Source organism: Mustelus asterias, unplaced genomic scaffold, assembly GCF_964213995.1.
Source record: "Mustelus asterias unplaced genomic scaffold, sMusAst1.hap1.1 HAP1_SCAFFOLD_1726, whole genome shotgun sequence".
Taxonomy (NCBI): domain Eukaryota; kingdom Metazoa; phylum Chordata; class Chondrichthyes; order Carcharhiniformes; family Triakidae; genus Mustelus; species Mustelus asterias.
In genome coordinates, this window is record NW_027591671.1 from 1 (window position 1) to 72089 (window position 72089).

General features: G+C 47.7%; 2 protein-coding genes across 2 annotated transcripts; both read right to left on the minus strand.

Annotated features, from left to right (window-relative positions):
• Positions 1–275: 275 nt before the first annotated feature.
• LOC144488627 (NF-kappa-B inhibitor beta-like) lies at positions 276–33314 on the minus strand. The gene is made up of 6 exons (XM_078206693.1): positions 32647–33314; positions 13936–14041; positions 13493–13733; positions 11420–11508; positions 9553–9798; positions 276–1452 (listed from the first exon to the last, which is right to left on the minus strand). The coding sequence occupies exons 1-6, from the start codon at positions 33099–33101 to the stop codon at positions 1414–1416; spliced, it is 1176 nt and encodes a 391-aa protein (XP_078062819.1). The 5' UTR covers positions 33102–33314; the 3' UTR covers positions 276–1413.
• Positions 33315–49919: 16605 nt separating this feature from the next.
• LOC144488628 (NF-kappa-B inhibitor alpha-like) lies at positions 49920–66713 on the minus strand. The gene is made up of 6 exons (XM_078206694.1): positions 66406–66713; positions 59908–60007; positions 58678–58903; positions 55952–56040; positions 53571–53831; positions 49920–52620 (listed from the first exon to the last, which is right to left on the minus strand). Exons 1-6 carry the CDS (start codon positions 66621–66623, stop codon positions 52570–52572), a joined length of 945 nt encoding a protein of 314 aa, XP_078062820.1. The 5' UTR covers positions 66624–66713; the 3' UTR covers positions 49920–52569.
• Between the last annotated feature and the right edge of the window lie 5376 nt (positions 66714–72089).

Sequence of the window (72089 nt, forward strand, 5' to 3'; positions counted from 1 at the left end):
GAGAAAAAAGAGAGAGAGAGAAAAAGAGAGAGTGAGAGTAGGGAGGAGAGGGAGAGAATGACTGGGGAGATGGAGTGAGAGGTGGGATGGAAAGTGAGTGAGGGGACTGGGTGTGTGCGGGGACAGAGTGTGTGTCAAGTCTGGCTCATTCCCAGTATCAAAGTTCTCATTCACGCTCACCCACACTCATCATAGAGTGAGACTGGGAATGAACTGATCAGACACATTCTCACCCTCTTACACTCAAGTTGTTTCTTTCCGTACCTCGGTATTTTGAAAATCATGTTTAATGTTGTTCCAAACTTCCATCTTTCCAAAATTTGCTCACGGTCCCTCGAGTGAAAAATGAAACAGAAAAGCGGCGCCTACGTGAAAGGGTCGGACAAGCCTGATTTAACATTTGATTTATATGCTCCTCCTCCTCACCATAAACTAGTCAACTTACGGTATTTATCCTTGCGCATCATAGGCCTTTGTGAACAATGGGAAAATCAAAATTAATTCAAATGTTGACTCACAAAACTTCCCCAGAGTGTGAATGATGTGATCTGAATGAGCCCCAAATGTAGGATGATCAACTGGATATAAGCCAGGCTTCACTTATATATCAGTCCAAATGCCACAAGCCAGTTAGCCTGCTTGCGTGCAATCCATCAAGTTGCAACCTAACCCTGACAATTGTGACTCTATTTCCTTTCCTATTATGTTTCTGCCAATTGGGCTAACATGACTAGGAAGTTCATTCGGAAAAAGAAATCCATCTAGCAGTCGTGCTGTACAGAGTTCAAAAGTTTGCTTGTGAGTCAACTTTGGAAATTCTCCAAGCGCAAGCCACGCAAAAGCTTCTACTCCTCAGTGCCGAGAAGGCTGCTACAGTAAAAGCTCACGTCAAGAAGTTCTCACTCTCTCATATACCTCTGGTTAAGAATGTCACTATGGAGGGTCGACCGTGAGAACAACTATCGTCCCCGGCAGACAATTGCTGCAGGGCGGAGGTACCAGTGTAGAGCAACATCCATAGTCCCCTCTCTTTCCCCACCTCCCCGACCCCAATCATTATTCATGTTCAACAGTCCACACCAATGCATTCTCCCAGATTGGCTTGGTGCATCCCAGATTACACTGAGCCCACCCCTCGTGCTTCCCAACTCCACTCCGCCCGTCTCACCCGAATAGCATCCTTACACTGGGTTTCCCTTTGACATACACCCGATTGGCAACCGGTCTCATCCAAACCAAAAATCTGTACTTGCGGACACTAGTTTATGAAGACTACTCCTAGATATTGGTTCAATACGAGGATACAAGACAGTTAAAAATGACTATGTGACTGCACTCCTTTTACAGTGTAGAGCTCAGCCACTTTAATGCTTAAATACACCATACAGCAGGACGTCAGAACTTTCTGATCTTCTACATGCGTCCACGGAGCACCAAGTCATCATACCTATCCTACAAAACAGAGAGGGGGGGGCGGAAAAAGAGTTATTAAAATCAGAACATATATACAAAGCTCTTTCATAGAATCACAGCTACGGCTGCAGGGAACAGGCCGCCTGGCTCATTAACTGGTGTTTTCCCACATTTGCACCATTTGATCTAATGTCACTCTCCTTCGATATCCCTCGTTTACTGCCAACATTTTTAATTCCGTTTGAAAATAATGAATGGAAACTCCGCACACAGCAACACACGGGAGGGAATTCCACATCCTATTTTATTTATTAGTGTCACAAGTAAGGCTTACATTAACACTGCAATGAAGTGACTGTGAAAATCCCCTAGTCGCCACATTCCTGTTCGGGTAACACCGAGGGAGAATTTAGCACGGCCAATGCACCCTAACCAGCACGTTTTTCGGACTGTGGGAGGAAACCGGAGCACCTGGAGGAAACCCACGGGGCAGACACGGGGAGAACGTGCAAACTTCACACAGGAGTTTGCACGTTCCCCTCACACACTTTCCATCCCACCCCCTCACTCCGTTCCCCCCAGTCACTCTCTCCCTCCCTCTCTTCCCCTCACACAACTTCCCAAGGCTGAAATTGAACCTGGCGCTGAGGGGCAGCGGTGCTAACCACTGTGCCACCATGGCGTCCTAAGCACCCTCGGTGGGAGATAAATGTTTTCCAATGTTCTGACTGATTTACGACTACTTTCCATCTATCATTTCACCAAACTACAGTAAACGGCCACATCACGTATAATCCATCCCAATCTCAGAATACAACGCCAAGAAGCTGTGGATTTTCAGAAACATGAATAAGAGGGAACTTGTGTTCCTTCTTGGGATGACTGATTCATTTCAGCGCTCTGTCTGTGGCCAGATCAGAAAGGGGAACTGAAATGTCTGATGGAAGATGAGTGGCCAACTGCAGTGTGAAATCCACAAAACAATTGAGGTGGGTTCTTTGGTTTGTGCGTATTGAATGTGAAAGTTACACTACTCCAGAGGACTTTTTAAAACATTTTTAATTCTCATGTTCCCTCTCGTCAAAGTTGCTCACTCACCAGGCACGACAGCCAGGCAGTACCTCGGCCGTAGGGATATTATCCAAGAGTGAAACTTAGCAGAGAAACTTGACAGGCTACTGCACCTCGAGTGGCATCATAGCCAAACCAAAGCCCATCATTCTCAGGAGTCCTCACATGCTACTATCCCCAAAATCGATGACGGAGCAGCAATTCTGGCAGAAAGCAGCGCTGATTTTAACTTATTTCAGCCCCCCCCCCACCAACCATCTCATACCCTGACCCCCCCCCACCACAACCCCCACCCGAATCAAACAGGTCAAGAACGCCTGCAGCTCAATCCCAGTTGAGTGAGATCAACTAGGCTGATCTCACTCATCTGACGAAGGAGCAGTGCTCCGAAAGCTTGTGATTCCAAATAAACCTGTTGGACTTTAACCTGGTGTTGTGAGACTTCTTACTGTGCTCACGCAGAGTGACCATGTACAAAGTGCACTGCAGCAGGTTACCAAGGCTCCTGCGACAGCGCCTTCCTCGCCTGCGACCTCCGCCACCAATACAAAGGCAGTGGAGGCATTGCAGCGCCACCCACCTGCGAGCTCACCTCCAGTGACACAAATCCTTTTGCCGCCATTCTTTCTTTCACTGTCACTGGGTCAAAACCCACAGCACCAGACGGACTGCAGTAGATCAGGTGTGCTCACCACCACCTCTCAATCACTCTCAAGAGCAATTAGGGATAGACATCAAATGCTGGCCTAGCCAGCGACGACACATTCTCATTAAAGAATTTTTTTTTAAAGCAGGGGCACAAATTGACCTTCAACTGGGAGAGCGGGGAAGGGGAGAAACACTGGCCAGGTTCCCATTTCTGATCACACCCCAGCAAACTCTGCTGTAAAGTGCAAGCGTAAAACACATATTCCGGTTGACATGGTTGGGGGTGGGGAGGAGGAGAGAGGAAAAAAAAGTATACCTGGGGCTAAATTAGAGTCATAGAGGTTTACAGCATGGAAACAGGCCCTTCGGCCCAACTTGTCCATACTGCCCTTTTTCTTTTTAAAACCCCTAAGCTAATCCCAATTGGCCACATTTGGCCCATATCCCTCTATACCCATCTTACCCATGTAACTATCTAAATGCTTCTTAAAAGATAAAATTGTACCCGCCTCTACTACTACCTCTGGCAGCTTGTTCCAGACACCCACCACCCTCTGTGATGTTGTATCTCTCCCCTCTCACCTTAAACCTATGCCCTCTAGTTTTAGACTCCCCTACCTTTGGGGAAAGATATTGACTATCTAACTTGTCTATGCCCCTCATTATTTTATAGACCTCTATAAGGTCACCCCCTCAGCCTCCTATGCGCCAGAGGAAAAAGTCCCAGTCTATTCAGCCTCTCCTTATAACTCAATCCATCAAGTCCCGGTAGCATCCTAGTAAATCCTTTCTGCACTCTTTCTAGTTTAATAATATCCTTTCTATAATAGGGTGAACAGAATTGCACACAGTATTCCAAGTGTGGCCTTACCAATGTCTTGTACAACTTCAACAAGACATCCCAACTCCTGTATTCAATGTTCTGACGGATGAAACCAAGCATGCCGAATGCCTTCTTCACCACTCTGTCCACCTGTGACTCCACTTTCAAGGAGCTATGAACATGTACCCCTAGATCTCTTTGTTCTGTAACTCTCCCCAATGCCCTACCATTAACTGAGTAAGTCCTGCCCTGGTTCAATCTACCAAAATGCATCACCTCGCATTTATCTAAATTAAACTCCATCTGCCATTTGTCAGCCAAGTGGCCCAATTGATCAAGATCCCGTTGCAATTGGAGATAACTTCCTTCACTGTCCACTATGTCACCAATCTTGGTGTCATCTGCAAACTTACTAACCATGCCCCCATAGTCCATAAAGCATTGATATCAAATCCGGCATAGGTCACTGTCTGTGTGGAGTTTGCACATTCTCCCCGTGTCTGCGTGGGTTTCCTCCGGGTGCTCCGGTTTCCTCCCACAGTCTGGAAGACGTGCTGGTTAGGGTGCATTGGCCATGCTAAATTCTCCCTCAGTGTACCCGAACAGGCGCCGGAGTGTGGCGACTCGGGGATTTTCACAGTAACTTCATTGCAGTGTTAATTAGTTAAGTTGTGACTAATAAACTTTTAATTTCCTTTACACTAACTACCTACCTACCAAGTATGGGGAGTTTTTTGTTCCGCAGCCTCCAAGTTGCTCTCTCTCCCTAACCAGTTCATTCTATGTTTTGGCACTGCGCAAAATGGTCAACACTCACTTCGGAGTTTGAACAGCAAATGCTGTTTGTCTATTCGGCTGTGTAAGGGATCACACAGATAGCCACAGTCCCATCCTCACTCGCCGTATGCCCAGGCTTTCCAACAGGGGTTGCTGGATAGCAACCTTTTCTCCACTCATCCTTGGAGAGTTACAATGCTCAGAGTGGACTGGGCGGACCGGAATCCATTCCTTTGCTTGCTCCAAAAACCAAATTCAAAATCCAATTGAATTCAATTCACGGTCCCACAGGGGAGACAAACAAGATCCAAGCCGACAAGATAAGGGATTGCACCCCACTTTGGGCTCAGATAGCATATCTAGAGTTGAATGTTGAACCAGGAAGGAGGTGGGGGAGGGGAATGCTCTCTACCTTCCTAGCATAGGGGCACGGAGGACAATCATGATGCCTTTATTGGCACCCTAGCTGCGGTGAGTTGACTCAGCGCATACTGGCAATGGAATCTAGCCGGCTCTGTATGACACAGCGATGTACCGAGCAGTAAATTGATGGCCAAAATGACTAAGGCAGCAGTTGCCGGGATCCTCAGATCAGACAGTTTCTGCTTTCGCTTCCTGAGACTGGGCTTTGTGCAACAGCTAGGGCACAATTTCCTCCATTGCTTATTCTTCCAATATCAGAGAACAACACAATACCATCAGGAAACGTACCAATAATTTTAAACATAATAACAATCCAATTTGCCAAGAATAAACAGCAGTAAAGTTAACACATGCACACCACCCCCTCCCCTCAAGATGTTTGGGAAAATCTCTCTTGTGCACTGTTGTCCCCCCAGGCACAAATTAAGATGCTCTTTTAAGCAGCAGGTGCTGAACTGAGGCTGTTGAATGCAATAAATCTCAGTCTATAGCAACTCACAATGCCCCCACCTTACTCTGAATTGATCTAAAGCTCCAGAACTGATTCCAAAGATGTGCGGGTTAGGTGGATTGGCCATGCTAAATTGCCCCTTAGTGTCCAAAGATGTGTGGGTTAGGTGGGTTGGCCATGCTAAATTGCGCCTTAGTGTTAGGCAGATTAGCAAGGTAAATACATGGGGTTACAGGGATAGGCTGGGATTGTTGTCAGTGCAGGCTCAATGGGCTGAATGGCCTCCTTCTGCACTGTAGGGATTCTGTGAATCAGCCTCTACTTTATGTCTTTTGGATGCCTCTGACAGGGAGGAGCCTTTTTGCCTCATTCAGGATCTTTTCGCACCAACTGAAAACGATCGGAATGTCCAATTCTCAGTTTCTCGTGACGCCATTCCCTTTCCTGCCTCTCCTTGGGGTTTTGATTGGCCCTATAGAGGGGTTTGCTCCTCTCCCGGGTTTAAAACATTAGCCTGTTTCTTTTCCCTTTTAACAGATCCGATTTATTTTTACTCTTTATTTCATGTGGGGAACTTGGTGACTGCCAGAACCCACATTAATTACTTCTTTGTGGTCTCACCAACCGCCAGGGTTAAATTTGACAGTGAGTCTTTACTCATTACCAATTGGCTGTGCTGCGCTGCATCACCTATCAGAGAACACTACTAAGGCATTGTGCAAAACGACTCAGTAATTACTTTGCATCACTTCAATTTGGTCAACACTTTTCTCCTTTCGTCCACCTAACGCAATCACTGATAAAAAGGCAGCACGGTGGCACAGTGGTTAGCACTGCTGCCTCACAGCGCCAGGGACCCGGCTTCGATTCCAACCTCAGGTCACCACCTCTGTGGAGTCTGCAGGTTCTCCCCGTGTCTGCGTGGGTTTCCTCTGGATTCCTCCCACACTCCAAAGACGTGTGGGTTAGGTTGATTGGCCATGATAAATTGACCCTAGTGTCAGGGGATTAGCAAGGTAAATATATGTGGGGTTACGGGAATAGGGCCTGGGTGGGATCACGGGAATAGGGCCTGGGTGGGATCGTGGTCAGTGCAGACTCAATGGGCCAAATGGCCTCCTTCTGCACTGTAGGGATTCTATATCTCTGGAAAAAGCTAGATCATCTAGACTCAAAACATTAGATTCACGGTTTGGTAACCCTGATGATCAAGTGGGGAAAGGCATCATCCTGTGTAGTTCTAAGATGTCACCATTCTTGGTGTGGGCAGCATTAAGGACAAGTTTAAACAGGCGTTCAAAATTATGGAGGGGTGTTATGATAAAGTGAATAACAACATGCACTTGTACAGCACCTTTTTAAAAAAATCTGAGACTGACTCACGCAAAGAAAAATTGGAACGGGTGACAAAGATTGCTCAAAGAGATCGGTTTTAAGGAGCATCGCAGAGAGAAGCAGAAAGAGGTTGAGAGACAGAATTCCAGGGCTTGAGGACAAGGCAGCTGAAGGTGCAGAGCCAATGGTGGAGCGATCAAAACCTAGTTTGTGCAAGAGGTCAGATTTGGCGGAGCGGAGAGATCTCCATGGGTTGTGGGACTGCAAAGGGAGGGAGGAATTTGATTTTCTTTTTACAAATGCGAGTCATTCCTGGGCCAGGAGCCAAGTGTGAGCAAGTTTTCGGAGCGATGGGCAAACAGGACTTGCTGTGGGTTGAGTTACAGGGAGCAGTTTGCACTGAGCTTGAGGCTACGGGCAAACTTTTTCCCCCACTGGCACAGATTTAATAATAACCTGCGAAAGAATTAAGAAGGTAGAGGAGGACGAAACAAAAGGGATTATAGTGATTTAGAAGACGCAGCCTAAAAGTTGATGAAAACAGATGACAACTTTTAAAAGACAATGCGGTGCATAGTATTAAAGGGGGGAACATCGCAGGGTAATGGGGTAAGAATAGGAGGGGTGGAAGCAGCCCCGCTTGATTGGCACCCCATCCACAAACACCCACTCCCTCCACCACCGACGCTCAGTAGCAGCAGTGTGTACCATCGACAAGATGCACTGCAGCAACTCACCAAAGATCCTTAGACAGCACCTTCCAAACCCACGCCCACTTCCATCTAGAAGGACAAGGGCAGCAGATACATGGGAACACCACCACCTGCAAGTTCCCCTCCGAGCCACTCACCATCCTGACTTGGGAATGTATCGGCCGTTCCTTTGCAGTCGCTGGGTTCAAAATCCTGGAATTCCCTCCCTAACGGCATTGTGGGTCAACCCCACAGCACGGGGACTGCAGCGATTCAAGGCAGCAGCTCACCACCACCTTCTCAAGGGGCAACTAGGGATGGGCAATAAATGCTGGGCCCAGCCAGCGACGCCCTTGTCCCACGAATGAATGAAAAAAACTAACTGGGCAGCTCATGCGAAGAGCAAGCACAGGAGTGAGGGGCAAAATCAAATCCTTCAGCAATGTATTACTCTATGATTGCAGTCAGGCACAGAGGCCAGAGGATCTGGTCTGTGGTGTTAGCTGAAGACAAAGTGAAACTTTACACTCAATGTGGTGAGAAGAATAAGCTAGGATTACCATCTCTTGGTCATTGCCTGGTAAGGCCTGTGGGAAACTGCCTTTGTGGATGATGCACACACTCATGCAAGGAGAATGGGCACTCGAGACATGGGGACTGCAGAACCTTGGCCATGAGTCAACAGAACTTTGGCTGCTCTGTCAAGTTTTCCATCCCGCCCTCAATGATTCCAGCTGTGGGTGGGACTGGAAAATCCCAGTCCTTATGTCAATTTGAGGTTTAAGGGAAAAATAAATATTCAAAGTTAAGGTTTATTCGTTAGTGTCACGAGTAAGGCTTACATTAACACCGCAATGAAGTTACTGTGAAAATCCCCTAGTCGCCACACTCCTGTTCGGGTGCACTGAGGGAGAATTTAGCACGGCCAATGCACCCTAACCAGCACGTCTTTCGGACTGTGGGAGGAAACCGGAGCACCCAGAGGAAACCCATGCAGACATGTGGAGAACGTGCAGATTCCGCACTGACATTGAGCTGGGAATCAAACCAGGGTTCCTGGCGCTGTGAGGCAGCAGTGCTACTGGGCCGCCTTTAATTCCTGGTGTGCTCAATTCTACCCCGATAAATCTATCAATATTCATAGAATCCTTACAGTGCAGAAGGAGGCCATACGGCCCATCGAGTCTGCACCTACTCTCCGACAGAGCATCTTACCCCTCGTAGCCCCACCTATTTACATGGCAAGCCCCCCTAACCACACATCTTGGGACACTAAGGAGCAATGGCCAATCCACCTAACCTACACATCTTGGGACACCAAATGGCAATTTAGCATGGCCAATCCACCTAACCTGCACATCTTTGGACTGTGGGAGGAAACCGGAGGAAATCCTTGGAGACATGAATAACAAACAAAGAGACAACTGATAAGGTAAATGCATTCAAGATGTGGACATCTAGGCTGTTCCACATATCCTACACAGAGAGAAAGATTGCTGAGGAAGTGATGGAAATGGCTGCAGAAGAGAGAAGTTAGGACCTAAGATTGAAGACAGAGAGATGCAACATTTCAGTCACATCATTAGAGGAGGTGGTCGATCCAGAGACAATTATTGGAAGGAAAGATCAACAAAACACATTGGAGGGAGAAACGGAGGAGGAAGTAGATGACAGATGTGATACAGCTGATGCAGTTGACCCATGAAGAATGTGTAAGGGCACCGCACCAAAAGAGGTGGGGATCCGAGGAAGCCAAACTTCTGGGAAGATGACACGAACAAACAAAATTCTACATTTGGAAAATTCCTGACTGGCCGAAATTGCGCACATGCAGAAATTCCCCCCCATTTCACCGCTGCCAAGCTCACTCCCGTACCCACCCACACCAGGCAAGGTTTCCTTTCACCAGCTTTACATACCATGCCATCTTCATCAGTGCCTTCATCCTCATCCAACTCCTCGTCTGTGAATGGCTCCGAAGAGCCAGAGTCTCTGAGCATCTGGTTTATACGAGAATCAGGCTGGTAAACAGCCAGACAAATTGGCGTGAAGCCATTGTACATCTGAGCGTGGACATCTGCCTGTTTGTCCAGCAAGAGTTTGACGATCTGTTGATTCTGCTTCTCCACTGCCAGATGTAAAGCGGTTCGACCTGCGTGCATCTCCTAAAGGAGAGAGACATAGGGCTTTAGAGACCCATCACAAACTCAGGCAACCCATTCCTAGTTCAAATAATTCCAAGGTTTCAAAACACCTTCGCATTAATTCCCACTAGCTCCACATGTTTGAAAATTTAGGAATGTCATTCACGCTTCATTCCTCGGAAACATTCCAAAGTTCTTCGCGACGACGGAAAAGGAAGTGATGGGAAGTCATTCTGAACGTTGCCACAGATGCAAGATTGCCTGCCATTTTGTGCACAAATACTGCTACAGATAATGATATAATTAATGGACTTGGGTCTCCAGAAGGAGGCCTTTCGACCCATCGAGTCTGCACCGACAATATAATCCCGCCCAGGCCCTATCCCTATAACCTCACACATCTACCCTGCTAATCTCCCTGACAACAAAGTGCAATTTAGCACGGCCAATCCACCTAACCTGTACATCTTTGGAGTGTGGGAGGAAACCGGAGAACCCGGAGGAAAACCCACGCAGTCACTGGGGAGAACGTGCAAACTCCACACAGACAGTCGCCCGAGGCCGGAATTGAACCCGTGTCCCTGGCGCTGTGAGGCAGCAGTGCTAATCACTGTGTAGCCCCATACTGTGCCACCGTGCTGCAAGGTTGGAGAATAAGTTTTGATGAGGGCCTCTGAGCTATTTTGCTTTTATTGGCATTCCTGCAGGGGGGGGTGGGATGGTTGGTGTACAAGGACAAAATCTACCACGGATAGGGACACGAGGATGTAGGGGCCTGGAAGCCACTCCAAAAAAAATCAATAAATTAATAACTTGAAAATGCAACAATTGTTATTAAGTAGACAAACACGGCAATTATTTTGTAGATCGTACTAACAAGAACATGATTGCCTGGTTAATCCATTTCTTGGATGGGTGCTGGCTGAAGGAGGAACGTTGGCTGGACACGAGGAGAACTTGGCCTCCTTGATCTTTACCAGGTAGATTCGTGAGATCTTCAGCATCCAGGTGAAGCACTGGAGCAGACAGGTGGGGCCTTAGTTTACCTTCTCACCAAAACACGACTAATAGACTAAGGTGACAAGTCTGCTCCCCACACACTCGCATTGCAACAGCAGTTTACAGGGCAGCACAGTGTGAAGCCATCGTGTAGACTGCCCACTCACCCTCCTGACTGAGGAACCCGGTTTGTGCCAGGGGAGAACTTCATGCAGGAGGGGTAAGAAAAAAAATAATAGTTTTGAAAATGGGACCAGCCCCCTCCCGCTCAAGAAAAGCAAAAGAAAAATCCGATCTTTTGCACCACTATATTTTAAAGTTTATTTATTAGTGTCACATTAACACTGCAATGAAGTTACTGTGAAAATCCCCTAGTCGCCACACTCCTGTTCAGGTACACCGAGGAAGAATTTAGCATGGCCAATACACCTAACCAGCACGTCTTTTGGACTGTGGGAGGAAACTGGAGCACCCAGAGGAAACCCACGCAGACACGGGGAGAACGTGCAGACTCCGCACAGACAGTGACCCAAGCCGGGAATCGAACCCGGGTCCATGGTACTGAGAGGCAGCAGTGCTAACCACTGTGCCACCGCATTTGGGCTCAGCATTCTGATATCTCAAACAAATTAAAACTACTTGCCTTTGCGTTTATATCAAATTCACACGACAGAAGGTATGCAACGATTTGTAAGTCACTGAGCAATACTGCCTCGTGGAGAGGTGTGAGCCCTGTGAAAGGAGGCAAAACATTAGGAAAAGATTAAAGGCTTGTCTAACTCTCGTCCCTTTTTGAACGCAACGTGCATTTTTTATTCTGTCATGGGACGTGGACATTGCTGTTGGTCCACTGGTTATTACCCCTCCCTGGATGCCCTTGAGGGGGTATTTAAGAGCTGTGGCTCTGGAGTCACATGTAGGCCAGATCGGGTAAGGACGGCAGATTTCCTTCCCTAAAGGACATTAGTCAACCAGATGGGTCTTTCCGACAATGGTTTCATGGTCATCAGTAGACTTTCAACTCCAGATTTTTAATGAATTCGAATTTCACCATCTGCCGTGGTGGGATTTGAACCCTGGGTCTCTGGGATTATTAGTGGGATCGGCACTACTTCATCCCTAGGCCATACTTGAATCCACACCAGCTGATAGGTTTGCACTGATTGAGCCATGTTCCTACCAGGATGTAACTCTAGTACATAAAACTACCCTAAATTTGCAACAGTTAATAAATTGACAATACCACCAACCCCCCCCAACCAACCACTTTTTAACTGAAAGTGTCTTACTCTTTAAGGGGACAAAAGGAAAGTCTCCACAGGTACTGGGAAAGGTGGTGGGGGGAGGGGGGTCATTCTTGACGAGTACCCGAAGAAGGGGCAGAGGCAGGGCACCGGCTCCTGGTGTACTGGGGGCTGACAGTGCCACAACAGCCTTTGGAGCAGCAGACCTGATGGGTACAGGGGGGTGAGGAGAGAGATAGAGGCTCCATGGATACCAGTAAGTGGCACAGGCTCAATGGATCTCCCACAAATGAACATCACAGCCTGCAAACCCAGTAAGTAGTCTCACAACAGCAGGTTAAAGTCCAACAGGTTTTTTTGGTAGCACGAGCTTTCGGAGTGTTGTCCCTTCATCAGGTGATGAAGGGGCAACATCACTCACCTGATGAAGGGGCAACTCTCCGAAAGCTCGTGCTACCAAATAAACCTGTTGGATTTTAACCTGGAGTTGTGAGACTACTTACTGTGCCCACCCCAGTCCAACGCCGGCAACTCCATATCATGCCTGCAAACCTAGGCAGAAAGATAGTCTAACAGAAGGTTTAACCGAGTTGTTGTAAATGATATAAGCTTTACATTCAGAGTCACTGGACAGTAGGAACCCTGAACACTATACCCTCCTGTAATTTGGAGCTACTGAAGCCAATATCAATGCTTCCACTGAGAGTCAACTCAGCACAGAATCTCACCTTCGGGTCTATCTGATTTAGTTACACATGTTCTTTCCCAATAAGAGCCGTGGGGTTATGCTGCAACTGTACAGGACCTTGGTGAGACCACATTTGGAATATTGTGTGCAGTTCTGGTCACCTCACTATAAGAAGGATGTGGAAGCGCTGGAAAGAGTGCAGAGGAGATTTACCAGGATACTGCCTGGTTTGGAGGGTAGGTCTTATGAGGAAAGGTTGAGGGAGCTAGGGCTGTTCTCTCTGGAGCGGAGGAGGCTGAGGGGAGACTTAATAGAGGTTTATAAAATGATGAAGGGGATAGATAGAGTGAACGTTCAAAGACTATTTCCTCGGGTGGATGGAGCTATTATAAGGGGGCATAACTATAGGGTTCATGGTGGGAGATATAGGAAGGATATCAGAGGTAGGTTCTTTACGCAGAGAGTGGTTGGGGTGTGGAATGGACTGCCTGCAGTGATAGTGGAGTCAGACACTTTAGGAACATTTAAGCGGTTATTGGATAGGCACATGGAGCACACCAGGATGATAGGGAGTGGGATAGCTTGATCTTGGTTTCAGATAAAGCTCGGCACAACATCGTGGGCCGAAGGGCCTGTTCTGTGCTGGACTGTTCTACGTTCTAAGCTATCATGGAGCCTGTTTGTCATTCGTCTTATTAATTCCCAACCGCATTTCTAATCAGACTAACACATTCCAATCAATGTAATTGATCAAAAATGAATATTAACTTTTTACAGACTTTACCTTCGTAGTTGTAGCAATCCAGCTGCTGTCTGACCTGTGACGGGTCAATGAAAAGGGGGCCTCTTGGATCACAAGAAGAGGGGAACAGGAGAGCCTGAACACAGCCGCTTAGCCTCTTCTTGCACGCCAGGTGTAAGGCAGTGTCCCCGTTCTTCTCCTGCAGCAAGAGGTCTGCTCCAGCAGCCACCAACTTCTGCACTAAATCCACACGCTCAATAATCACGGCCAAATGCAGCGCGGTCTGTCGGAGATTGAGAGTGGGGAGAAATAAATCAGGTTGTTTCTGGAGACTGGAGTGCGGTGGGGCAAGTGTAATGTCACAGGGAAATGATAAGGAAGGTACGAGGGTAAGTTTCAAGGAAATAATCTAGCAAAGTGTTTGAGTGACAGTGAATAACAAAAGCGATCAATGTTTTTTAAATCTTTGTCCCCGCTCTAATCACCTGGTAGAGGTTGTTCTGCAGGTTCAGGTATTCGGTGCCCTTTGTACAGTGGAGAAGCTTGTTGAAAAAGTCTTCTTCCTCATGGATGACGGAAAGATGCAGCATCCTTTCAAGAAAAATAAATTGCACGTTAGTCAACAGCGCACGGTGTTGCCCAGAGTTGCTTTTCGGAAACTCAAATACAGTACAGCTCATTGAGGTCACGACACAGAAAGCAGCTTCTATTCCTCAGGCTCGGCACAATGCCGAGTTCATCTTCTCTCGCCTTCGTTTCCGTACTCACTTCTCTCGGCAGGAGCCCTTCCCCCATTCAATGGATCCTTTCACTCTCCTCCAGTATTCTCCCTCTACCTGGTCCCCTCCCTCAAACTGTTGGTGCAACATCGGCCATCTCAATTTCGCTACCCCCCCACCCCCTCCCTCACCCACTCTAACCTGTCTCCCTTTGGTCGCCATGATGTGGAGATGCCGGCGTTGGACTGGGATGGGCACAGTAAGAAGTCTCACAACACCAGGTTTATTTGGAATCATGAGCTTTCAGAGCGCTGCTCCTTCATCACCTGATGAAGGAGTAGCGCTCCGAAAGCTCGTGATACCAAATAAACCTGTTGGATTTTAACCTGGTGTTGTGAGACTTCTTGCTGCCTCCCTTTGAACTTGCTGCACTCGGTTTTCTTCGGTCCAATCCTGACTTTGTGATCAAACCTGCTGATAAGGGTGATGCTGTTATCATCTGGCATTCTGACCTCTATCTCGCAGAGGCTGACACTTCCTCCTACCTTCCCCTGGATCATGGCCTCACCACTGAGCATCAGCCATTGTTCTCAGGACTGTCAGTGACCTCATCGCCTCTGGAGATCTTCCCTCTGTAGCTTCAAACCTCAGTTTCCAACTCTGCACAGCCACTTCTACCTCCTTCTCTGGTAGACCCATCGCTTCAGCCTGTTCTTGCCCCACAAAACTCATTTCTTCCTATCGCGATTCCATCCTCGCTCCTTGCCCAGTCTCTTCCCACATATGTTCTTTATCTGAGGAATCACAAATGTAAGAACTAGGAGCAGGAGTAGGCCATCTGGCCCCTCGAGCCTGCTCTGCCATTCAGTAAGATCATGGCTGATCTTTATGTGAACTCAGCTCCACTTACCCGCCCACTCATCATAACCCTTAATTCCTTTACTGTTCAAAAAATTATCTATCCTTGCCTTAAAAACATTCAATGAGGTAGCCTCAACTGCTTCACTGGGCAGGGAATTCCACAGATTCACAACTGTGTGTGATGAATGTCCTCCTCAACTCAGTCCTAAATCTGCTCCCTCTTATTTTGAGACCATGCCCCCTAGTTCTAGTTTCACCTGCCAGTGGAAACAACTTCCCCGCTTCTATCATATCTATTCCCTTCATAATCTTATACATTTCTATAAGATCTCCCCTCATTCTTCTGAATTCCAATAGGTATAGCCCCAGTCTACTCAGTCTCTCCTCATAAGCCAACCCTCTCAACTCCGGAATCAACCTAGTGAATCTCCTCTGCACCCCCTTCCAGTGCCAGTATATCTTTTCTCAAGTAAGGAGACCAAAACTGTACACAGTACCCCAGGTGTGGCCTCACCAGCACCTTATACAGCTGCAACATAACCTCGCTGTTTTTAAACTCGAGGCCTCCCTCAAGTTGGTGTTCCTCAGTTGTGCTGTGGTTTGGCTGGGATCTTGTACACCTTTTCTTTTGTGTGTTCAGATGTACATCAAAAGTATGGAACATTTGTGTAAGGGGCCAGTCGGCTTGTTGTGGCTGACGGGTTTCACACTCATGTCTTTTGGTTTTAAAGATTTGATTCCTTTCTGCTTCTTGCTGCTGAATTTTCTCCTTCCATCCACAGGGATCAGTGCTTGGTCCTCTGCTCTTTGTGATTTTTATTAATGACTTAGAGGAGGGGGCTGAAGGGTGGATCAGTAAATTTGCTGATGACACCAAGATTGGTGGAGTAGTGGATGAGGTGGAGGGCTGTTGTAGGCTGCAAAGAGACATAGATAGGATGCAAAGCTGGGCTGAAAAATGGCAGATGGAGTTTAAGCCTGATAAATGTGAGGTGATTCATTTTGGTAGGACTAATTTAAATGTGGATTACAGGATCAAAGGTAGGGTTCTGAAGACTGTGGAGGAACAGAGAGACCTTGGGGTCCATATCCACAGATCTCTAAAGGTTGCCACTCAAGTGGATAAGAGCTGTGAAGAAGGCCTATAGTGTGTTAGCTTTTATTAACAAGGGGTTGGAGTTTAAGAGCCGTGGGGTTATGCTGCAACTGTACAGGACCTTGGTGAGACCACATTTGGAATATTGTGTGCAGTTCTGGTCACCTCACTATAAGAAGGATGTGGAAGCGCTGGAAAGAGTGCAGAGGAGATTTACCAGGATGCTGCCTGATTTGGAGGGTAGGTCTTATGAGGAAAGGTTGAGGGAGCTAGGGCTGTTCTCTCTGGAGCGGAGGAGGCTGAGGGGAGACTTAATAGAGGTTTATAAAATGATGAAGGGGATAGATAGAGTGAACGTTCAAAGACTATTTCCTCGGGTGGATGGAGCTATTACAAGGGGGCATAACTATAGGGTTCGTGGTGGGAGATATAGGAAGGATATCAGAGGTAGGTTCTTTACGCAGAGAGTGGTTGGGGTGTGGAATGGACTGCCTGCAGTGATAGTGGAGTCAGACACTTTAGGAACATTTAAGCAGTTATTGGACAGGCACATGGAGCACACCAGGATGATAGGGAGTGGGATAGCTTGATCTTGGTTTCAGATAAAGCTCAGCACAACATCGTGGGCCCAAGGGCCTGTTCTGTGCTGTACTGTTCTATGTTTCTATCCCTCTAGCAATGAAGGACAAAATTCCATTTGCCTTAATTACCTGCTGCACCTGCAAACCAACTCCTCGTGATTCTTGCACAAGGTGTCCTACATCATATCATCAATTTCTAGTTCCCCGGCCCTAACATCACTATGGATGTCCAATCTATACCGCCATTTGCCACCAGAATCTCGGGACTCTCCGCTTCTTCCTTGAGCAAAGGCCCGAACAATTCCCATGCACCACCACCCCTCCACCTGGCTGAACGTGTTCTGTCACTCAATAATTTCTCTATCCTGCAAAGAGGAGGTGTGGCTATGGGTACCCGCGTTGGCCGCAGTTGCGTCTGCCTTTTTGTGGGGTGTGTGGAGCATTCCTTGTTCCAGTCCTCCTCAGTCCCAAGACGCTCAACCACCACCCCTCCACCCCCACCATTTTCAGTTGCTGTTTCTAACTTCTATTTACATTCCGCCTTTAACTTATACTTTATTCGTTCATGGGGTGACAGCGTCATTGGCAAGACGACCATCTGTCACCTATCCCTAAAAAGGTGGTGAGCCACAAATGGATGTGAACAGAAAGGTAAAGGGCTCTTGGTTCAAATATGCAGGGCCCTGGTGAGACCCAGAGCTAGAGAGGAATGTGTACAGTTGTACATTCAAGACAGAGGGTGATAGATTTTTGGGTACCAAGGAGATTATGGGGATAATGCAGGAAGATGGAATTGAGGTGGAATATCAGCTATGGCCGTACTGAATAACGGAGATGATTCAAAGTGCCAAATGGTCCATTCCAGCCCCTATGTCTTAGGTTATGTTCTTAATAGACTTAATTCTAACTAGAAAACAATAAAAAGTGTCCAAAATGCTAACTGAAGTATTACAAAACTTCCACCCACCATGGAAACAGTCAGACCTTGGTATCTCCCACCAGAAACTTCAGAAAAATTCTCCACTTTGAACAGAAGTAGAGAAATACCGCGACCACATCAATTTAAAATGTCTGCTAAACGTCAAGGCACTAACTAATCGGCAAACCTTCATTCATATAGCGTTATCGATATAGAAAAACGTCCAAGGCGCAAATGTATATTCAAATAAATCCCATCATATGTTTGAATTCAGTTTCTTTACCCCCCCCCACCTCAGATATCTGGTGGGTAAAATGACTAATCGGGAAACCACTGTGCAGCATCGAAGCAGGTTAGCTCTGTTCTGAGAATGAGGTTGGTAATTAATCACACTCCACGCACAGACTGACTTGGCCAATCAACATCTTCTGTCTTAAGACAAAAACGCTGTCACAGAAACTGGCTGGACGAGCTTCAGTTCAACATATCATCTCAAGGAGAGTTAGTGACACTGCAACACTCCTTCAGGGCCGCACAGAAGTGTCAGCTTTGCTCACACGCTGAAAATCGTCGGGAGTCCAAAGCCTTCAGGCTCGGGAGTTAAGAGCGCCACCAAGGGAGGCCATCAGACATGCTCGACCTCGCTGGGAGCAACTCACTTCGCCAGAGAGAGAGTTGCGTTGCTTCACGGATTGCGACACAACACAAATAATCTTGTACTAAATCCAGCACCTGATCATCTTCCTGATCATTGTGTTCCATATGTGTTGACTCCTGTAATGCTTCACTTAACTCCTCACCCTCATTCTACACGTCCAAAACACCACTGTCCCATATCGGCTTACTCATTACTGATAGGACACTGATCAACATTCCAATGGTGAGATCAGCATTTTCAAAAAAGGAAGCATCAAAGAAAAGCCAGAGCTTCCCCTCCCCACTATAATCAATTGCACTGCACCTTCTGATGTGGAAAATATTCCAATGCATCACTCAGGGAGACAAACACAGCAGCAGTGGAGATGACTAAAGCAGGGAAGTCACAGAGATTAAATTTGAGCAGGGTTTTTAAAAGGAGGGAAAATTTACAAGATTAGGTATGCGGGGATGTTTAGGGATTCTAGATATTAGAGTCACAGTAGCTTGCCGTACATTGGAAAGATGACAATGCCCAGAAGGCACAAGATAGAAGGTTACCTTGAGGCGGGGCTGGAGAAGGCTGTTGAGATAAGGGGAATGATGTGGAGATGCCGGCGTTGGACTGGGGTAAGCACAGTAAGAAGTCTCTAAACCTGTTGGACTTTAACCTGGTGTTGTGAGACTTCTTACTGAGATATGGGGAAGCCAAGTCATGGAGACTTGCAAATGATGCCAAGGATAGTGAATTCAATGTACTGCGGCACACTGAAATACACGGAAGGTCAGCACAAGGGTGATGAGTAAGTTGATATGGGACAGTGGTGTTTTGGACGTGTAGAATGAGGGTGAGGAGTTAAGTGAAGCATTACAGGAGTCAACACATATGGAACACAATGATCTGCCAGTTACCTACAAGCCACAACCACCCTGACTCTGAACCTCCAGTATCATAGAAATCATAGAAACCCTTCAGTACAGAAAGAGGCCATTCGGCCCATCGAGTCTGCACCGACCACAATCCCACCCAGGCCCTACCCCCATATCCCTACATATTTATCCACTTATCCCTCTAACCTACACATCTCAGGACACCAAGGGCAATTTTTAGCATGGCCAATCAATCTAACCCGCACATCTTTGGACTGTGGGAGGAAACCGGAGCACCCGCTCTGGTCTAAAATCTGGAACTCCCTAACAGCACTGTCGGTGTACCTACACCAGATGGCCTGCAACAGTTCCAGAAGACATGGGAAGACCACCAGCTTTTCAGGAGCAATTAGAAATTGACACTAACTGCTGGCCTTGTTGATATTCCAAAAATTAATTTGAAAAATAGTCTGGAGATTAGCAATAGGTATTAGACTGCGGCCAATTAAGTGTCTTAATTAATTAAGTGTCTGCCTTTAACCCCATCGCGGGAATTCTTCCCAGTCTTACCACAAAGCTCCAATCAATGACTTATCATTCAGCATGAGGTACACTGATTAGCTTAACACATCGTTGTGCTCGAGAGACAAAGAACAAAGAACAATACAGCACAGGAACAGCCCTTCGGCCCTCCAAGCCCGCGCCGCTCCCCGGTCCAGGATTGAATCCTGAATCCAGGATCCCCGCCCAATTTTCCAGCCTATCTACATACCAATATCCTATCCACCGAGCTGTCCCTCACAGCTACGATGCTTTGTTCATTACAACCTATTAACTCACCCCCACCCCCCTATTCCAGACCATGTGATCCCCAGGGAGAGGCGAAAACCCAGAGTGAAAAACCCCAGGGCCAATATGGGGAAAAAAAAAAATCTGGGAAATTCCTCTCCGACCCCCTGAGGCGATCGAAACGAGTCCAGGAGATCACAATGGCCCTGATCGGAAAATGCTTCCCAACCCTAGTCATTTCCACTTCCATGAACACCATATGAATTCCCTGCCCCCGAGACAGGTTCCCAAGAATAAACATTGCAGCCATACTCTGCAGTAATCATTTAAAGCATATAGCAGTTGGTGCTAAATATAAGCACTGGGACTATCCACAAAACCAAAGTCGCAATTCAGATTTGTCTGACATGTCAGGGCGAAGGCAGTTCACAGAGCAGGAGTCAGAAACATGCACTTATAAATACTTCGGGTGTGTCCAGTCCCTGGGTTATATCAAATTACCTCTTAACAAAAGCATTAGAATTCAGTGCCACTGTAAGCTTGGAAATAAGGTACTTCTGCTAGCCTACACATGCGTATCCCTCAGTGGAAAACAATAAAGAGAGAAGGATCACAAGGTTGGAGCATCTAGCCGCTGCTTGCCGTTTAAGCTGACAAATGAGGAATCAATATCTGAGTGAGTAGGAAAAGTACCTCGGCCGCAGCAGATTTCTTCAGGAAAGGAGAAGAGAAAATTGGAGAGGGGAAGGTGGGGAATTCCTTGGGTGGACTGTGATATTAGCAGTAGATAAGATGGCTGGCTGCAGTTAAGCACATCCATAAAGAAGTTATAAACCAGCAGCTCACTGAGAATTTGTTTATCTATCAAGTGCAGGGAAATTCCAGGACTATTGCTGCATTCTGGAGTTACTGCAACTGACACATCGTGTCAAGACAAACATTCTCATCTATCTCAAGAACAATGCTGACGTTGTTTGCCTACTTATTCCTTTTTTGAGCGCTGATCACGAGCTACAAGCAAACTGCCTCAATGATTAAATTCAGCTGCTTGACTAATCTGTATGTTGCACTGGTGGCAATGGGTTAGTGCGCATGGGAGAGAAATATTAAAGTTGGCGGGTGGGGTGGGGGGGTGGGGGAGAGGAGAGAATTCCTTGAGGCAAATACATGACTTGACAACACTCAAGACCATGCGAAATTCTACATCTATGCCGTTTGGCATAATTTATCACACACAATTCACAATTTAGTGTCAAATGTGCCAAAGGCAGTAGATGTGCCAGTTTGAGTGCTAACTAATGATCTGCTCTCACCACATAGCGTGGGATTGGAAAGAAGAAATCTTACGCTCAGATACAGTATTCTGACTGCGGGATTCAAACATAGCTTTGGAACTGAAAATTCCAACCTTTATCCGAGGACAAACGAGCAGGAACTGAAAATAATGGTGGAAGTGGAGGGAGCAGGGGAATATCCACCTTCCCATTAAAACTTAGTTGCACACGGCCTTTTAAAGTATTTTTCCACATTATTAATCACAGAGTGAGGACTGTGGGCTACCTCTCTGGCTGCTCTCAGTCCACTCACCCGCACAGGGTAGTGGGAACATTGGGGCCGGGTGGAGGTGGGAGAAGATACAGAACACGACACAGAGAAGTTGACTTTAGCTCCAGTGCAGAAGGCAGGTTCAGTTAAAATGGGAGTGAATGGTTATCACTCTCTTCACATCTGCAACTTTTCTATTTTTGCCAAATTTCCAAGCTGGGACAACCCCAACATCGGGGGGCAACAGCATGGTTCAGATCCTGACCTAAAGCTAAACTTGATTTGATTTATTACTGCCACATCTATTAGTATACAGTGAAAAGTATTGTTTTTTTTTACACACACACAAATGCACACATCGTTGCCTGCGTAAATCAGGATGGGGGCAGAATTTCTAATTTTTTTCTTCATGTTTTGACTTTGGGATTAAAGTTAAAGTTTATTTATTAGTGTTACAAGTAGGCTTACATTAACACTGCAATGAAGTTACTGCGAAAATCCCCTAGTCGCCCACACTCCGGCGCTTGTTCAGGTACACGGAGAGAGAATTTAGCACGGCCAATGCACCTAACCAGCACGTCTTTCGGACTGTGGGAGGAAACCGGAGCACCCGGAGGAAACCCACGCAGACACGGGGAGAACGGTAGCACTGCTGCTTCACAGCTCCAAGGATCTGGGTTCGAATCCCGGCTCGGGTCTGTGTGGAGTTTGCACATTCTCCCTGTGTCTGCGTGGGTTTCCTCCAGGTGCTCCGGTTTCCTCCCACAGTCCAAAGATGTGCGGGCTAGGTTGATTGGCCATGCTAAAATTGCCCCTTAGTGTCCCGGGATGCATAGGTTAGAGGGGTTAGTGGGTAAATATGTAGGGATATGTGGATAGGGCCTGGGTGGGATTGTGACTGGTGCAGACTCGATGGGCCGAATGGCCTCTTTCTGCACTGTAGGATTCTACATTAAAAAAACGTGCAAACCCCACACAGGCAGTGACCCAAAGCTGGGGATTGAACCCGGGTCCCTGGCATTGAGAGGCAGCAGTGCTAACCACTGTGCCCCAAAATTATACCCCAAGTGAGGGAACAGCATTGACGATAGCCTTTTCCCAAACTTTTGGGGTTACTGAATCAAATGAGAGCAAAGCTCAGCTGCTGCTATTTGGACAACCGTGCACTTAATAGTCACTGTGCTTACCATGACAAACTGATGCAATAATGCAATCGCGTGCGCCACAGGTAATTATAACAAGGGAATTTTTGCCCTTCTATAAATAGGGGAAGCTCAATAAACATAATAACCTATTTCCTCATTAGCTGCAGCTGGAAGCAAACACGTTAAGTACCCGACATGTGACAACGGCTATTATTAAGACAGACGTTCCTGCCATCTTCTTTTTACTTTCACCTGCGATTTGTCCACACATAGTAACAGGAGCAGAGATCCGTTTTAAAATGCATACAAGCCAGCAATGAGACACCAACACATGGATTCAGGTGGCAAAATGCTCCCTCCCTCACGTCTGCTCTGGATTTTGTCCTCATGGACTTGAAGCCTCATTGGCCACACGTTTCGCTTTGTTATTGGCACCCCACACAAAACTTTATTCAGCACCGGTTGGGAGTCAGATGGAGATGGTATCCAATTCTCAGCACCACCCTTTAGGTAGAATGTACAAAGCCCTGGAGAGGGTATAAAGGAGGCTTACCAGTGTGGGAGCAGGAATGAGGAACTTCACTTAACGCTGGAGAGACGGAGAAGCTGGGAATGCTCTCCTTAAAGCAGAGAAGGTTAAGAGGAGGTTTCATAGAGGTGTTCAAAATTATGTGGGGTTTTGATTGAGCAAGTTGGGAGAAACATAGAATCCTACAGTGCAGGAGGCGGCCATTTGGCCAATTGAGTCTGCACCGACCACAATCCCACCCAGGCCCTATCCCCATAATCCCATGCATTTACCCTAGCTAGTCCCCCTGACACTAAGGGGCAATTTAGCATGGCCAATCCACCTAACCCGCAAATCTTTGGAGTGTGGGAGGAAACCGGAGCACCCGGAGGAAACCCACGCAGACACAGGGGAGAACGCGCAGACTCCACACAGACAGTGACCCATACACATCATGTACAAAACATTAAATAAATTGTCATAGTCATAATATTGTTCCTGTTGGTTTAATTACTCCGATCAAATCCAGGTTGGGTGTATTCACTGGATCTTAGTATCAGAAGTGATCTTATTGACAAGCAGGACACGGAGGGGCTTGGCAGAGTGGATGCTGGCATGATGTTTCCCCTCGTGGGAGGGACCAGAACGAGGGGACACAGATTAAAAATAAGAGGCCCCCCCCCCATTTAAGACAGAGATTAAGTATTTTTCTCTTTGAGGGTTGAGAGTCTGCGGAACACTCTTCCATTGAGAGTGGTTGAGGCAGGGACATTGAATATATTTAAGGCCAGGGCAGATAAAGATTCTTAACTAAGGAAGGAATCGAAGAGTATTGGGGAGATAGGCATGGTGGTTAGCACTGCTGCCTCACAGAGCCAGGGTCCCAGGTTCAATTCCGGCCTTGGGTCACAGTCTGTGTGAAGTTAGCACACTCTCCCCGTGTCTGCGTGGGTTTCCTTCGGATGCTAAATTGACCCTAGTATCAGGGTGATTAGCAGGGTAAATGCTTGGGGTTGCGGGAATAGAGGTGGGATTGTGGTCGGTAGACTCGATGGGCCGAATGGCATCCTTCTGTACTGTAGGGATTCTACGATAGTGGTTTTGAGGCCACAACCATATCAGTCATGATCTTACTGAATGGTGGAGCAGGCTTGAGAGGCCGAATAGCCACGTCCTGCTCCTAGTTTGGATGTTCAATTATTTCCATTATGAAATAGTCGGTCTTTCTTGGCAATGACTACAGAAAAGCCAACGTCAGGTTGAGTTCCCATGTTACTCCAGATTATCAGTCCAAAGATGTGCAGGTTAGGTGGATTGACCATGCTAAATTGCCCCTTAGTGTCAGGGGGATTAGCAGGGTAAATACATGAGGTCGTGTGGATAGGGTCTGGGTGGAATTGCGGTCGGTGCAGACTCGATGGGCCGGGTGGCCTCCTTTTGCACTGTAGGATTCTATGATCAGCTACTGAGATTTGTAGATTCTAGGGAATAGGAAGCCCTGCTGAATGGTAGAACTGGAAGATGATGGGTCATTTTAAAACAGGAAAATGTTATCATAGAATCCCTACAGTGCAGGAGGCCATTTTGCCCATCATGTCTGCACGGACTCTGACAGAGTATCATACCCAGGACCTCTCCACTGCCTTAACCTCGTAACCCTGCGCATTTACCATGGCTAATCCATCTAAGTTACACATCTTTGGACACTAATTGAGCATCGTCAATCCACCTAACCTGCATATCTTTGGAGTGTGGGAGGAAACCGGAGCACCCGGAGGAAACCTATGTAGACACGGGGAGAAAGTGCAAACTCCACACAGTAACCTGAGGCCGGAATCGAACCCGGGTCTCTTGCGCTGTGAAGCAGCTGTGCTAACCACCGTGCAGTCAGGAGATATTGTAAGAAGTCTCACAAACCAGGTTAAAGTCCAAAAGGTTTATCTGAAATCACGAGCTTTCAGGTGTCCGCTCACCTGATGAAGGAGTGACACTCCGAAAGCTCGTGATTCCAAATAAACCTGTTGGACTTTAACCTGGTGTTGTGAGACTTCTGACTGTGCTTACCCCAGTCCAACACCTGCGTCTCCACATCAGGAGATATGACAGAGAGCTGGTGACAAAGGAGGTGTGTGCGCCAAACAGAAGCAAAGTTCAGATGTCGATTGCTATCAATATTCCTTTGAACATCGCAAAATCCTTCACGTCCTCCCATCCATTGACTCTGTCTACACTTCCTGCTGCCTCGGCAAAGCAGCCAGCATAATTAAGTACCCCATTAACCCTGGACATTCTCTCTCTTCCACCTTCTTCCTTCGGGAAAAAGATACAAAAGTCTGAGGTCGCGTACCAACCGACTCAAGAACAGCTTCTTCCCTGCTGCTGTCAGACTTTTGAATGGACCTACCTTGCATTAAGTTGATCTTTCTCTACACCCGAGCTATGACTGTAACACTACATTCTGCACCCTCTCCTTTCCTTCTCTATGAAAGGTATGCTTTGTCTGTATAATGCGCAAGAAACAATACTTTTCACCGTATGTTAATACATGTGACAATAATAAATCAAATCAAAAACATCCCAACCAGAGAGATTAAGTACAAGTATCTAGGCTGACACTCCAGTACAGTACCAAGAGAGTGCTACACCATCAGAGAGATAATGGCGGGACTTTACAGCCTCTTCAGGCAAGACTGGAAATTCCCACCCGAGGTCAACGGAGATTTCCGTTGTCGGACGCTCGGCCGCGCCAATTTTGTGGCGGGTGAGGTGATAAGAGTTACGGCGACTGTGTTTCAGATGGGACATTAAACGCAGGTCCCTGACTGCCTCCCCAACAATCAACATGTACAAGATCCCGGGGCACTCTTTTGAAGAGCAGGGGAGTTCTTCCCACTGTCCGACAAATACTAACCCTTCAAACAACATCACTGAAGTAGATTATCTGGTCATCATCACATTGCTGATTGTAGAAATTGGCTACTAGATTTCTTACATTGCTACAGGTATTAAGCATTACAAACCACTAACGGACTGATTGAGGTGTTCAAGATTATGAGGGGCATGGACAGGGTGGATAGGGAGCAGCTGTCCCCCTCAGTTGAAGGGTCAGTTACGAGGGGACACAAGTTAAAAGTGAGGGGTGGGAGGTTTAGCGGGGGAATATGAGGAAAATTTTTATTTTTACTCAGAGGGTGATGACAGTCTGGAATGTGCTGCCTGGGAGGGTGGTGGAGGGGGGATGCCTCACATCCTTTAAAAAGTACCTGGATGAGTACTTGGCACGCCATAACATTCAAGGCTATGGGCCAAGTGCTGGTAAGTGGGATTAGGTGAGCAGGTCAGGGCCTTTCATGCGTCGGTGCAGACTCGATGGGCCGAAGGGCCTCTTCTGCACTGTAGGGTTCTGTGATTCTGTGACTGTAAAACACCGAGGTCATAAAAGGTGCTATATAAATGCAAGGTTTTCGTGCTTTCATATACAATGATAGAATTCAGAGAGCATGTGGAAGCCCCTTGGACCATCATGGGAGCCGGTGCTCACTCATCAATTGGAATAGGGGTCATAGTTTGAGGATCAGGGGTAAACCTTTTAGGAGTGAGGTGAGCAGAAATTTCTTCACTCAGAGAGTGATGAATCTGTGGAATTCACTCCCATAGAAAGTAGGTGAGGTCAAAACATTGTGTGATTTCAGAAAGAAATTAGATATAGCTCATAGTATCATAGAAACCCTACAGTGCAGAAAGAGGCCATTTGGCCCATCAGGTCTGCACCGACCACAATCCCACCCAGGCCCTACCCCCACATATTTACCCACTAATCCCTCTAACCTACGCATCGCAGGACTCTAAGGGGCAATTTTTAGCATGGCCAATCAAACTAACTCGCACATCTTTGGACTGTGGGAGGAAACCGGAGCACCCGGAGGAAACCCACGCAGACACGAGGAGAATGTGCAAACTCCACACAGACAGTGACCCAAGCCGGGAATCGAAGCCAGGTCCCTGGAGCTGTGAAGCAGCAGTGCTAACTACTGTGCTATAAATAAAGCTCTTGGGGCTAAAGGGATCTAGAGCAATGGGAAGGAAGGTGGGATCAGGATACTGAATTTGATGATCAGCCATGATTATGATGAATGGCAGAGCAGGCTTGAAGGGCCGAATGGCCTAACCCTGCTTCTATTTTCTATGTTTCTGTCTATCCAATCACCGCTCTTTCAAGGACCTTCCTGCCATTTTTCCTACATAGCAACCCTCTAAATCTTATTAATCTGTGAATTGCACAGGGATGCAGTGAGGATGTGAAAGTTGCTATGGAAATATAAGATTATTCCTTCTTCTGTGAGGACAGTACTAAATGAACTGTAAAGTCTCCATCCAACAGGACTGAGAGACAAATGGGTTATTAGGACCTGGGATATCTTATCACCTGTACAGCCTGTTCAGCAATAGCCACTTTAATACCTACAATGGATATTGGTGTCATGGACTGCAGACCCTTGGCTCGCATGCAGCATTCGTAGCCTAGAAGATGTTTAACAGTCTATGAGAAAGAGCCTCTCCAAATAGCTGGATGCATTTATATAACACCTTTAGTGTAGTGAGCCATCCCAAGGTGCTTCAAAGGGCCAGAATCAGGCACAATCTGACATGCACACAAGGAGATAATAGGGCAAGAGGTCCTCGAATGAGCAATGATTGGATAGATAGAAACACAGGAATTAGCAGAGATAGGCCATTTGGCCCTTCGAACCTGCTCCACCATTCATTATCATGGTTGATCATCAAATTCAATATCCTGATCCCACCTTCCTCCCATATTCCTTTGGACCCAAGAGTTCTACCTAATTTCTTCCCGGAATCATACAACTTTTTGGCATCAACTGCTTTCTGGTAGTAAATTCCACAGATTTATTACTCACTGGGTGAAGAAATTTCTCCTCGCCTCAGTCCTAAAAGGTTTACCCCTTATCCTCAAACTATGACCCCTAACCTGATGGATGAGCTTTAGGGGACAAATTCAAGGAGGGAAGCCAGTTGAAGGGGCAGGGAAGTTTAGGGAGGGAATTCCAGAGCTGAGGGCCACAGCCGCTAATGGCGGGGCAATTCAAAATCAGGGTCACCACATAAGATTATTGCAAATATACGACCTCGGACCTATAGCATCTGCATTAACTTTCATGTCAATTCGGAATTCCTCAAGACAAGCGATATTGATGTCTAGTGATTTCAGGCATCCATGTCAGTACGCAGGGTAAAGCTCCCTCTGAGCAGCCTAATAAAGCACCTCAGCTCCACTTTCAATTGCACTGGTGTGACAGTTCTTAGAGCTACTCTTAAGATTGCCAGCGAACGCGAGCTTTGTGCTGTGGACCCAGTGGGGAGTTAGTCTGGGACGGACCACGGTCATTTCACAAGGGGTCATAGAAATCATAGAAACCCTACAGTGCAGAAGGAGGCCATTCGGCCCATCGAGTCTGCACCGACCACAATCCCACCCCATATATTTACCCGCTAATCCCTCTAACCTACGCATCCCAGGACTCTAAGGGGCAATTTTTAACCTGGCCAATCAACCTAACCCGCACATCTTTGGACTGTGGGAGGAAACCGGAGCACCCGGAGGAAACCCACGCAGACACGAGGAGAATGTGCAAACTCCACACAGACAGTGACCCGAGCCGGGAATCGAACCCGGGACCCTGGAGCTGTGAAGCAGCAGTGCTAACCACTATGCTACCGTGCCGCCCCGGGTCATTTCAGCCACTGGGCTGGATTCGCACCCAGGTTGCAGGGGTGAAAGGAAAGCCCATGTTAACTTCACTAGGTCAGGTAATTTTTTTTAAAAAACAATTATTTTCCCTATTCCTTTTGCACGCTAGTTCTAAAAATGTTGTCGATCGGAGTTAAGAGGTCTGAAAGACCAGGTGGGGTGTGGAGATAAGGGAGAGCCTCCGGGAATACATCTAACCAGAGGGGAACAGAACAATTTGGGATTTTTATAGAACGCTTTTCATCACCTCAAAACACTCCAACGGACATCAGAGCCACTTTTAAAGTTCAGGCACGGTGGCACAGTGGGTTAGCACTGCTGCCTCACAGCGCCAGGGACCCGGGTTCGATTCCCGGCTTGGGTCACTGTCTGCACGTTCTCCCTGTGTCTGCGTGGGCTTCCTCCGGTTTCCTCCCACAGTCCAAAAGACGTATGTTAGGTGAATCGGCCATGCTAAATTCTCCCTCGGTGTACACGAACAGGTGCTGGAGAGTGGCAACTCGGGGATTTTCACAGTAGCTTCATTGCGGTGTTAATGTAAGCCTACTTCATAGAAATCATAGAAACACTTGAGTGCTGAAGGAGGCCATTCTGCCCATCGAGTCTGCACCGACAACAATCCCACCCAGGCCCTATCCCCAGCAACCCACTCCGTTAATCCCTCTAACCTACGCATCCCAGGACACTAAGGGGCAATTTAGCATGGCCAAAGAGGCACATGACATGCATAGGCAGCTGGGATCAAGTGAATCTCTTGAAGAGTAGAGGGGGCGTAGGAGTAGAGTTAAGAGAGAAATCAGGAGGGCAAAAAGGGGACACGAGATTGTTTTGGCAGATAAGGCAAAGGAGAATCCAAAGAGCTTCTACAAATACATAAAGGGCAAAAGAGTAACAAGGGAGAGATAAGGATCAACAAGGTCATCTATGTGCAGATCCACAAGAGATGGGCGAGATCCAAAATGAATATTTCTCATCAGTATTTACTGTTGAGAAAAGCATGGATGTTAGGGAACTTGGGGAAATAAATAGTGATGTCTTGAGCAGTGTACATATTACAGAGAAGGAGGTGCTGGAAGTCTTAAAGCGCATCAAGATAGATAAATCCCCGGGACCTGATGAAGTGTATCCCAGGACGTTGTGGGAGGCTAGGGAGGAAATTGCGGGTCCCCTAGCCGAGATATTTGAATCATCGATAGTCACGGGTGAGGTGCCTGAAGATTGGAGAGTGGCAAATGTTGTGCCTTTGTTTAAAAAGGGCTGCAGGGAAAAACCTGGAACTACAGGCCAGTGAGCCTCACGTCTGTGGTGGGTAAATTATTGGAAGGCATCTTGAGAGACAGGATCTACAGGCATTTAGAGATGCAAGGACTGATTAGGGACAGTCAGCATGGCTTTGTGAGTGGAAAATCATGTCTCTCAAATTTAATTGAGTTTTTTGAAGGGGTAACCAAGAAGGTAGATGAGGGCAGTGCAGTTGATGTTATCTACATGGACTTTAGCAAGGCCTTTGACAAGGTACCGCATGGTAGGTTGTTGCATAAGATTAAATCTCACGGGATCCAGGGTGAGGTATCTAAATGGATGCAAAATTGGCTTCTGGGAGGTTGTAGAGAGTTGTTTTTCAAACTGGAGGCCTGTGACCAGCGGTGTGCCTCAGGGATTAGTGCTGGGTCCACTGTTATTTGTCATTTATATTAATGATTTGGATGAGAATATAGGGGGCATGGTGAGTAAGTCTGCAGATAACACCAAGATTGGTGATATAGTGGACAGTGAAGAAAGTTATCTCCAATTGCAACGGGATCTTGATCAATTGGGCCAGTGGACTAACGAATGGCAGATGGAGTTTAATTTAGACAAATGCGAGGTGATGCATTTTGGTAGATTGAACCAGGGCAGGACTTACTCAGTTAATGGTCGGGCGCTGGGGACAGTTACAGAACAAAGCGATCTAGGGGTACATGTTCATAGCTCCTTGAAAGTGGAGTCACAGGTGGACAGAGTGGTGAAGGCGGCATTTGGCATGCTTGGTTTCATCAGTCAGAACATTGAATACAGGAGTTGGGACGTCTTGTTGAAGTTGTACAAGACATTGGTACGGCCACACTTGGAATACTGTGTGCAATTCTGGTCACCCTATTATAGAAAGGATATTAAACTAGAAAGAGTGCAGAAAAGATTTACTAGGATGCTACCAGGACTTGATGGATTGAGTTATAAGGAGAGGCTGAATAGACTGGGACTTTTTTCTCTGGAGCGTAGGAGGCTGAGGGGTGACCTTATAGAGGTCTATAAAATAATGAGGGGCATAGACAAGGTAGATAGTCAATATCTTTTCCCAAAGGTAGGGGAGTCTAAAACTAGAGGGCATAGGTTTAAGGTGAGAGGGGAGAGATACAAAAGTGTCCAGAGGGGCAATTCTTTCACACAGAGGGTGGTGAGTGTCTGGAACAAGCTGCCAGAGGTAGTAGTAGAGACGGGTACAATTTTATCTTTTAAAAAGCATTTAGATAGTTACATGGGTACGATGGGTATAGAGGGATATGGGCCAAATGTGGGCAATTGGGATTAGTTTAGGGGTTTTAAAAAAAAAGAGCGGCATGGACAAGTTGGGCCAAAGGGCCTGTTTCCATGCTGTAAACCTCTATGACTCTATCAACCTAACCCGCACATCTTTGGGAGGAAACCAGAACACCTGGAGGAAACCCACGCAAACACGGGGAGAATGTGCAAACTCCGCACAGACAGTGACCCAAGCCAGGAATCAAACCCAGGTCCCTGGAGCTGAGAGACAGCAGTGCCAACCACTGTGCCACCATGCCGCTTGTGACACTAATAAATAAACTTTAAACTGTTATAAAATCATAGAATCCCTGCAGTGCAGAAGGCGGCCATTCAGCCTGCACCGACAATAATCCCACACAGGCCCTATCCCCGTAACCCCATGTATTTACCCTGTTAGTCCACCTGACACTAAGGGGCAATTTTAGCATGGTTAATCCATCTAACCTGCACATCATTGAACACTAAGGGGCAATTTAGCATGGCCAGTACACCAAACCTATACATCTTTGGACACGAAGGGGCAATTTAGCATAGCCAATCAACCTAACCCATTCATCTTTGGACTGCGGGAGGAAACCCACACAGACATGGGGATAGCGTGCAGACTCTCCACAGATAGTGACCCGTGGCTGCAACTGAACCCGGGTCCCTGGCACTGTGCCGCAAGAAGTTTGTGCACGCAAACAATAATGGTCGTATGATCTTTTTCTTAGTGACGTTGACAGAGGAAGAAAATTTTGAGGAGGATGCCACCATTGAGGGGGAGGAGGGGGATTCCCTGTCCCTTCTCAAAATAGTGCCAAGGAATCAGAGGGCACACGGGAGCTTGGTTTAAAATCTCATTTGATAGATGGACCCCTTCCCTCTGCACTGGGGACCGTTAGCCTCAAATTTTGTGCTCAGGTTGTTGAAGTTGGACCTGAACATGTAGGCGACCTTCTGCTCGAGAGACACCCTTACTTCTCCTTTCAAAAAGCGCGATGATTTTTTTTTAAACGTTAACCCGAGAGGTCCAATGCCTCATTCGAAAGTTGGCATGGTTTGTTGTTGGCATTGGGAGGTGCAGCATGTGCATTCCCAGGCGTGTTTCTGCATCCTTATTCGGGGAGGGCGGTGCAGTTAGGTCAATGGCTGTGCCCACCCGCTGGTGGCATTTCTTCCTTTGCCCCCTCTTCCGAGGAGAGATACTCACGAGTCAAAGTCTTCGGTGCAGTAGCTGAGCAGGTCTTCCAAGGTGACCGCCCTCTCGGGGGCATTGCCGAGCTCCACCTTCTCGATGCCCCGGGTGATCTGGCCGATGCCGCTCTCCACCCGCTGTTGGGTGGACGGGCAGATGTCAGGCTCGGTGCCCACAGGCATGCGCCCGCCACCATCCTGGCTCTCTTCTAACTCAACGGCGCCCTGGTCAACGCCACCCCACTCATCGAACTCCCTGACCTGCAGCTCGCTGAGGGAGCCAATGCCACTGTCGTAGAAGTCATCGCCCTCCACCCCAATGGGCTCTCCATGGTTCTCCAAGTTTGCCTTGCCAGCCCAAGGGGCAGCCACTTTGCCCGTGCCCAGCTTGGACGGCCGCTTGGCTCCGAGGCTGTTCAGCAGCTGCTGCTGTTGCTGCTGACGCTGCTGCTGCTGCTGGACAACCTCCATCTTCTGCCGAGCTGCCACTTCAAAGAAAAAAATCTCCTTTGCAAATGAATTCTACTGACACATTTCGACCCTTCAGCGAAATCTATGAGGTAAAGCGGCCATGGTTCGGGCCGGAGAGCAGCGGTTTGGACGGGGAGGCAAGAGGAAAATGGGAAGCGACGCTGGACAATCGAATGAAAATGTCCGCCTTGTTTACTCATTCCAGCAGCGGGAAACCCCCCACTCGGCCGGCGACCAATCATAGCGCGCCTTACTACCGGGTGGCCTGTCAGATGTGCGCATGCGCATGCGCCGACTATGCCTTCTACCGCAATGCCTTCTGGTAGTTGTAGTTTTGTTCTGCAGCAACAACAACAACTCCAAGACTTGGCCCTGATCCCAGCACCTCAGGACGTCCAAAGCACTTTAACTGGCAATGAAACACATTTGTTTTTAAAGTGCAGTGATTTTGTTGAAATTGCAGGGAAGGAAGCTGCCAATTGATACACGGTAAGATCCCACAAATGGTGATGGCCTGTGGTATTATCATAGTAAGAAGTTTAACAACACCAGGTTAAATTGAGTTTGTGTCTTTATATGCCCTGTTTGTGAACAGAATTCCTACTCACCTGAAGAAGGGGCTTGGGGCTCCGAAAGCTTGTGTGGCTTTTGCTACCAAATAAACCTGTTGGACTTTAACCTGGTGTTGTTAAACTTCTTACTGAGTTTACCCCAGTCCAATGCCGGCATCTCCACATCAGTATTATCATAGGACAATAGAGTCCCTACAGTGCAGGAGGAGGCCATTTGGCCCATCGAGCCTGCACTGGCAACAATACCCCACCCAGGCCCTATCCCCGTAAACCCATGTATTTACCCTGCTAATCCCCCAACACCAAGGGGCAATTTACCATGGCCAATCCAACTAACCTGCACATCTTTGGACACTAAGGGGCAATTTAGCATGGCCAATCCACCTAACCTGCACATCTTGGGACACTAAGGAGCAATTTAGCATAGCCAATCCACCTAACCCGCACATCTTGGAACACTAAGGGGCAATTTAGCATGGCCAATCCACCTAACCTGCACATCATTGGACACTAAGGGACAATTTAGCATGGCCAATCCACCTAACCTGCACATCTTTGGACACTAAGGGACAATTTAGCATGGCCAATCCACCCAACCTGCACATCTTTGGAGTGCGGGAGCAAAACCGGGCACCCAGAGAAAATCCACGCAGACACAGGGAGAATGTGCAAACTCCACACAGACAGTCACCCAAGGCCGAAATCGAACTCGAGTCCCTGACGCTGTGAGGCAACAGTGCTAACCACTGTGCCACCGTGCTGCACATTGATACAGAACCTCAGGACACCTGAAGCACTTCACTGGCAATGAAACGCATGTGTTTAAAAGTCCAGTGATCGTTGAAATGCAGGAAACGAAGCAGCCTATAAATACACAGTAAGATCCCAAAAAGCAACATTGTGATAATAACTGGCTAATTGTGTTCCTGGGGATATTGGTTGAGGGATACATGTTAGCCAGGACACCAGGGACAACTGTCCTGTTATATCTTCTGGCTCCTGTAAGTTAGAAATAATCACATTTTAGGTTCAAAGCGCTGCAGCTTCATTGTGGCACAGTGGTTAGTGGCACAGTGGCACGGTCTATCACCACCTTCCTGCACCCAGCCCGCAGCCTGTAGCTTACAGCGCTTCAGGTGCAGATCCAGGTACTTTTTAAAAGAGTTTAGTGTCTCTGCCTCCACCACCAACTTGGGCAGTGAATTCCAGACACCCAACACCCTCTGCGTAAAAAAGTTCTTCCACATGTCCTGTCTATACCTACTGCCACTTATCTTGAATCTATGTCCAGAAGAAAAAATCTCAGCAGGTCTGGGCAGCATCTGTAAGGAGAGAAAAGAGCTGACGTTTCGAGTCCGGACGACCCTTTGTCAAAGTTAAAAAGGCAGAGAAAGTGGGAGATATTTATACTGCAGGGGGAGGGAATGAAAGATGAGTCATAGCCACAGAAACCAGGGGAAAGGCTGCTAATGGCAGCCCATAGAGAGAATAGAGGGTGTGAATGGCCAAACGGCAGAGAAGCTGTAATCAGAGGGTAAACTGTGACAGATGAAGATGTTGAGGGGGGGGGGGAGATGGGACAGAGGTAGAATGTAGAAAAGGGGAAGTGGGGGGAGAAAAGGGAAGGGAAGGGGGATGAAGTAGAGGGAAAGAGTGGGAAGAAAAATGAAGAAAGACAATGAAATAAAAGGTAGAAATAAAAAAAATTAAATAAATGAAAACAAAGGGGTGGAGGTGGGGTGGAGCGAATCATCTGAAGTTGTTGAATTCGATGTTGAGACGGGAAGGCTGTAAAGTGTCGAGCCGGAAGGTGAGATGCTGTTCCTCCGGTTTGCGTTGAGCTTCACTGGAACATTGCAGCAGGGCCAAGGACAGACATGTTGGCACGGGGAGCAGGATGGTGTGTTAAAATGGCGAGCAACCGGAAGGTCAGGGTCCTGATTGCGCACAGACCGAAGGTGCTCAGCAAAGCGATCGCCCAGTCTACACTTGGTCTCTCCGATATAGAGGAGACCACATTGGGAGCAGCGAATGCAACAGACCAAATTGAAAGAGGCTCAAGTGAAACACTGCTTAACCTGGAATGAGTGTTTTGGACCTTGGATGGTGAGCATGGAAGATGGTGTTGGGTATAATGGAGGAGTGGACTAGGTTATCCCGGAGAAAACGGTCTCTATGGAATGCTGACAGAGGGAGTGAAGGGAAGAGGTGTTTGGTGGTGGCATCAAGCTGGAGTTGGCGAAAATGGCGGAGGATTATGCTTTGCATGCAGAAAATCTATGAATCTATGCCCCCTGGTTCTAGAATTCTCTGCCAAAGGAAACAATTTTATCCCATCCACTCTATCTCCCCCTCATAATGTTGTACAATTCTACCAATTCACACCTCAGCCTTCTTAGTTCCAAGAAAAATAACCCCAACCATTCCAATCTCTCCTCATAGCTACACTTTTCTGCCCTGGCAGCATTCTTGTAAACCTCCTCTGCACTCTCTCCAGAGTAATTACGCCCTTCCTGTATTTATGATGACCAGAACTTCACACAATACTCCAGTTGTGGCCTCACCAGAACCCCAACACGGTGGCACAGTGGTTGGCACTGCTGCCTCACAGCGCTAGGGACCCGGATTCGATTCCTGGCTTGGGTCACTGTCTGTGGGGAGCTTGCACATTCTCCCCGTGCCTGCATGGGTTTCCTCCGGGTGCTCCGGTTTCCTCCCACAGTCCGAAAGACGTGCTGGTTAGGGTGCATTGGCCGTGCTAAATTCTCCCTCGGTGTACCCGAACAGAGTGTGGCAACTAGGGGATTTTCACAGTAACTTCATGTAGGCCTACTTATGATACTAATAAAATAAACTAATAACAGAGAAGCAATCCTAGGATCACAGTTGGGCTATAGGCCAGGAAGGTTAACGTCAATGGGACAGACTCGAATCAGGGGGCCTACTCATAGAAACATAGAAGATAGGAGCAGGAGGAGGCCATTTGGCCCTTCGAGCCTGCTCCGCCATTCATTACAATCATAGCTGATCATCCAACTCAATAGCCTCATCCTGCTTTTCCCCATAACCTTTGATCCCATTCGCCCCAAGTGCTATATCCAGCCGCCTCTTGAATACATTCAATGTTTTGGCATTAACTACTTCCTATGGTAATGAATTCCACAGGCTCACCACTCTTTGGGTGAAGAAATGTCTCCTCATCTCCGTCCTAAATGGTCTACCCCGAATCCTCAGACTGTGACCCCTGGTTCTGGACTCCCCCACCATCCTCCCTGCATCTACCCTGTCTAGTCCTGTTAGAATTTTATAAGTCTCTATGAAATCCCTCCTCATTTGTCTGAACTCCAGCGAAAACAATCCTAACCTCGTCAATCTCTCCTCATACATCAGTCCCGCCATTCCCGGAATCAGCCTGGTAAACCTTCGCTGCACTCCCTCGAGAGCAAGAACATCCTTCCTCAGAAAAGGAGATTGAAACTGCGCACAATATTCTAGGTGTGGCCTCACCAAGGCCCTGTATAATTGCAACAACACATCCCTGCTCCTGTACTCGAAACCTCTCGCAACGAAGGCCAACATGCCAATTTGCCTTCTTTACCGCCTGCCGCACCTGCGCGCTTACCTTCAGCGACTGGTCCACAAGGATCGACTGTTCCGTTTCACTTGTGGTCAGGAACTTATTTGCATGTTACAACTGTGGGATTTTTTAACCTCTTTACGAGGGTTAACAATTTCATACAAATGCCAACAAAACACTTGGGGTTAATTTCAGGGGGATTAGATTTGCAGAACTGTGCAGAGTTATATTTAACCGGAGCTGTGATTAGACCACAGTGCAGCGCTGTGCAAAGTTCTGGTCACCATGTTATAAAAACAGGATCTCTCAGATAAAAGCGGATGCTGGAATCTGAAACAGCTCTGGCCAGGGGTCATCCAGACTCGAAACGTTGGCGCTATTCTCTCTCCACGGATGCTGTCCAACCTGCTGAGATTTTCCAGCATTTGATTTGATTTATTATTGTCACGTGTATTCGTGAAAAGTATTGTTTCTTGAGCGCTATACAGACGGAGCGTACCGTTCATAGAGAAGGAAAGGAGAGAGTGCAGAATGTAGTGTTACAGCCATAGCTAGGGTGTAGAGAAAGATCAACTTAGTGCGAGGTAGGTCCATTCAAAAGTCTGACGGCAGCAGGGAAGAAGCTGTTCTTGAGTCGGTTGGTACGTGACCTCAGACTTTTGTATCTTTTTCCCAATGGGAGAAGGTGGAAGAGAGAATGTCCGGGGTGCGTGGGGTCCTTGATTATGCTGGTTGCTTTGCCGAGGCAGCGGGAAGTGTAGACAGCGTCAATGGATGGGAGGCTGGTTTGCGTGATGGATTGGGGCTACACTCACTGAGGAATGTATAGGACTTTTTTGACAAGGATGGTAACAGACATGAGAGGTATAGAACTATCAGCATAGGGGTGCACAACGTTCTAAAGTGGGAAGGTGATCAGCCAGATGTCGTGGTACACATCAGTACCAATGACGTGGAAAGGAAGAGTGAGAAGGTCCTAAAGAGTGAGTACAAAGAGCTTGGAAGGAAGTTAAAAAGCAGGACCCCGAGGGTAGTAATCTCAGGATTGCCAGTGAGGGCAGGAGTAGGATGCTTGAGCGGATAAACACGTGGCTGAGGAACTGGTGCAGGGGGCAGGGTTTCCGATTCTTGGATCATTGGGACCTCTTCTGGGGCAGGTGGGACCTGTACAAGAGAGACGGGTTACACCTAAACTACAAGGGGACCAATATACTTGCAGGGAGGTTTGCTAGTGTTATTGGGGAGCGTTTAAACTAGATTTGCACGGGGATGGGAACCAGAGTGCCAGAGCAGATAGTGGAGCAGGGGTCAAAAGACAGGTTAGTTCAAGCAAAATCACAAATGGAAGAGTTGAGTGTGGTGGAAATAACCTTTTGAGGTGTGTCTATTTCAATGCCAGGAGTATTGTGGGGAAGGCAGATGAGCTGAAGGCGTGGATAGACACATAGAAATATGACATTATAGCCATTAGTGAAACTTGGCTACAGGAGGGGCAGGACTGGCAGCTCAATGTTCCAGGGTTCCAATGTTTCCGGCGGGATAGAGGCAGAGGGATAAAAGGTGGGGGGGCATTGTTGGTCAGGGAAAATGTTACAGCAGTACTCAGGCAGGATAGATTAGGGAGCTTGTCTACAGAGGCCCTATGGGTGGAGCTGAGAAACAGGAAAGGTATGACCACATTAATGGGGTTGTATTATAGACCACCCAATAGTCAGCAAGAATTGGAGGAGCAAATCAGCAGAGAGATAGCTGACAACTGCAAGAAACACAAAGTTGTGATAATAGGGGATTTTAATTTTCCACATATAGATTGGGACTCGCATACTGTTAAAGGTTTAGCCGGGGTAGAGTTTGTAAAATGTGTTCAGGAGAATTTTCTACATCAGTATATAGAGGTGCCAACTAGAGAGGATGCGATATTCGATCTCCTATTGGGAAATGAGTTAGGGCAGGTGATGGATGTGAGTGTGAGGGAACACTTTGGATCCAGTGATCATAATGCCATTAGCTTCAACCTGATCATGGATAAGGATAGATCTGGTCCTCGGGTTGAAGTTCTGAACTGGAAAAAGGCCAAATTTGATGAAATGAGAAGAGATCTGGGAAGTGTGGATTGGCACAGGCTGTTCTCTGGTAAGGATGTAAATGGAAAGTGGGAGGCCTTCAAAGGAAAAATTTTGAGAGTGCAGAGTTTGTATGTTCCTGTTTGGATTAAAGGCAAAGTAAATAGGAATAAGGAACTTTGGTTCTCGAGGGAGATCGTAACACTGATTAAGAGGAAGAGAGAGTTGTATGAAATGTACAGGCAGCAAGGAACAGACCAGATGCTCGAGGAGTATAAAAAGTGCAAGAAGCTACTTAAGAGGGAAATCAAGAGGGCTAAAAGAAGACATGAGGTTGCTTTGGCAGACAGAGTGAAGGAAAATCCAAAGAGCTTCTATAGGTATGTTAGGAGCAAAAGGATAGTGAGGGATAAAATTGGTCCTCTTGAAGACCAGAGTGGTAGACTGTGTATGGAACCAAAAGAGATGGGGGAGATACTAAATGGTTTTTTTGCATCCGTATTTACTGAGGAAACGGGCATGGAGTCTACGGAAATAGGGCAAACAGGTAGGGAGGTCATGGAACCTTTACAGATTAAAGGGGAGGAGGTGCTTGCTGTCTTGAGGCAAATCAGGGTGGATAAATCCCCAGGACCGGACAGGGTATTCCCACGGACCTTGAGAGAAGCTAGTGTTGAACTTGCAGGGGCCCTGGCAGACATATTTAAAATGTCAGTATTCACGGGGGAGGTGCCGGATGATTGGAGGGTGGCTCATGTTGTTCCGTTGTTTAAAAAAGGTTCCAAAATAAATCCGGGAAATTATAGGCCAGTAAGTTTGATGTCGGTGGTGGGCAAGTTATTGGAAGGTGTGATAAGGGATAGGATCTACAAATATTTGGATAGACAGGGACTTATTAGGGAGAGTCAACATGGCTTTGTGCGTGGTAGGTCATGTTTGACCAATCTATTAGAGTTTTTCGAGGAGGTTACCAGGAAAGTGGATGAAGGGAAGGCGGTGGATGTTGTCTACCTGGATTTCAGCAAGGCCTTTGACAAGGTCCCCCATGGGAGGTTAGTTAGGAAGGTTCAGTCTCTGGGTATACATGGGGAGGTAGTAAATTGGATTAGACACTGGCTCAATGGAAGAAGCCAGAGAGTGGTTGTGGAGGATTGCTTCTCTGAGTGGAGGCCTGTGACTAGTGGTGTGCCGCAGGATCGGTGTTGGGTCCATTGTTGTTTGTCATCTATATCAATGATCTGGATGATAATGTGGTAAATTGGATCAGCAAATTTGCTGATGATACAGAGATTGGAGGTGTAGTGGACATTGAGGAAGGTTTTCAAAGCTTGCAGAGGGATTTGGACCAACTAGAAAAATGGGCTGAAAAATGGCAAATGGAATTTAATGCAGATAAGTGTGAGATATTGCACTTTGAAGGACAAACCAAAGTAGAACGTACAGGGTAAATGGTAGGACTCTGAAGAGTGCAGTTGAACAGAGGGATCTGGGAATACAGGTACAGAATTCCCTAAAAGTGCCGTCACAGGTGGATAGGGTCGTAAAGAGTGCCTTTGGTACATTGGCCTTCATAAATTGGAGTATCGAGTATAAAAATTGGAGTGTTATGGTAAGGTTATATAAGGCATTGGTGAGGGCGAATTTAGAGTATTGTGTACAGTTTTGGTCACCTAGTTACAGGAAGGATGTAAATAAGGTTGAAAGAGTGCAGAGAAGGTTCACAAGGATGTTGCCGGGACTTGAGAAGCTGAGTTACAGAGAGAGATTGAATAGTTTGGGACTTTATTCTCTGGAGCGTAGAAGAATGAGGGGAGATTTGATAGAGGTGTATAAAATTTTGATGGGTATAGATAGAGTGAATGCAAGCAGGCTTTTTCCACTGAGGCTAGGGGAGAAAGAAACCAGAGGGCATGGGTTAAGGGTGAAAGGAGAAAAGTTTAAAGGGAATATTAGGGGGGGCTTCTTCACGCAGAGAGTGGTGGGAGTGTGGAATGAGCTGCCGGCTAAAGTGGTAAATGCAGGGTCACTTTTAACATTTAAGAAAAACTTGGATGGGTTCATGGATGAGAGGGGTGTGGAGGGATATGGTCCAAGTGCAGGTCAGTGGGACTAGGCAAAAAATGGTTTGGCACAGACAAGAAGGGCCAAAAGGCCTGTTTCTGAGCTGTAATTTTCTATGGTTTCTACTACATTCTATGACTGTCCAGACTGCTCTTTCCGTAGACTCATAGAACCTCTACAGTTCAGAAGGAGGCCATTCGGCCTATTGAGTCTGCACCAACAACAATCCCACCCAGCCCCTACCCCCCTCTAACCCAACATCTTTACCCTGCTAATCCCCCTGACACTAAGGAGCAATTTATCATGGCCAATCAACCTAACCTGCACATCTTTGGAGGAAACCAGAGCAGCCGAAGGAAACCCACGCAGACACGAGGGGAATGTGCAAACTCCGCACGGACAGTCACCTGAGGCCGGAATCGAACCCGGGTCCATTGGGCTGTGAGGGAGCAGTGCTAACCATTGTGCCACTGTGCATAAATTCGCCCTCAGTGTACCCGAACAGGCGCCAGAGTGTGGCGACTAGGAGATTTTCACAGTAACTGCATTGCAGTATTAACGTAAAGCCTACTTGTGACACAAATAAATAAACTTATAAATAATGATTTTGTGATCATTAGACTTTAAATTCCAGATTTTCATTGAATTCAAATTCCACCATCTGCCGTGGCAGGATTCGAACCCGGTTGTTCATCCAGTAGAAGAAGCTACTCTTCAATTATAGGCAATAAAATGAAACTAAACTTTCTTCAACGGTTAAATCAAAGAAAAAGGTTTAATAAAGAAACTTCATTACTCCTCCAACACTTGAGACCTCACCTTGGGCCATTCCAAACTTCCCACAATTCCCAACAGATTCCTACTTATACTAAATCAGCTGGTCAGCTGACCACCACATCATTTTCTCATTGGCTACATGGTCTACTGGGTCAGCTGACCTTTACAGCTTGTTACCATAGGTCAAACTCTAACAGATCCAATATTATCCCACATTTCACCTCCCACAGTCTGAAAGGTGTGCTGGTTAGAGTGCGTTGACCCGAACAGGCGCCGGAGTGAGGGGAATTTCACAGTAACTTCATTGCAGTGTTAATGTAAGCCTTACTTGTGACTAATAAATAAACTTTAACTTTAACTTCAACATTCCAACACCTGGGTTCGATTCCCGGCTTGGGTCACTGTCTGTGTGGAGTTTGCACATTCTCCTCGTGTCTGCGTGGGTTTCCTCCGGGAGCTCCGGTTTCCTCCCACAATCCAAAGATGTGCGGGTTAGGTTGATTGGCTATGCTAAAATTGCCCCTTAGTGTCCTGGGATGCATAGATTAGAGGGATTAGTGGGTAAAATATATGGAGGTAGGGCCTGGGTGGGATTGTGGTCGGTGCAGACTCGATGGGCCGAATGGCCTCTTTCTGTACTGTAGGGTTTCTATGATTTCTTTCTATGATTTCTATGTTCCCCGGGGCGGCACGGTGGCACAGTAGTTAGCACTGCCGCCTCACAGCACCAGGGACCCGGGTTCGATTCCCAGCTTGGGTCACTCTGTCTGTGCGGAATCTGCACGTTCTCCCCCCGTGTCTGCGTGGGTTTCCTCCGGGTGCTCCGGTTTCCTCCCACAGTCCGAAAGACGTGCTGGTTAGGGTGCACTGGCCGTGCTAAATCCTCCCTCAGTGTTACCCGAACAGGAGTGTGGCGACTAGGGGATTTTCACAGTAACTTCACTGCAGTGTCAATGTAAGCCTTGCTTGTGACACTAATAAAGAAACTTTGCTTTTTTAACCCTGGATTATTAGTCGGCTATGCCACTGCCTCCCCACTATCTCCTATTTCCATGTGTTACCCTCACGCCTTGAGTCAAACTAGCGCCTGGTCTCTACTCAGTGAGTGGGGAGGTGGTAAGTGGGCACTACGTGGCAGCGAGTTGCTATTTAAAAGTACATCCCGCTGCCAGCCCCCCCCCCCCCCCTCTTCCTCCACCCACCTCCCCAGCTTCCACCACCTGTGTCAAAACAGCAAGTTATGGACGAGTGGCAGCTCTGTGGGTTGGATTATTTGGCGGGCTGTGTGTGTGTGTGTGTGTGTGTGGTTTCTCTTTTTATTTTGCAAACTCTGCAGTTGTCCCGGCAGTTAATGCGTGGGCGCCCTCAGCAGACTCGCTCGATGTCGCACCCACGTAAGTTCAGAAATAAGAAGATCGCACTGAGGCTGTGTATTTCTTTTTCTCGAATCAAACATGCTCACCATCTCTCAGTGGTTTTATGCAAAGAATGTGCGCTGACTGAGACAAAACATACCCAAAAAATTGTGGTGGGGGGGGGGGGGGGGGGGAGCGGGGGAGACATGAGATTATATTTTTTAAAAGAGCAGTAAGTGATCTGGAAGGCACTGCCTGAAAGCAGATTGAAGGGGGAACTTTCAAAAGCAGATTGGATTAATTCTTTGAAATAGGGGAAAACTGCAAGTTCTTGGGGTGGGGCGGGGGGAAGGGCGAGGGACTAATAGAATAGCTCTTTCTGTTAGGGGCTGTTACGATGGTTTTCTTGTTGTGTTTAAAACTATCAAGTAGCCAGGCAAAGTACCAGAGTGGTTTCAGATGAATTTTACGGTAACTATAGGCCTCTGAATTAAGCCATTCAGAGTGAAAGATTTTAGAAATACAAAGGCAATTAAAGCCTCAGCTTCCATTACAAGTAATCAGCATTCACCAATAGACGTACAGGAGTTATCATAGAATCCCTACAGTGCAGAAGGAGGCCATTCGGCCCATCGAGTCTGCACCGACCGCAATCCCACCCAGGCCCTATCCCCATAACCCCACCCTAGCTAATCACCCTGACACTAAGGAGCAATTTAGCATGGCCAATCCACCTAACACCTTATCTCTATCCATTCATAGTTAAGGTTGCATCATGCATACATAAGGGTATAATGTCCAATTGTGCATGTTATATCGTCAAGAAATAATAGCTATATCTCTGACCAATCTCTCCCCTCCCAAAGTTAGGTGAGTCTAAAACTAGAAGGCATAGGTTTAAGGTGAGAGGGGAGAGATATAAAAGTGTCCAGAGGGGCAATTTTTTCACACAGAGGGTGGTGAGTGTCTGGAACAAGCTGCCAGAGGTAGTAGTAGAGGCGGGTACAATGTTGTCTTTTAAAAAGCATTTAGACAGTTACATGGGTAAAATGGGTATAGAGGGATATGGGCCAAATGCGGTCAATTGGGACTCGCTTAGGGGTTTAAAAAAAGGGGTGGCATGGACAAGTTGGGCTGAAGGGCCTGTTTCCATGCTGTAAACCTCTATGACTCTCTATGACTTTATGACTCAATGGTATCTCAACCTTCCTTTCCATTGTTCCTTATTCCAATGGACAGACATGAGCTGCAGCTGTACGGTACAGTGGCACAGTGGTTAGCACTTCTGCTTCACAGCTTCAGGGACCTGGGTTCGATTCCTGGCTTGGGTCACTGTCTGTGTGGAGTTTGCACATTCTCCTCGTGTCTGCGTGGGTTTCCTCCGGGTGCTCCGGTTTCCTCCCACAGTCCAAAAGATGTGCGGGTTAGGTTGATTGGCTATGCTAAAATTGCCCCTTAGTGTCCTGGGATGCATGGATTAGCGGGTAAAATATGTAGGGATATGGGGGTAGGGCCTGGGTGGGATTGTGGTCGGTGCAGACTTGATGGGCCGAATGGCCTCTTTCTGTACTGTAGGATTTCTATGATTTTCTATGATCATTCGACTAGATCATCCTTGAGCCTTTTATTCTGGGTTTTCTTTAATCAAAACCTGTCGTTTGCACATAGCTTTCCCTGTGTGACTGAGGTTCATAGAATCCATAGAACCCCTACAGTGCAGAAGGAGGACATTCAGCCTATCAAGCCTGCACAGACATTAAACCCACCCAGCTCCCATCCTCGTAACCCTGCCAAACCCCTGATATTAAGGGGCAATTTAGCATGGCCAGTGCACCTAACCTACACATCTTTGGACACTAAGGGGCAATTTAGCATGGCCAATCCACCTAAACTGCACATCTTGGGACACTAAGGGCCAATTTACCATGGCCAATGCACCTAACCTACTCATCTTGGGACACTAAGGGCCAATTTACCATGGCCAATGCACCTAACCTACTCATCTTGGGACACTAAGGGGCAATTTAGCATGGCCATTCCACCTAAACTGCACATCTTGGGACACTAAGGGCCAATTTACCATGGCCAATGCACCTAACCTACTCATCTTGGGACACTAAGGGCCAATTTACCATGGCCAATGCACCTAACCTACTCATCTTGGGACACTAAGGGCCAATTTACCATGGCCAATGCACCTAACCTACTCATCTTGGGACACTAAGGGGCAATTTAGCATGGCCAATCCACCTAAACTGCACATCCTGGGACACTAAGGAGCAACTTGGACTGGCCAATCCACCTAACCTGCACATCTTGGGATACTAAGGAACAATTTAGCATGGCCAATCCACCTAACCCTCACATCCTGGGATACTAAGGGGCAATTTAGCATGGCCAATCCACCTAACCCGCACATCCTGGGATACTAAGGGGCAATTTAGCATGGCCAACCCACCTAATCTGCACATCTTGGGACACTAAGGAGCAATTTAGCGTGGCCAATCCACCTAACCTGCACATCCTTGGATACTAAGGGGCAATTTAGCGTGGCCAATCCACCTAACCCTCACATCCTGGGATACTAAGGGGCAATTTAGCATGGCCATTCCACCTAAACTGCACATCTTGGGACACTAAGGGCCAATTTACCATGGCCAATGCACCTAACCTACTCATCTTGGGACACTAAGGGGCAATTTAGCATGGCCAATCCACCTAAACTGCACATCCTGGGACACTAAGGAGCAACTTGGACTGGCCAATCCACCTAACCTGCACATCTTGGGATACTAAGGAACAATTTAGCATGGTCAATCCACCTAATCTGCACATCTTGGGACACTAAGGAGCAATTTAGCATGGCCAATACACCTAACCCGCACATCCTGGGATACTAAGGGGCAATTTAGCATGGCCAATCCACCTAACCCGCACATCCTGGGATACTAAGGGGCAATTTAGCATGGCCAATCCACCTAAACTGCACATCTTGGGACACTAAGGGGCAATTTAGTATGGCCAATCCACCTAACCTATCCATCTTTGGACTGTGGGAGGAAACCGGAGCACCCAGAGGAAACCCACGCAGACACGGGGAGAATGTGCAGACTCCACACAGACAGTGACCCGAGGCCGGGAATCGAACCCGGGACCCTGGCGTGGTGAGGCAGCAGTGCTAACCCACTGTGCTAATGTGTCCTCCTATATTCAAAGGGATTAAAGATTAAAGGAGGTCGGGGGCTGGTGGACGCACGTGGGAAAAGCCACTATCAGATCAACCATGAATTGCAAAGTAGGCCTGAGGGGGCCAAATGGCCTCTTGGTGCACTGACCCTTCACGTGCTGCTTTGGGTCTCCCTCTGCGGTTCTGCATTGTGATTCGATTGAGTCAAAATCACTAAAAGGTTGAAAAGTTTGAGTTGACAGCTGACGGTAATAGAAACAGATGATCTCAAGTTAAATAACTCCAGCCATGATTCATCACCCTGTGACATTTGAATGAATTTCTACTGAATAATGTCCAAATTGGATATGACTAGGACCAGCTGTCGCATAGCCAATCGTGGTTATCTCCTGAACTGTGACATACATGTGAAAACGTATTTCCTGTTTTACAGATAAGTTTCAGACAGCCCGATCCTATTCCTCATGCCCATTTGACATTGAGTTGTGAAATTGTGACAGAGTGCATGTCTGGTTCAGTGAAGGGATTGTGTTTCTATTGTGTGTGCCTCCTCCCGACTTCCTTGTAGCCATCCCTGCCTCGCGGAGAACTGAGGATGTTGTGCTCTCTCCCCTCTGTGTCAGGAGCTTGTGGGTTCGAGCCCCACTCCCGACCCTTAGAATCATAGAGTGCAGAAGAGACCCTGCGGCCCATCGAGTCTGCACTGACACACACCTAATCCCATTTACCAGCACTTGGCCCATAGCCCTGAATGTTATGATGTGCCAAGTGCTCATCCAGGTACTTTTTAAAGGATGTGAGGCATCCCCCCTCCACCACCCTCCCAGGCAGCGCATTCCAGACCTTCACTACCCTCTGGGTAAAAAAGCTTTTCCTCCCATCTCCCCTCCCTAAACCTCTTGCCCCTCACCTTGAGCCTATGTCCCCTCATGACTGACCCTTCAACTAAGCTGCTCCTTATCCATTCTGTCCAAGCCCCTCATAATCTTGTACACCTCGATCAGTTTGCCCCTCAGTCTTCTCTGCTCCAACGAAAACAACCCAAGCCTACGCAACCTCTCTTCATAACTTAAATGTTCCATCCCAGGCAGCATCCTGGTGAATCTCCTCTGCACCCCCTCCAGTGCAATCACATCCTTCCTACAATGTGGTGACCAGAACTGCACACAGTGCTCCAGCTGTGGCCTCACCAAAGTTCTATACAACTCCAACATGACTGCCCTGCTTTTAGAATCTACAGTGCAGAAGGAGGCCATTTGGCCCATCGAGCCTGCACTGACAACAATCCCATCCAGGCCCTATCCCTGCCACCCCCTGACACACTAAGGGGCATTTTAGCATGGCCAATCAACCTAACCCGCACAGCTTTAGATTGTGGGAGGAAACCGGAGCACCCGGAGGAAACCCATGCAGACACGGGGAGAACGTGCAAACTCCGCACAGCCAGGAGGGGCATGGTGGCACAGTGGTTAGCACTGCTGCCTCACAGCACCAGGGGCCCGGGTTCAATTCCCGGCTCGGGTCACTGTCTGTGTGGAGTTTGCACATTTTCCACGTGTCTGCGTGGGTTTTCTCCGGGTGTTCTGGTTTCCTCCCACACTCCAAAGATGTGCTGGTTAAGTGGATTGGCTATGCTCAATTGCCCCTTGGTGTCAGGGGGACTAGCTAGGGTAAATACATGGGGTTGGGGCCTGGGTGGGATTGTGGTCGGTGCAGACTTGATGAGCCAAATGGCCTTCTTCTGCACTGTAGGATTCTATGATGCCAGACACCCGAGGCCGGAATTGAACCCGGGTCCCTGGCACTGTGAGGTAGCAGTGCTAACCTCTGTGCCACCCACAGATCTTGTAATCGATGCCTCGAATGATAAAGGCAAGTGTCTCATATGCCTTTTTAACCATCCTACTAACATGTAACTTGAGTCATATTCCTGGCCGACGCTCCTCATTATGTATTCACCCATAGACATTTAGTGCCCAGAGGACCACAAACTAGGCTTGGTAACTTGGAACATTGGAGAGTTCTTTATTGTCGATGTGCGCTGTTCCAGTCAGATCTCTGACCGCACAACCGGGTCCCACACTGGGAGGAGCTAATCCACGCAGGGGCCACCTGACCCACGCTCTTAAAGGGGTTTGAATCCCACCATGGCAAATGGTGAAATTTAAATTCCAAATGATGGAATAGTGAATTCAATTAATATTCAATATTGAATTCCATACTAAATTAGAAGTCTAATGATGGACCTTCTGCTTCACTAATGCCCCTTGTGGCAGCATGGTGGTTAGCGCTGCTGCCTCACAGCGCCAGGGATCCGGGTTCGATTCCCGGTTTGGGTCACTGTCTGTGCGGAGTCTACACGTTCTCCCCGTGTCTGCGTGGGTTTCTTCCGGGTGCTCCGGTTTCCTCCGGCAGTCTGGTTAATTGCATTGACCATGCTAAATTCTCCCTCAGTGTACCCGAACAGGCGCCGGAGTGTGGCGACTAGGGGATTTTCACAGTAACTTCATCGCAGTGTCAATGTAAGCTACTTGTGACACTAATAAATAAACTTTATATTTCCTAAGCTGACTCTTCAGTGCAGTACCGAGGGAGTGCTGCACTGTTGGAGGTACCGTCTTTTGAATGGGGCATTGAATTGAGACCCCTGTCTGCTCTGTCAGGTTAAGAGCGGTAAGAGTTTTAACAACACCAGGTTAAAGTCCAACAGGTTTATTTGGTAGCAAATGCCATGGTGGCTTCCCATCACCACCACCCCGCGGTAGATACGAGAACAGAGGTGCATGAGGAGAACTTCCACCCCTCAACCATCAACATCACACCCAAGCAACCTGACAGAAAATGACAGAATTCTCCAGCCGCGCTGTTCCAAAAGCCAGAAATTCCCACCCGACTATCAATGGGGCCTCACATTGTCCACTAAAATTCCAGCGGCAGGCGGGATGGTAGAATTCCGGCCTACATCTCAATCCCTGCTCCTTCGGACACCAGAGCAGAGTATTTGAATATTTTTAAGGCGGAGCTAGATAGATTTCTTGATTAATGAGAGGGTGAAAGGTCATCAGGAATGTGGGGTAAGGTCACAATCAGTTCAGCCATGACCTTATTGAATGGGCAGGTAAGATCAGGCTCGAGGGGCCGAATGGTCTTACTCCTGCTCCTAATCTGTGTACGACATATGTAGAACATGACACAATATTTATAGATCATTTTCAACATCATTTATTGTAAAATAACAAGGCATTTATGTACAAATGTGTGTGGCCTGTACAGTTCTACTTTCAACAATCAACAACATCCCAAAGAACGGGAACATAATAAAGTCTTTCAGCTAATTCTGTGGACAAGGTTGGCCAATGCCATTCTTTCTTGGGACTGACATACAAGATATGATTTGGTGGTGGGTGGGTATTATAAAGATAGTGTCAGATTATTTTCCTCATGTCCCTTAGTCCATCAATCCGCCTCCCATCCTGTCTCGTCTCTCCCAAAGTTCTCAACAGTGGAAATTTGAGACCCTATCAAATATCATCTCCAGTTGTTTGGGAGGGAGGTGACTCCTTAACTCGAGGATGCTTCGGACTTTGAATAGGGGACCTGGACCCTTTCCCTACAGTACAGAAGGAGGCCATTCAGTCCATCAGGTCTGTATCAACCACAATCCCACCCAGGCCCTGTTCCTGTAACCCCATGCATGCATCATGCTAATCCCCCTTACAATAGGGTCAATTTAACATGGCCAATCAATGTAACCTGCACATCTTTGGAGTGGAGGTCCCATTATATGAGGGGCAAATGAGTGTATAGACAACACTGGGTCCATGTGATGGCCTGGGTTGGTTTCGGAGGGAAGAGGAATTCTCCAGGCTACCTTTAACCCTTTATTGCCCTCTGGGTTTTCCTCTGGTGTCAGGAGATTACAAGGTGGGTGGGAAGTGTCCGAGTCAAGATGTTGTGAGGCTTTTTCCCCCCGTCAGTCCCAACACATTATAAAGCGTTTAGACAGTTACATGGGTAAGATGGGTAGAGAGGGATATGGGCCAAATGAGGGCAATTGAGACTAGATTAGGGGTTTAAGAAAAAAGGGTGGCATGGGCAAGTTGGGCAGAAGGGCCTGTTTCCATGCTGTAAACCTTTATGACTATGACATTAGGGCTAGACTTTCCATTGGCAGATACAAGTTGATTTTTGGACAATTGTGACTGCCCACTTTATCTGACCATCTGAGTCTGGCATGGTGGCACAGTGGTTAGCGCTGCTGCCACACAGTGCCAGGGAGCCGGGTTCAACTCCAGCCTCGGGCGAGTCTGTGTGTGGAGTTTACACATTCTCCCCGTGTCTGCGTGGGTTTCCTCCGGGTGCTCCAGTTTCCTCCCAAAGATGTGGACTGGCCATGCTCAATTGTCCCTTAGTGTCAGGGAGATTAGCAGAGTAAATACGTGGGGTTGCGGGGATAGGGCCTGGGTGGGATTGTTGTTGGTGTAGACTCGATGGGCCGAATGGCCTCCTGCACTGTAGGGATTCTATGACTCGTAGATGAAATTTATAACCCCCCCCCCCATCCCCTCGTCCAATCATGACAAGTCAGAATCAGCATCATAAACATACCAAAAGATCCATCATCTCTCCTGTGCTTAGACAATTCAAAATACTTAATTTACACTTCACACTTTCTTCCGCAGGTCCACAAGTTCTCAATTCAACCCAGTCCTCAATGTCTGGATGTGAAATGAAAAGGATTAGTGTCCATTTTTGCCCGTCAACAGCTACAGGAGCAAGTGGCCACGTGTGATGTAGCTGGCATTCAGAGTTGGGCGAGAGGTTCTGGCATTTTCACCAGCACAGCGATTAGTTGGAAAACGGCCCAGGACAAGGATAAGCCGGGTCAAAGTTACTGAAGCAATGTTGTGTCACATCTTGGCCCAGCTGCTCTCCGGCACACCCCAATCCCGACTTGAAGGCGTCGATTCTGATCCCCGTCTTGGGTGAGGCTGGCAGTTCAACGTCATTCGCCCAACGGAACGAGGGCTCAGTGGAAACTGGGGGCTGGGGCGTCTTAGCCCCATTCCCTATACTACCTCTCTTCCGTCAGCAGAAGGGACCTTCATCCGCGGACAAGATTTGAACTCCGGTCACAGAGGCTACATGATAACCACCCAATGCCTTGCGTTTACACCACATTGAAGTGCCAACTCTCAGCCAATCCTGGTGCCCGATGGGGGGATGGGACGGAGGAAAGGCCACCTTCACCTCCCCCGCCTGCGGTCTCAACTGTCAGTTTATGCATGGCCCTCGGAACAAGTGACCCAAGAGGGGTTATTTAACCACACGAGGTCATTTCCCTAATCATGTGTCTGTTGCAAGTTGACCCTCACTGAGGGTTACCCATGAGCAGTAATGGTGAGGTTGAACGGAAATGAGGGGAAGAAGTCCCCGTCTGAACAGTCAGGTAAAACAAGTTGATGCACTTTGCTCACTCCTGGTGATGGCTTTGGGAAGCAAGGGGGGGGTGGGGGGGAAAAGTCTTTAGTCAAGATGCTCTCTCAGTTCATCCCTGTCTTATGTCCGTGCATGATCCAGCCCTCTTCTGTGAGAGCTGGTCCTCTTCTCTCCCCACTCACCAACCCCTTTAGCAGTCTCTCTCTCAAAGTGTTGGTTCTGAAGTTGCAATGAGCGATAGTCAGTACACTCAGCTTCTTGGCGTGTGGTGGTTTGTCCTCAAGATACCCTCACGTCTTGGGGCATTGAAGGAAGAGTGGGGTTATAGGCAGACGATGACGCTGAACCCAAAGTCCGTTGGAAGTTCCCCTTTGACGACCTAATCATTGTCTTAGTTGGAATGCAAGCCAGTGCAAGGCACCGAGCATTCTAGATGTTCAATGGAGAGAATGGCCTCTGATTTGCAGATCATCGTAGTCTAGGGGCATCTGTAAGACAAGAGTCAGAAGCAGGTTAGTATTGTTTCGTTACAATTCCGCCTCGGCTATTCCCATTCCCTGAGGGTGCCGTCACCCAATGTTCCGATGGTGAGGGAGTGCCGAACTAGGGGGTCATAGTTTGAGGATAAGGGGGGTAAACCTTTTAGGACTTTGATGGCTTGAGTTATAAGGAGAGGCTGGATAGACTGGGACTTTTTTCCCTGGAGCATAGGAGGCTGAGGGGCAACCTTAAGAGGTCTATAAAATAATGAGGGGCACAGATCAGCTAGATAGTCAATATCTTTCCCCAAAGGTAGGGGAGTCTAAAACGAGAGGGCATTAAGTTTAAGGCGAGAGGGGAGAGATACAAAAGGGTCCAGAGGGGCAATTTTTTCACACACAGGGTGGTGAGCGTCTGGAACAAGCTGCCAGAGGTAGTAGTCGAGGCGGGTACAATATTGTCTTTTAAAAAGCATTTAGATAGTTACATGGATATAGAGGGATATGGGCCAAACACAGGCAATTGGGGCTAGCTTAGTGGTTAAAACTGGGTGGCTTGGACAAGTTGGGCCGAAGGGCCTGTTTCCGTGCTGTAAACCTCTATGACTCTATGACCAAAGGGAGGAGAAATTTCTTCACCCAGAACGTGTGGAATTCCTTATCACAGAAAGTAGTTGAGGCCAAAATGTTGTGACATTTCAAGAAAAAATTAGATATAGCTCTTGGGGCTAAAGAGATCAAGGCCAGATTCGCAAGAACAGCAAATCTCAGAGGACAGTTTATACGGCATGAAAAGAGTGTGCTGAGGGCTGGGAAGTGCACTCTGATCGTAAGGGGCATTGTCATGGGGACGAAACCAGGGCACAGTTAACTGCCGAGGTTTTGTTCAAATTCAAACCAGGCAGGTGGACTCTGATAAACAATTGGCGGCCATATTGATGAGTGATATTAAGGCTCACCTCACAGTCTGACCGGGTGTCCCACTCTGCCTCAGAGTCCGAATCGGAAGTCTCGTAGAGCGGGATCAGCGAGGAGCTGGTCAGCTGGGAGAGCTGTTCCCGGATCTCCAGGTCCGGCCGCCCTGCCGTCAGGTGGAAGGCCGTGCAGCAGTTGTACATCAGCCGGTCTACATCCACACCACGTTCGACGAGGAGCTGCACCACTTCTCGATGCTGAAACTCGACCGCTAGGTGCAGGGGCGTCCTCCCGCTGTTCGGTTCCTGTCGAAGGAGCCACAAGGGAAAAGGTTATGATGCATTCTAACTACTGCTGGGAATGATGGAGAAAGGCCCCCCCCAATCCCTTGTTCCACCCCCTTACCCCCATCCTGAAGACACTAACTCACATTTGGGGAGGGTTTATGAGATCTTACTGTGCGCCAAATTCCCTCCCCCCCCCCCTACCAACAGGGGGGATCTTAGCATCCAAAATTTCCCACAAGCCAACAGCTGATCTGTTGGATCTTGCTGTGCACATTTCCCACATATAAACATCCCAAGAATGATTTTTTTTTTTAAAAAGCCTTTTCTTTATCAGAAAGATTTTTCCTTCTTCTTTCATGGGCATCGATAGATTTGTCAGCATTTGTTACCCATCCCTTATTGTTTAAAGTTTATTTATTAGTGTCACGAGTAGGCTTACATTAACGCTGAAATGAAGTTACTGTGAAAATCCCCTGGTCGCCACACTCCGGCACCTGTTCGGATAACACTGAGGGAGAATTTAGCACGGCCAATGCACCCTAACCAGCACGTCTTTCAGACTGTGGAAGGAAACCGGAGCACCCGGAGGAAACCCACGCAGACACCGGGAGAACGTGCAGACTCCGCACAGACAGTGACCCAAGCCGGGAATCGAACCCGGGGGTTCCCTGCTGCTGAGAGGCAGCAGTGCTAACCACTGCGCCACCATGCCGCCCCCTTGAACTGAAGGTCTCACTCGGCCATTTCAGAGGGCAGTTAAGAGTCAACCCCATTGCTGTGGCTCTGGAATCACATGTAGGCCAGACCGGGTAAGGATGGCAGATTTCCTTCCTTAAAAAGGGACATTAGTGAACCAGATGGGTTTTTCCAACAATTGACAATGGTTTCATGGTCATTATTAGGTTTTTAATTCCAGATTTGTTTGTAACTCAAATTGCGTCACCTGCTGTGGTGGGATTCGAACCCGGGTCCCCAGAACATTGGGTCTCTGAATTACAGTGACAATATCATTGTAGCCCATAATGTTGTGTGGATACAACATCCACTGAGTAAGGTCTTGTGGCACAGTAGGTTAGCATCCCTGCCTCAGAGCCAGAAGGGAAGGCAGTGGCAGAGTGGTATTGTCACTGGACTAGTAATCCAGAGACCCAGGGTAACGCTCTGGAGACCAGGGTTCAAACCCCACCATGGCAGATAGTGAAATTTGAATTCAACTAAAACTGGAATTAAAAGTCTAATATGGGCTATAGTGGATTGTTGCAAAGACCCATCTGGTTTACTAATGCCCTTTAGAGAAGGAAATCTGCTGTCTTTATCTGATCTGGCCTACATGTGATTCCGGGTTCCTCCCACAGTCCAAAGATGTGCAGGTTAGGTTGATTGGCCGTGCTAAAATTGCCCCTTAGTGTCCTGAGATGCGTAGGTTAGAGGGATTAGTGGGTTACTTATGTAGGGATATGGGGGTAGGGCCTGGGTGGGATTGTGGTCGGTGCAGACTCGATGGGCCGAATGGCCTCTTTCTGCACTGTAGGGTTTCAATGATTTCAGAGCCACAGCAATTAGCAATCTACACATCTTTAAACACCAAGGGGCAATTTAGAATGGCCAATCACCTAATCTGTACATCTTTAGAGTGTGGGAGGAAACCGGAGCGCCCGGAGGAAACCCACACAGACACGGGGAGAACGTGCAGACTCCACACAGACAGTGACCCAAGGCCGGAATTGAACCCGGGTCCCTGGCGCTGAGAGGCACCATCTGCCGTCCTTACCCGGTCTGGCCTTGATTCCACTACAAACCCACAGCAATGTGGTTGACTCTTAACTGCCCCTCTGAAATGGGCAACTCCGGATGGGCCACAAATGCCGGCCAAGCCAGTGATGCCCACATCCGGTGAAAGAATAAAAAGGAGTGTCCCAAGGTGGGGTGTTCAATAATGTGGCATTAACTGGCGGAGTGTGGGCCTGCAAAAGCTTTCCAACACTCACCAATAGGAGGCGGTGAGAGTGGGAGAGATTTCTGGTCATCCATTATGAATGTTGGAGCCTCGACTATCACTATCCATAGCCGCAGACTGCAACATGCAGGTAAAAGTGTGTGTCACCACGGTAACCAGGACTCCCCCGTGGGCAACTTACCTGAGCGTTAATGTTGGCTCCTGAGGCTAGCAGTTGTTCCACTGTTTCGCAGTCGCCTTTCATTGCTGCGATGTGGAGACACGTGTAACCTGCAACAGAAGGAGAGTGGCCTTTAACACTGAGCTCAGACAGGGGCGCAGTCGCTGCAGGTTTCGTACAAGCCCGTACCCGACAAAGCTCCCTTCCCACCGGACGGATGAGTGGGAGAGAGAGTTCAATTCTCTGGACAATCCTGAGTGAGCTTATCCGAGCTCGGGCACGGGTATGGTGTGGTTGGGCTGGGATATCAGCAATCAGGAAGCCCACCGGGCAAGGACGGGATCACTTCCACGATGCCACCACATCTACAAACATCCTCTGCCGCCGACACTCAGTAGCAGCAGTGTGTACCATCTATAAAATGCACTGCAGCAATTCACCAAAGATCCTTAGGCAGCACCTTCCAAACCCACGATCACTTCCGTCTAGAAGGATAAGGGCAGCAGATACATGGGGAACACCACCACCTGCAAGTTCCCCTCCAAACCACCCATCATCCTGACTTGGAAATATAATCGGCCGTTCCTTCGCAGTCGCTGGGTCAAAATCCTGGAATTCCTTCCCCAACGGCATTGTGGGTCAACCCACATCACGTGGACTGCAGCGATTCAAGATGGCGGCTCACCACCACCTTTTCAAGGGGCAACTAGGGATGGGCAATAAATGCTGGCCAGCCAGCGACGCCTATGTCCCACGAAAGAATAAAAAACTCCTGCTGTTTTTTTCCCTTTTCGTTCATGGGATGTGGGCGTCGCTGGCTGAGCCAACATTTATTGCCCATCCCCAAGGGCATTTAAGAGTCAACCGCATTGCTGTGGCTCTGGAGTCACATGTAGGCCAGACCAAGTAAGGATGGCAGATTTCCCTAAAGAGACATTAGTGAACCAGGTGGGACTATCAACAGTGGATTTCATGGTCATCATGAGACTTTTAACTCCGGATTTTTATTGAAGTCAAGTTTCACCATCTGCCGTGGTGGGATTTGAACCCGGATCCCCAGAGCATTGCCCAGGGTCTCTGGGTTACTAGTCCAGCGACAATACCACTAAGCCACCACCTCCACCTTGAATAGCCAAGTAACTGCACAGGGTTACACACGATGAACAGTAGGCTAGGACAATTAGTGAAGAATACCCAACACACCGCACAGTGTAACTGTACCCCAGCGAGGAGCCAAGGACTTGTATAGTAACAGGCCATTCAGCCCATCTAGTCTGTGCTGGTGCTTCTGCTCCACATGAATCTCCTCCCATTCCATCTTTCTCATCTCAGTTTCTCTTTCCTTTCCTCTCATGAGCTTATCCAGTTCCCTTTTTGAAAGCATGCAAGCTATTTGACCCAACCTGTCCCTGTGGTGGCGAGGTCCACATTCTAACCACTCTGAGTAAAGAAGTTTCTTATTTTCCTGTCAGATTTATCAATGACTACCATAAAGCTACAGCCCCCTAGTTTTGAATTCCCCTACAAGCGAAACCGTTCTCTCTGCATCGAACCCATTCAAAACCTCCATCAGGTACCCTCAACATCTCCATCATTTCAAAGATAAAATACTCAACCCATTTAATCCTTCCCGATTGCTACACTCCCTCAATTCCAGACTTTTCCCAATCAAACATATTTGCCCCTTCTCCAACACTTCTATACAATGCTCTTTTAGAAATCTAGTCGTGCACACGACTCTGTAGAACTATAGAATCCCTACAGTGCAGAAAGAGGCCATTCGGCCCATCAAATGTGCATCGACTAACCAAAGCAGCATCCCAGCCAGGCCTTCCTCTCTGCCCTATCCCCGCAACCTCGCGCATTTAGCATGGCCAATCCACCTAACCATCCCTCACGCACAGCATCCCAAATGATGTGTAATGCAAACAACTTATACCACCTCTAACTCAAATCATACAGTACAGAAGAAGGCCATTTGTTTCATCGAGTCTGCACTGGCTCTAACAGAGGATCGTACACAGGACCTCTCCCCCACATTATCCCACACATTTACCATGGCTATCCATCTAACCTGCATAACCTGGGACATCAAGGGGCAATTTAGCATGGCCAATCCACCTAACCTACACATCTTGGGACACCAAGGGGCAATTTAGCATGGCCAATCCACCTAACCTACACATCTTTGGACACCAAGAGGCAGTTTAGCATGGCCAATCCACCTAACCAGCACATCGTTGGAGTGTGGGAGGAAACCCATGCAGACACGGGGAGAACGTGCAAACTCCACACAGACAGTGACCCAAGCCGGGAATCGAACCTGGGCCCCTGGCGCTGTGAGGCAGGCGTGCTAACCACTGTGTCATCGTGTAACTCCGTGATTCCTTCAAACGCACGGCCGCACTCACGCATGATGTGTCACAGAGCCGGATCTGCATGACACCTTTCGCTGCACGCCAAGGGAGCAGCACTTCTCCGTCCTTTAGAGACCAGGACCGGAATTCTCTGGCCATTCACGCCCCGCCACTGCTGCCAGCGAGGGTGGAGAATTTGGCGCTCAGCCAAATCGCCATTCACTGCAGCGGGACCAGAGAATCACGGCTGCGGATGAGGATCCGGCCCCAGGAACATACAATGGAGTTAACGAGAAAGGGGGTATCAGAACATAGCCACATTGTCCCGCTAATCGCCCGTCGCTGCGATCTATTCTGCTGTAGACTGGCGCAAACAAGCAAAGAAATTACCGCAGTAATTGCGCCGTTCCAAATCCTGTGCCCGGCACTGTTGCTTGGCGTTGCTAGTGACCATCAGACCGAGGAGTGAGTTAACGCAGTCCAGGTCCCCCCGGTCGCAGGCCAGGTGCAGTGCGGTGTTGCCAAGCGAGTCCAAAATCTCCAGGTCTGCCCCGGCCTCCACCAGCTCACTGGTCAACCCCGGCATTCTCATAATCACCGACAAATGCAACGGACTCTGGAAAACATGAGGTGGTAAAGAGAGGATGAAATCTTCAGAGAACTAGAAGGCAGATTATCTACGCCACTGGCGCAAAGAGAATGTTAATACAATGGCAATTGATAGGTGTCAGAAGTGTCATTTATTAAATCTACTTTTTCCCCTTATGGGATGCAGACCTTGCTGTTTGAGCCCATATTTATTACCCATCCCTAATTGCCCTTGGGGCGGCACGGTGGCACAGTGGGTTAGCACTACTGCCTCTCAGCGCCAGGGACCCGCGTTCGATTCCCGGCTTGGGTCACTGTCTGTGCAAAGTCTGCACATTCTCCCTGTGTCTGCGTGGGTTTCCTCCGGGTGCTCCGGTTTCCTCCCACAATCCAAAAATGTGCAGGTTAGGTGGATTGGCCGTGCTAAATTGTCCCTTAGGTGACCAAAGATGTGGTTGATTGGCCGTGCCGAATTGTCCCTTGGAGACAAAAGATGTGCGGATTAGGTGGATTGGCCAAGTTAAATTGTCCCTTGGAGACCATAGTTGTGCAGGCTAGGTGGATTGGCCATGCTAAATTGACCCATGATGTGCAGGTTGAGAGATTAGCAGGGTAAATACGCAGGGTTACAGGGATGGGGCCTGGGTGGAATGCTCTGCCGGGGAGTCGTTGCAGACACGATGGGCCGAATGGCCTCCTTCTGCCCAGAAGGGATCCCATGAAGAGTCAAACCTAGAGGAGAAACAAGGCCTGGAAAATTGAGTTCCAATTTCAACGTCATTGCATCAAAACCATGACATCTACGGTGAGAGTCAGTCCTTGGACATATCCAACTGAGCTCAATCAGACTGACCATTACCATGGTGGGTTTTAGATTTGCAATGTGGGGGCGGGGTGGAATGTAGTTTAGCGACACGGAGGATGGTCTTTGATCGAGACTCAGCAGTTAGGGATACTGCAGTTCCTTATTTCTAACCACCCCCCCACCACCTTCTCGGGAACACCTGCGGCTCAATAGTGGGAGAGACTCACCTGTCGAGATTTGTTGCAAACATTGATGATAGAAGGCTCCGACCATAGGAGGAAGCTGGCGATCTCCGGTCGCTGGTGTAGGATTGCCAGATGGAGGAACCTGGGAAATAGGACAGAGGGAAAACAAAGGGAAATTACTAACGGAGGTTCAGGGATTAACGCAGGGCACACATTTCCAGAGAAATCCATTTGCCCAGAGCACCTCCCTGCTTTGGAAGTGAGTAACTATTTCAACATCAACCTGGCAGCTGTCCATTGCAGACCAATGAAGTACTGACATAATTAAAATTAAAGGGGAATTCCTAAACCAACGCTGACTGGAAATTAGCCCGTTTAGTTTCAAAAAAAAGAGAAGGGAAGTGAAACAAAAATTCTCTTCCACCTCAAATTTTGTTTCTTGGTTCCCTTCACATCCAATTCCATCCCTCACGCAAACAACTTATATCACATATAAATCAAATCATACAGCGAGGGAGAAGACCATTCTGCACCGACTCTAACAAAGTATCTTCCCCAGGTCCTCTCCCCCGCCCTATCCCCATAACCCCACACATTTACCCTGGCCAATCTCCCTAACCTGCACATCTTTGGACCCCAAGGGACAATTTAGCATAGCCAATCCACCTAACCCACACATCTTTGGACACTAATGGGCAATTTATCATGGCCAATGCACCTAACCTGCACATCTTTGAACTGTGGCAGGAAACTAGCAATGTCCATGTTTCTAAAGTTTTTTAAAGTTTATTCATTAGTGTCACAAGTCAGCTTACATGAACACTGCATTGAAGCTACTGTGAAAATCCCCCAGTTGCCACACTCCGGTACCTGTTCGGGTACACTGGAGGGAGAATTTTGCATGGCCAATGCACCTAACCAGCACGTCATTCGGATTGTGGGAAGAAACCGGAGCACCCAGAGGAAACCCACGCAGATAAGTGGAGAACATGCAAATTCCACACAGACAGTGACCCAAGGCCGGAATTGAACCTGGGTCCCTGACGCTGTGAGGCAGCCGTGCTAACCACTGTGCCACCGTGTAACTCCGTGATTCCTTTAAATGCATGACCACACTCACGCATTATTTATCACAGAGCAAGGTCTGCATGACACCTTTCACTGCACACCAATGCAGCCTCATGGGAGCAGCAGCACTTCTACGTCCTTTAGATACTGGAGAGACCAGGACCGGAATTCTCTGGCCATTCACACCCCGCCACTGCTACCGGTGAGGATGGAGAATTTGGTGCTCAGCCAAATCGCCGTTCACTGCAGCGGGACCAGAGAATCCCAACTGCGGGCAAGGTCGGAGGATCCGGCCCCAGGAACACACAACGGAGAGAGTTAACGAGAAAGGGGGCATCAGAACATAGCCACATTGTCCCGCCCTATCCCCATAACCCACACATTTACCATGGCCAATCCACCTAACCCGCACATCTTTGGACCCTTTAACTCTGACAAATATTGCTCCGTGTCCGCTCCCTGGGACATCTTGCTACAGGGGGGTGGCACAGTGGTTAGCACTGCTGCCTCACAGCGCCAGGGACCCGGGTTCAATTCCGGCCTTGGGTCACTGTCTGTGCGGAGTTTGCACACATTCTCCTCGCGTCTGCGTGGGTTTCCTCCCACACTCCAGATGTGTAGGTTAGGTGGATTGGCCATGCTAAATTGCTCCGTAGTGTCTAAATCATAGAATCATAGAACCCTACAGTGCAGAAGGAGGCCATTCGGCCCATCGAGTCTGCACCGACCACAATCCCACCCAGGCCCTACCCCCACATATTTACCCCGCTAATCCCTCTAACCTACGCATCTCAGGACTCTAAGGGGCAACGTTAGCATGGCCACTCAACCTAACCCGCACATCTTTGGACTGTGGGAGGAAACCCATGCAGACACGAGGAGAACGTGCAAACTCCACACAGACAGTGACCCGAGCCGGGAATCGAACCTGGGACCCTGGAGCTGTGAAGCAGCAGTGCTAACCACTGTGCTACCGTGCAGGTTAGGTTGAATGGCCGTGCTAAATTGTCCCATGTGTAGCCAGATGGATTAGCTGTGGTAAATGTGTGGGGTTACAGGGATAGGGTGGGGGAGGGGGCCTGGGTAAAATACTCTGTCAGAGAGTCAGTGCAGATTCGATGGGCCAAATGGCCTCTTCTGCACTGTAGGGATGCCATGATTGTTAACTGTAAAGAAACAGTCACCCAGACTCATTGAACGAGCACATGTTCGTGGTCAAAGGTCACACACGCATGAAGGATTGCGCAGGGGAGTCATTTAGTTCAAAGTCCTGAGTGTTTCACTTCTATGACAAGTCATTTCGGGTCCTCTCGGAGTGGCTGAATCTTTTTTTTCCATTCCGTCTCCGACCCTGTTCCTATCAGGGCAGTTCCACCTGGGCTTTCCCAGCACTCAAAAGTGTGTGAACAATTAAAAACACTGCCTGCTTTGAAACGAAGCCAGATCAAAACAGGAATAGCCCACATCTTCTCTCTGGGCTATTCTGAGTTAGCTAGTCTGAGTCACTTTAACGACAACCAGGTGGGAGGGTGGGAGTCCTTTTGTTAACACATCGCACAGTGCATATGTACCTAAAAAGACCCAGCCCACACCCTTAGAGTAGCCTCTCTCAAGTACCTGCCCAGAACTGGTCATAGGAGCGTGGGTCTGCCATCAAATATTTAGCTCGGAGTGTAGTTTAGCAACAGTAAGGTGAGGAATTATGACTCATGCTCCCGTGACAAGATGTGATTTGCACAAGAGTGTAGACTATCTCTATCCTCACAGCCCTGAAACCGGCATTCAACCCTCTGGCAGGTCCGTGAGGAATACCCAAGGGACCGCAAGGAATTTTCCCAGCATTTCCTTGTGGGGAATTTCCTTGGGTTTTATCAAGGGACTTTTACCCACAGTGGGAGAGATATTTCAAAAGGAACAAGATAACATGGAAAATATGCAATTGGAGAGATGCCCTTCAGCCCACTTGCTCCATGTTGTCATTTAAGCTTCACACGAGTTTGTCTCCCACCCTACACCCCCCCTCCCCACACCTTTCTGCATACGTCTTCTTCTCCCTCCCCCCCCCGTGCTCTCATCCAGCCTCCCCTTAAATTCATCCCTGCTATTTAGCTCCTTGTGGGGGCACAGTCCACATTCTCACTGCTGTCATTGTGGCACAGTGGGTCAGCACTGCTGCCTCACAGCGCAGAGACCCGGGTTCGATTCCAACCTCGGGTCACTGTCTGTGTGGAGTTTTGCACGTTCTCCCAGTGTCTGCGTGGGTCTCCTCCGGGTGCTCCGGTTTCCTCCCACACTCCAAAAGGTGTGGAGGTTGGATCGGCCATGCTAAATTGCCCCTTAGTGTCCCAAGATGTGGAGGTTAGATGGATTAGCCATGGGAAATGTGTGGGGTTACCAGGATAAGGTGGGGGAAAAGGCCTGGGTAAGGTACTCAGAGAATCAATGCAGATGAACCAAATGGCCTCCTGTGGCACTATAGGGATTCTATTATTCTCTGATATATAGCCTCTACTTCTGGTCTCCCACACTAGGGGAGACATCTCTTTACTTCTGCCTCATCAACCCTTCTATCATTTTTAAACAGCCTCCATCCAATCACTCCCACAACCATTCTTTTTGCAGAGAAAAGACCCTGTTCAATCATTCCGCATTGTTAAACCTCTCAGTTAAAATGCATCTGTTTTCCCTACTCATTGCATTTATTAGGAGGTAATAATTATTTATATTATACTTTATATCCTATAGATATATAATTTTTTTCATTCATGGGACATGGGCGTCGCTGGCTGGGCCAGCATTTATTGCCCATCCCTAGTTGCCCTTGGAGGGCAGTTGAGAGTCAACCACATTGCTGTGGTCCTGGAGTCACATGTAGGCCAGACCGGGTAAGGACGGCAGATTTCCTTCCCTAAAACGCATTCGTGAACCAGATGGGGTTTTCCGACAATGGTTTCATGGTAATTCCCGATATTTTGTACTGAATTCAAATTCCACCATGGTGGGATTCAAACCCGGGTTGCCAGAACATTGGCCGAGTTTCTGGATTAATAGCCTAGCGATAATATCACAAGGCCTCCCCCGATTATATCATACTACATATTATATATACACACCATATTGTACATATTATATTACATTATATATGTTGTTAAACATTATATATTTTTTAAAAAATTATACAGTTCACCCAAAGACAGATAATTGGCAGCAATCATATTTTAATACTGCGGTGGGTGTGATTACTAAATGTTAATAACGTGTAGGAGGAAATCTGTTTGCATTTCGCCAGCCCGATCACTAGCTAGTGAAACAAGCGGAGAGTTCACCTATAACCACCCCCCCCCCCACCCCCTCCCTCCGCCACACACCATCCCCACTTGGAAATATAAATTGGACGTTCTTTTAGGTCAAAATCCCGGAACTCCCTTCCTTAACCAGCACCCATAGGAGCACCTACGCCACGTGGACTGCAGCGGTTCAAGGAGAACCCGCCACCCACTTCTCAAGGGGCAATTAGGGATGGACAATAAGTGCCGGGCCTAGCCAGCAATGCCCCACATCTCTCAAATCTTTTTTTAAAATGGGGCTGCAATATTGCGATTTTTTTTTTGCAAATAGTCCCCCCACACACACACACACACACAAACTAACAGTTAATTGGGCATCTATGAGATCAGCAATGAGTTGCAGGACAGGCTGAAAAGGGCCGAATGGCCTCCTTGTGTTACTATTTTACACACGAGGACGTTTCCCTGATGCATTTCCCCCTGAAGTGACGGTTTAGTTGGGTTCGCCGTCGAGTTACATTCTAATAAGTCTCACAACCTGTCCCTAATTAGAATGCAACTCTGATGTGGAGATGCCAGCGTTGGACTAGTGTGGGCACAGTAAGAAGTCTCCCAACACCAGTTGAGTGTAATCACATTGCTGTGGCTCTGGAGTCACATGTAGGCCAGACCGGGCAATGACGGCAGATTTCCTTCCCTTAGTGAACCAGATGGGGTTTTCCGACAATGGTTTTATGGTCATTCATGATAATTCCCGATATTTTATACTGAATTCAAATTCCACCATGGAATCACGAAGGAGCAGCGCTCCAAAAGTTCATGATCCCAAATAAGCCTGTTGGGACTTTAACCTGGTGTTGAGAGACTTCTTACTGTGCCCACCCCAGTCCAACACTGGCATCTCCACATAAGAGTTACATTCTAATCAGGAACAGGTTGCGTCATTTCTTTATCTCATTCACACTCTCGCTCTCTCCCACACAGATTCTTTCATGCCCCTCCTTTGTCTCCCCATCTTAGAAGAACTTAAATCCCAGTTCTTCATTCCTACATTACTTCCCTGTAGGAGAGGGGACTGCGTGCATCAAACATGGCACCCAGTGTCTTAAACAAAACTGGATTGACCAGAACGCAGGCGGTCATGAACTCAAGTCCCACTCCAGAAACTGGAGCACAAAAATCCAGGCTGCCGCTCCCGGGTGCAGTACCGAGGGGGTGCTGCACGGTCGGAGATGCTGTCTGAGGCACTTTAAACTGAGGCCCCATCCCTCCCTCCCTCTGCCAAGGTGGATGTAAAACGCGGAGAATTCCATCCTGGCCAGGCCACTGAAACAGATTGTCTGGCTATGGTCACATTGTAGCTGTGGGATCTTGCTGTGCACGTGTTGGCTGCCACTTTTCCCACATTACGAAAGTGGCTGCTTTTATTTAAAAAAATTAAAATCTTCAAAAATGGGACATCCTGGAAGTTGTAAAGGGGGGCTATAAAAAAAGTGTTTTTTAAATAATCCCAAACTTTAAAGTTATTTCAACATTAATACTAACTTTCAGATTAGGGATTAAAGTGTTTTTTAAAAAAATAATCCATAATCTTAACACTAGGTTTAAACTTTAAAGTTATGGATTATTAAAACACTTTATTTAAAAAAAGTGTTTTAATAATTATTAATTTAAATTATTAAAACACTTTATTTAAAGTTATGGATTATTAAAACACTTTAAATAAAGTTTAAACCTAGCGTTAAGATTATGGATTATACTTTAAATAAAGTGTTTTAATAATCCATAACTTTAAATAAAGTTTAAACCTAGCGTTAGAAGTGTTTTTAAATAATCCGTAACTTTAATGCTAGTTTTAAATTTTAAATAAAGTGTTTAAAAAATAATCCCCAGTTTTAACGCTAGATTTAAACTTTAATAGTGTTTTTAATAAACCGAAACCTTAACATTAGTTTTTTAATAACCCCTAACCTTAAAGTTAGCCCCAAACTTTAAATAAAGCGCTTCTCAAATAGCCCCCAACGCTAAAGTTAGTTTGAAACTTTAAATAAAGTGGTTTCTTTAATATTCGCTGGTAGCTTGAAGGCTCAAAGCAAACACCCCCTCCCCCCTCTCTCTCTCCCCCTGTCAGACAAAACTGGAGGCAACTGGTGGCGGGGGTGCTGTAGTGAATTGAAAAACTTACGTGTCCCCATCTTCGCTCCTGAATGTGGTCCATCCAGCCGGGTGCTCCTGCTCCTCCACACTCAGATTACCCACCCGCTCCGTCACGCTGTCCAGGCTCTCGAGCATGGAGTCGATCCCGCTGTCCAGCCTCTCCCCTTCCAGGGCCAGCTTTGAATCCAAAGGCTTGACATTTCTGCCCTCCTGCCCCAGCCTGGAACTGCCTACCAGATCAGACATCTCTCTCACTCACACTGGAACTATAAATTTTATTTTATTTTTTCTGGAGAAGGTTGCTACTTTTACAAGCAGAGCAAAAACACACACGCGTCTTTTTAACTCCACTCTCAAACTGGGAATCAGTAGGCGGAGACAAATAATCTCTATATATAAAAAACCCCTCCTCTTTATTTAGAATAGGGGGAATACCACATGCGTAGTTCCGGGTGCTTTTGCAGGCGTGACTATTACTGTACCGTTCTTCCCTAAATCCCCTGATACCTTTCTACCACTTACCTCATGTTGGAGTCTCCTTATCTCTTTCGCCCAAACTTTTGTTTGTTTCCTCTGCCAGTCGGCTATAATTTAAAGTGTGATATCACGGACAGGAATGACACAGGGGAAGGAAATCACTTTTAATCATTTCCTGTTATATACACTCAAAACGAAATGGGTCTTTTAACTTGAAAAAGAAGCCCACCTCCCTTCCTTCATTCCTTCGCTAATTGCTGCCGATTGAACAAGGGAATTGTGAAGATTGAGGGATTTTTCTGTGTAGTTGGCAGGTTTGGGTGATATCAGATTGAGTTTTTTTTAAAAGTTGTGTATTTATATATAGAGCGGAAATCGAAAGGCAACTTTGTTTCTCAAGCTTTCTATCTTTTGAATTTCCTCTTTTTGAATCATTAGAACCCCTACAGTGCAGAAGGAGGCCATTCGGCCCATCAAATCTGCACTGACTCTCTGACAGAGTATCTTATAATGTGGAGATGCCGGCGTTGGACTGGGGTAAACACAGTAAGAAGTCTCACAACACCAGGTTAAAGTCCAACAGGTTTATTTGGAAGCAAATTTTTGCTTCTAAATAAACCTGTTGAACTTTAACCTGGTGTTGTGAGACTTCTTACAGAGTATCTTAACCAGGCCCTATCCCTGTGACCCCACACGTTTAACATGGCCAATCCACTGAACCTGCACATCCTTGGACGCTGAGGGGCAATTTAGCATGGCCAATCCACCTAACCTGCACATCTTTAGACACTAAGGGGTAATTTAGCATGGCCAATCCACCTAACCTGCACATCTTTAGACACTAAGGGGTAATTTAGCATGGCCAATCCACCTAACCTGCACATCCTTGGACACTGAGGGGCAATTTAGCATGGCCAATCCACCTAACCTGCACATCTTTAGACACTAAGGGGTAATTTAGCATGGCCAATCCACCTAACCTGCACATCCTTGGACACTGAGGGGCAATTTAGCATGGCCAATCCACCTAACCTGCACATCTTTAGACACTAAGGGGTAATTTAGCATGGCCAATCCACCTAACCTGCACATCTTTAGACACTAAGGGGTAATTTAGCACGGCCAATCCACCTAACCTGCAAATCTTTGCCTTTGGCATGGTAAATTGGTGCATAACATTAAATCTCACAGGATCCAGGGTGAGGTCTCTAAATGGATACAAAATTGGCTTCGGGGTGGTTGTAGAGGGTTGTTTTTCAAACTGGAGGCATGTGACCAGCGGTGTGCCTCAGAGATCAATGCTGGGTCCACTGTTACTTGTCATTTACATGAATGATTTGGATGAGGATATAGGAGGCATGGTTAGTAAGTTTGCAGATGACACTAAGATTGGTGGCATAGTGGACAGTGAAGGAAGTTATCTCCAATTGCAACGGGATCTTGATCAATTGGGCCAGTGGGCTGACGAATGGCAGATGGAGTTTAATTCAGACAAATGCGAGGTGATGCATTTTGGTAGATTGGGCAGGACTTAACTCAGTTAATGGTCGGGCGTTGGGGAGAGTTACAGAACAAAGAGATCTAGGGGTACATGTTCATAGCTCCTTGAAAGTGGAGTCACAGATGGACAGAGTGGTGAAGAAGGCATTTGGCATGCTTGGTTTCATCGGTCAGAACATTCAATACAGGAGTTGGGACGTCTTGTACAAGACATTGGTAAGGCCACACATGGAATACTGTGTGCAATTCTGGTCCCCTATTATAGAAAGGATATTATTAAACTAGAAAGAGTGCAGAAAAGATTTACTAGGATGCTACTGGATTGAGTTATAAGGACTCCTCATAAGTGGCATGCCTTATGAGGATAGGCTGAGGAAGCTCGGTCTTTTCTCCTTGGAGAGACGTAGGATGAGAGGAGACCTGATAGAGGTATATAAGATGTTGAGAGGCATAGATCGGGTGGACTCTCAGAGGCTTTTTCCCAGGGTGGAAATGGCTTCTACGAGAGGACACAGGTTTAAAGTGCTGGGGGGTAGGTACAGGGGAAATGTTAGGGGGAAGTTTTTCACACAGAGGGTGGTGGGCGAGTGGAATCGGCTGCCGTCAGTGGTGGTGGAGGCAAACTCAATAAGGCCTTTTAAGAGACTCCTGGATGAGTACATGGGACTTAATAGGATGGAGGGTTATAGGTAGGCCTAAAAGGTAGGGACATGTTCAGCACAACTTGTGGGGCCGAAGGGCTTGTTTTGTGCAGTAGTTTTTCTATGTTCTATGAGAGGCTGGATAGACTGGTACTTTTTTCTCTGGAGTGTAGGAGGCTGAGGGTGATCTTATAGAGGTCTATAAAATAATGAGGGGCACAGATCAGCTAGATAGTCAATATCTTTTCCCAAAGGTAGGGGAGTCTAAAACTAGAGGGCATAGGTTTAAGGTGAGAGGGGAGAGATACAAAAGTGTCCAGAGTGGCGATTTTTTCACACAGAGGGTGGTGAGTGTCTGGAACAAGCTGCCAGAGGTAGTAGTAGAGGTGGGTACAATTTTGTCTTTTAAAAAGCATTTAGACAGTTACATGGGTACGATGGGTATAGAGGGATATGGGCCAAATGCGGGCAATTGGGATTAGCTTAGAGGTTTAAAAAAAAAGGGAGGCATGGACAAGTTGGGCCGAAGGGTCTGTTTCCATGCTGTAAACCTCTATGACTCTATGACTTTGGACACCAAGGGGCAATTTAGCATGGCCAATCCACCTAACCAGTACATCTATGGTGGCACTGTAGCACAGTGAGGCGGCACGGTAGCACAGTGGTTAGCACTGCTGCTTCACAGCGCCAGGGACCCGGGTTTGATTCCTGGCTCGGGTCACTGTCTGTGTGGAGTTTGCACGTTCTCCCCGTGTCTGTGTGGGTTTCCTCCGGGTGCTCCGGTTTCCTCCCACAGTCTGAAAGACGTGCTGGTTAGGGTGCATTGACCCGAACAGGCGCCAGTGTGTGGTGACTAGGAGAATTTCACAGTAACTTCATTGCAGTGTTAATGTAAGCCTTACTTGTGACTAATAAATAAACTTTAACTTTAGAGCGTGGGAGGAAACCGGAACACCTGGAGGAAACCCACGCAGACCCGGGGAGAACATGCAAACACCACTCAGACAGTCACCCGAGACCTGAATTGAACCCGGGACCTTGGCGCTGTGAGACAGCAGAGTTAACCACTGTGCCACCGTGCTTGAGGTTATTTCGTGTTGTTTGGGGACACACCGCGAAGGATGGTGGGGGTGGGGTGGGGGGGGGGGGGTCATTGGCAGGACTGGAAAATCCAGTCAGCAGGAAGACCTGGAAAATTCGATTCAGTGAATGGGGGCGAGGGGGAGAGGGTGGGGTAGGGTTGAGGTAACGCTACAGGACTAGCGATCCAGAGGCGCCAGGGCTAATGCTCTGGGGGACATGGGTTCAAATCCCACCATGGCAGCTGGTGGAATTTAAATTCAATTAATAAAATCAGCAAGTCTGAGATCACGCACCAAACGAACTCAAGAACAGCTTCTTCCTTGCTGCCATCAGACTTTTGAATGGATCTACCATATAGTTAAGTTGACCTTTCTCTACCCCCTAGCTATAATATAACACTACATTCTGCACTCTCTCCTTTCCTTCTCTCCAATGTACTCTATGAACGGTATGCTTTGTCTGTATCGCATGCAAGAAACAGTACTTTTCACTGTATCCCAATACATGGGACAATAAAACATCAAATCAAATCAATAAGTGGGTGGCACAGTGGTTAGCACTGCTACCTCACAGCACCTCCGACCCGGGTTCAATTCCAGGCTTGGGTCACTATCTGTGTGGAGTTTGCACGTTCTCCCTGTGTCTGTATGGGTTTCCTCCGGGTGTTCCGGTTTCTTCCCATACTCCAAACACGTGCAGGTTAGGTGGATTAGCCATGCTAAATTTGCCCCTTAGTGTCCATAGATGTGCAGGTTAGGTGGATTGGCCATGCTAACTTTGCCCCTTAGTGTCCAAAGATGTGCGGGTTGGGTGGATTGGCCATACTAAATTGCCCCTTAGTGTCCAAAGATGTGCGGGTTGGGTGGATTGGCCATGCTAAATTGCCCCTTAGTGTCCAAAGATGTGCGGGTTGGGTGGATTGGCCATGCTAAATTGCCCCTTAGTGTCCAAAGATGTGCGGGTTGGGTGGATTGGCCATGCTAAATTGCCCCTTAGTGTCCAAAGATGTGCGGGTTGGGTGGATTGGCCATGCTAAATTGCCCCTTAATGCGAGGGGGACTAGCAGGGGTATGTATGTGAGGTATATATGCAAGGAAGTACAAAAGGTCGTGAATGTAGCCCAGTCCATCACGTAAACCAGCCTCCCATCCATTGATTCTGCCTACACTTCCCGCTGCCTCGGCAAAGCAGCCAGCATAATTAAGGACCCCACGCACCCCGGACATTCTCTCTTCCACCTTCCATTGGGAAAAAGATACAAAAGTCTGAGGTCACGTACCAACTGAATCAAGAACAGCTTCTTCCCTGCTGCTGTCAGACTTTTGAATGGACCTACCTTGCATTAAGTTGATCTTTCTCTACACCCTAGCTATGACTGTAACACTACATTCTGCACTCTCTCCTTTCCTTCTCTATGAACGGTATGCTTTGTCTGTATAGCGCGCAAGAAACAATACTTTTCACTGTATCTTAATACATGTGGCAATAATAAATCAAATCAAACCAAGGTTGTGGGGATAGGGCCTGGGTGGGATTGTTGTCGGTGCAGACTGAATGGGCTGAATGGCCTCCTTCTGCACTGTAGGGATTCTATTCTATTCTACTCTACTCTAATAAGACATCAATCTGGATAATATTCAGGAGCGGGAACCCAGGCTGGTTTCATTTCTGCTTTCTCCCACAGTGCCGACTCTTCCAGTGCAGTCCCAACTCGATTCAGCCAAGGCCAGGGATTCCCTTGCCCTGTTCTTTCTTAAGACGCGCCCAAACATGTTCAGCATCAGTGCTGGGTTTCCCTGTGCACCCCAACTCAGTCAGAAAATGTGTAAAGTGAAATCAGTTTCATCTCTCGCAAGCGATGACTCAAGGTTAGGAATCTGATCTGGGATCTTCCCCGTGTGTGAGTAACCAGCTCTCTACTGTCTTTCAAGAGCTCCGCCAATGCTACTGGCAGGAATGCAATCGAGGTGGTCTATATATAGAATTAACTGTTGCGGACTGCATTCCAGGT

Coding starts and splice junctions, on each gene's coding strand:
- LOC144488628 (XM_078206694.1), bottom strand. CDS start 66,623: ATGTCTGATCTGGTAGGCAGTTCCAGGCTGGGGCAGGAGGGCAGAAAT. Junction 58,904..59,907: donor TTTGCAACAAATCTCGACAG/GTGAGTCTCTCC, acceptor CATGTTTTCCAG/AGTCCGTTGCATTTGTCGGT. Junction 53,832..55,951: donor GAGCCAACATTAACGCTCAG/GTAAGTTGCCCA, acceptor CTCCTTCGACAG/GAACCGAACAGCGGGAGGAC.
- LOC144488627 (XM_078206693.1), bottom strand. CDS start 33,101: ATGGAGGTTGTCCAGCAGCAGCAGCAGCGTCAGCAGCAACAGCAGCAG. Junction 14,042..32,646: donor TGCACCGAAGACTTTGACTC/GTGAGTATCTCT, acceptor TTTTCTTGAAAG/GATGCTGCATCTTTCCGTCA. Junction 13,734..13,935: donor TGCAGAACAACCTCTACCAG/GTGATTAGAGCG, acceptor AATCTCCGACAG/ACCGCGCTGCATTTGGCCGT.